At 40.6% G+C, this 72089-nt stretch overlaps 2 protein-coding genes and 3 non-coding genes across 5 annotated transcripts; 2 read left to right on the top strand and 3 right to left on the bottom strand.

The window, feature by feature from the left end:
* The first annotated feature begins 10990 nt into the window (after window positions 1-10990).
* Window positions 10991-12540, top strand: LOC127899309 (uncharacterized). Its single transcript, XM_052432658.1, has 2 exons — window positions 10991-11711; window positions 11834-12540. Exons 1-2 carry the CDS (start codon window positions 10991-10993, stop codon window positions 12538-12540), a joined length of 1428 nt encoding a protein of 475 aa, XP_052288618.1.
* A 37724-nt stretch (window positions 12541-50264) lies between these two features.
* Window positions 50265-50371, bottom strand: LOC112499471 (small nucleolar RNA R71). The gene has a single exon (XR_003067065.2). It is a non-coding gene; the product is annotated as a small nucleolar RNA R71 (small nucleolar RNA).
* An 8080-nt stretch (window positions 50372-58451) lies between these two features.
* Window positions 58452-64098, top strand: LOC127899308 (uncharacterized). The gene is made up of 6 exons (XM_052432657.1): window positions 58452-58644; window positions 59245-60657; window positions 60715-60972; window positions 62368-62504; window positions 63118-63264; window positions 64093-64098. Exons 1-6 carry the CDS (start codon window positions 58452-58454, stop codon window positions 64096-64098), a joined length of 2154 nt encoding a protein of 717 aa, XP_052288617.1.
* Window positions 58903-59011, bottom strand: LOC127899503 (small nucleolar RNA R71). Its single transcript, XR_008051380.1, has one exon. It is a non-coding gene; the product is annotated as a small nucleolar RNA R71 (small nucleolar RNA).
* A 7492-nt stretch (window positions 64099-71590) lies between the features above and the next one.
* LOC127899518 (small nucleolar RNA R71) lies at window positions 71591-71694 on the bottom strand. Its single transcript, XR_008051395.1, has one exon. It is a non-coding gene; the product is annotated as a small nucleolar RNA R71 (small nucleolar RNA).
* Between the last annotated feature and the right edge of the window lie 395 nt (window positions 71695-72089).

The following is a 72089-nucleotide window of genomic DNA, read 5'->3' as shown; positions in this document are numbered from 1 at the left end:
AAATTTCGATTAAAAAATTTATAGTACTTAGAGGATACCGACCTTATGAACCCAGTCTGGAATGCTTGGCATGTAATCCTTCACAGTGAGCCAATATTTTCTACTACTCTCCTTTGAATTTGGCTCAAGGGTTTGTAAAACGTCCCTCTGCCATAAATTCAATTGAAAATTTTAAGTAAGTATACATAACTCAAATTTAGTAAAGTTCAAAAATTAACTAATACATATTACTTACAAGACGAGATTCGTCGTTGAAGAACGAATAAACCTCAGCAAAGTTGATTCTTGAAGACGCCATGGGCTTCCATTGCACGATGCGGGGAATCTTCTTCTTCATTTTCACGACCCATGTTGACGGCAAACCTCCGATCGCTTCGTAAATCCAAGCCTGTAACAACCAAAGTGAAAAACCTATTAAAACATCTATCAAATATTTAATACTGTAAAACTTATTAATAAACAAAAAAATAACGCACCTGAACCCCGTACGTAAAGCCGTAAAGATTGTACTTTTCAATGTTATGATTTGGGTTTTTCAATTGAGTCATCTTAAATTTCTCGTCTTTCTCGAACAGTGCATTGTCAAGACTCGCGTATACCATTTCCCATGACACAAGACCCCATGGACGGTTTCAGAAATACTCTATATCATCAAATTCGTTAAGCCAATCGAAATTGATTTGATAGTGATTTTTTCTTGCATTTAGTACTCTGTCTGCAAAATAAAAGAGCACAATCTTTAATGCGTCCATATCATCCATTTCCTCGAATTTCAACTTCTTAAATAATGCATCAAATTCCTTAAGATTGATCTTGCGATGCACACCACCAAAATACGTATTCTGTAGCCTATGCACTGTTTTGTTATTTCTTAGTTCGGTATCAATACCATATAAAAGTCCAGTAACCAAGCATCATTCTACAATTGACAAGTGAATCAAATGCTCACCAATTTGAAACCATAACTGATCCTCACGGCTATCTTCTTCATGGGCCACTTGCCTCAGTAAAAGATTGTGTAAAATTACCCCACTAAATGGAAACCTTCGACATTCCAAGAAAAGCCGTAAAGATTGTACTTTTCAATGTTATGATCTGGGTTTTTCAATCGAGTCGTCTTAAATTTCTTGTCTTTCTCGAACAGTGCATTGTCAAGACTCTCGTATACCATTTCCCACGACACAAGACCCCATGGACGATTTCAGAAATACTCTATATCATCAAATTCGTTAAGCCAATCGAAATTGATTTGACAGTGATTTTTTCTTGCATTTAGTACTCTGTCCGCAAAATAAAAGAGCACAATCTTTAATGGGTCCATATCGTCCATTTCCTCGAATTTTAACTTCTTAAATAATGCATCAAATTCCTTAAGATTGATCTTGCGATGCACACCACCAAAATACGTATTCCGTAGACTATGCACTGTTTTGTTATTTCTTAGTTCGGTATCAACACCATATGAAAGTCCAGTAACCAAGCATCATTCTACAATTGACAAGTGAATCAAATGCTCACCAATTTGAAACCATAACTGATCCTCACGGCTGTCTTCTTCATGGGCCACTTGCCTCAGTAAAAGATTGTGTAAAATTACCCCACTAAATGGAAAACTTCGACATTCCAAGAAAAGCCCAAATATATCATTCTTGAACAGATTCAACTACCGCTTTGTTAATTTTTCCTCAATGGCTTTTACGACCGAAGATAAATTACACATGCTCGAAATTCGACCCGAAAAGTGATCGGCATAACAAAAATACATCCTGCCTACTTCGATATCCGACGATTCTGATTTCGCCATGTATCTGTAATATTTTTAACATTATTACATTGCATTTACAACAAAAATAAATAAATTGACTTGACGGAAAAAAATTATAAACCCACTGTAATTTGGTGCGACAAGCTGCCTGGCGTGCTGTCGCACCAAATTTGGTGGTGCGACAAGCGTGCTGTCGCACCAATTTGGTGCGACTGCACGAGCGTGCGCTCTAGCACCCTTCGCTGGGCAGCGGTTTCCTCATGAATGCCAATGAAAATTGAGAAAGAAACACTCCCAAAACAACACACTCCCAAAACAACAACAACCATCATAAACACCACCACCACCACCACCACCATTATTCTCAAACTACAACCACTATTATTCTAAAATTTCATTTTAAATTAATGAAAATAAATAAAATGGCTAACCTAGGTTTTGTTGAAGGCTGTAGATGGTAGATTGGACGCCGATGAGGGATGGAGCCACCGCCGACGAGTGTTAAAGTTGCCGCCGACGCCGCCGACGATGGGAGGTTCTTCGGTTTAGGAGAGATGGGAGAAAGAGAGATTGTTGGGGGAGAGATGAGAGAGAGGGGTATTTTGGTCTCAAAGGCTTTTTTATGGCTAATGTTGATAAAAGTTTGTTTGGGGGGTTAAGATGGAAAAAGTCAAAATTTTTATGGTTGTTGGTGTAAATTTCTCTAAAAAAATCGAAGTTTTCAAAAGTACCATTTTACGCATTGCTCTATCATTCTTACACGTGTCCTTGCTCTTTTGGTCGAAGATCCCATGCGTGTCGAGATTAAAATTTTGAAAGGGACAAAATTATCTAATAATAGTAATTTTTCGGGTTAAAGTTGAAAAATATAGCAATTTATTGAATTAAACTGTTGAAGCATTAACCTCGTGCCACCGAGGTTTGTTTTAAAAAATTATATTTACTGGAGCCAATTCATTAAAAAAAGTTAAAAACTCCATTCTCAAAGCTAAGATTATAAGTATACATAATGTTTGTGTAATCTCCCCCCCCCCCCCTTTTTTTTAAGGCTATGGAGCGCCTCATGGCTGCCCTTGCATGCGCATCCTTCGCCTTCTTCACTTCAAAACTAATTAAGCCCCATTTCTAGGACTTAGGATTGTAATTGAAATGGTAAAAGCAGCTCATTTTATAAATTATTATATAATTAGGGTTTAGTAATTTTTTTAAAAGCTATTTATTTCATAAGTTTCTCTATTTTGATACCAACTTTTAAAAATATGTGGCAAATTGCTTATTAAAAATAGTTTATTAAATAAGTGACTATACACACTTATGTAGTGTTTACTTCCTGGAGTGAGAGTGGGAAATTTAGATTTCTTCCACTTGAGTGTTTACTTATCAATTTTAAGGATAGAATGAGAATCCCACTCCGTGGGACCCATCTTTTTTCGAGTGGTTAGTGGGAATCCTACTCTCATGGGGGGAGGTCTTTCTTTTTAACCCTTATGTTTAATAAAATAAAATAAATAATATTTAATAAAATATTATATTAAATAAAATAAAAATAAATAATAATATTATATTTAAATATGTTTATTATTATTTTTAATAAATTATTATTATATTTATAAACAATAATAATTTATGTTGATTCTAAGTTAAAATTATTTAAAAATATTATTATTTTACTCATAAAGAATTAACAATATTACTATATACTATTTTTATTTGAAAATATAATATTATTATATTTATTTAAAAATAGTAGTATTATATTCATTTAATATTAGTAATTAATAATAATCAACATTTTTTTCTAAGAAAATATTAATTTTGTATTATATTATTAATAATAATGTGTGTTGCTCTTAATAATAATTTTTATTTACATAATTAAAATTAATAAAAATTGTGATTTACATAATTAAGAATATTAATAATTATTATTAATTTAAAAATATAATAAAATAAATATTTTATTTTTCAAATATATATTTTTATTAATTTTGTAATTAAAAACTACAATTCTTTAAATAAGGGTAAAACTGTAATTTGAAATCATTTACTCCCAATCCAAAACTATGTAAATATATAAATTGAATTCTAATTTCAATTTCATGCTCCTATTTCAGTGTAAGTAAACAACCTACTCTCACTCTCACTCCACACTCCTAATCTTAAGATTCCCATTCTGCAGGATTTTCACTCTATTCTAAAATGTAAATGCTAGCTTAAATATGTTATAATCTTATTATTTTAATAAAAAGACATTTGTATCATATTTTTCTATAAACCATACTATAAAAGTTATAATCTTATCACATTACCACAATTACACATCAATTTTTATTTAATTAGATTTATGTATTATGTATGGTATAAATTTTATCATATTTTATATAACATATTATAAGATTCATTAGAATTTTAATTGATTGAGTTTTTTTAACTTTATGTAAAATTGTGTGTTTTAAAAAGAAAGAAAGAAGTGTTAAAAAAATATTAAATTTATATAGAAAAATTGACTTAAACTTATGTCTATTCTAGTCATTATACAATGAAACAATATTTTAGCTATTTTTTTGTCAAACACATATACTATGCTTTTAAAGCTCCCAGCAATTACAGAAGCATAGTTACCAAACAGCTAGTTATTTTTTTGTTCAACAACTTGTTTCATCAATACAACATAAGCAACTAATTTTGTCAACCACAATGATTCTAAATCGGCCCTAAGTCACCGATGACCTTAGAATAGGAAAATCTTTGGCGATCATCCTGCTAATTATGCTTATACCCTCATTTGTTCCGTTAAATCATCACATCTCAATAGAAATTTTGTTTTCTTCAAATTTTACACATATGAGTCCACGTTTTATTGGACATTATAAATTTTGCCACTAATATTTGTAAATGAATTGAATGAGCAGTTTGCTGGGTTCAAGTAGCTCTAACCTCAAAGAATTAAGTAGAAATCATCATTAAAATTTAAAGAAAATAAAAATTGACTACACTTATATTAAGAAACATAAAAAGCACTATAAGTTTTATTAAGATCCGTAGCACATATATATGAAATAATAGCAAATATATTAGCTATCCTACATGAAGCAAGCAGCATATGAGTCTCAAACATCTTTATACATGAAAATTACATCCACATATATTACAAAAAACTATAAATAATAATGAAAATCAATTTTACAGATACCGACACATAGCGAAAGGAACTTCGAGAGAAAGCTCACAAGTACGTAAACTAGACCAAATAAGCGCTTAGAATCAGCACTGACGATATTAAAATGTAGAATTGTAGATGGCCTTTGTAAGGTGAAGCAAGCTATAAGAGCTTGATCATCAAGGGCTAGTGGTTGCAGGCGGAATTGACGGCCGCGGAGGCAGATTGAGCTCTGGAATTTTGGGCATGCTGGGCAAGCTAGGAAGTGGGGGAAGTGTGAGCTTTGGCAGATTTGGCAGTGCTGGTAAATTTGGCAATGGAGGCAAAGGTGGCAGTGCCGGTAAATTGGGCATTGGAGGCAATGGTGGCAGTGCTGGTAAATTGGGCATTGGAGGCAAAGGTGGCAGTTGCAAAAGATGACGAGCCGCTAAGCCAACATGGATGCTGGAAAATGAGAGAGCAATGATTAAGAAAACTAAGATGGAGAACTTAGAAGAGGACATTATTAGGAAATAAAATACAAGATTGTGCTAGGATTTTTGAAGAAGAGAATGAATCAACTACAGTTTGAAGAAAATTAGGCATGGTGCTGAGAATATATAGGAGTAGATGTAGAGGCTTTCATGTGTGTAATATGCTTGGTTGGGTTGAAATTTAAGTCAGATATATTTAACACCGTTCCACAGATTTTTTTTTTGTCCCCTCTCTTTAAAAGAAAGAAATTTTCTGATACACCTGGGATATCGCATCAAACTTATTTATAAATTAATAATAATAAGATAGTCGTGTATTTAAGTTGAAAAATTATAATAAATTCATATTTTTATTCAATGAAGTATAAAATTACATTCTACATTAAATAATTTTAAAGCTGCTTATTCTTTTTAAATTAGTCCATACTATTACCTAATTTTGTGGGAGAACATATAAGTCCTAATATTTTTTAAAATTTATCATTGAGGTCCTTTTTTAATTTCTGTAAAGTAGTCATTATATATATACTTGATAGCTCAAAATTTTTATATGAAAACACTTTCGAGGTCATGTTAGCCGTCCAAGGATTAGTTTGTCATTGGTGAACTCTCGCCCTTGCCCTCAATAGGGGATTTTTTTTGTTTTATTAAAAAAATTCAATATACAGTAGATATCTTCCTTAATACCACTAGGTAAGGGTGGGCGTTCGGATCGGTTCGGGTTAACCGGTGAAACCCGAGCAGATTCAAAGTTTCAACCCGTTTGGGTTGAAGCCTTTTTTTTTTTTTTTAAGATTCAGCTTTTAAAAATTAAAAATATATATACATTAAACAAAAAAAAATCCCTATGGTGGTGGTTAATTATTGCTAATTTGGAGATGTTGTGTTGAGTATTGATGGTGTTGGAGATGAATTATTAGCCTTCTTTGTCATGTGGAGATGTTTAATCATGCTTGCCATTTGCCATTTTAATTTTTAGATTTGTAATTTTTGTAGCTTTATTGTACTTGACTACATGTTTTATGTTTTGTTAACTTTAAAAAGACTTGTTGAAATGTTATTAAGGATGATTTGTAGTTGATATTTGTTGTTAAGGATGTTTGGAATTGAGATTTTTGAATTTTAAGTGGTTGTTGTTAGAATTTTTAGATTAAATTGTTCCTTAAGGATGTTTGGAATATTTGGAATTGAGAGTTTTAAATTGTTGAAATGTTATTAAGGATAATTTGTAGTTGATATTTGTTATTAAGGATGTTTGGAATTGAGATTTTTGGATTTTAAGTGGTTGTTATAATTTTTGGATTAAATTGTTCCTTAAGGATGTTTGGAATGTTTGGAATTGAGATTTTTAAATTGTTGAAATGTTATTAAGGATGATTTGTAGTTGATATTTATTGTTAAGAATGTTTGGAATTGAGATTTTTAGATTTTAAATGGTTGTTGTTAGAATTTTTAGATTAAATTGTTCCAACCCATTCTAACTCGAATTATTCTAACACAAACTAACCCGAATTAACCCGAACTAAAATTTTAACCCGAATTAGTAACCCAATCCGATCTGAATTGCCAACTCAAACCGAACCAAACCGAATTAAATTCGGTTCGGTTTGGTTCGGGTTGGCGTTTTCAACCCGATTTTGTTCAATTCTCCAACCTGAACGGGGTTGAAACCCAAATCGAAACCCGAACAACCCGAACCGAAACCCGATTTGCCCACCCCTACCACTAGGAGCATATTTTTAATTAATATTCTATAGATTTTTAGTTAGACTACAAAAATATGTATTTAAAATCTGAGTCGAATTTAATTTTTTTATGATTACTTCTACGCAATATGTGTGCTTTTAGTATACTTCAACAAAAATATGACACTTTTACAACCAATTTTTTCGGTTACCTAACCTGACTTCGCGAGACTCATGGAGCCACGATACCGAAGAATAATAATTACCCATTAATTGCAACCAGCATGTTTCCCAAGTAGTTGGCTGTGCATTCATTGAACGAGAAACCATATTCATGCTAGAAATCTGTCTCAAGATTTCTTATCGTATTTTCTTCTTCAGAACATTCCTATTTAAAGAATAAAGTAATTTTTTTTAAACTTAACTTATTTAAAGAATACAACTTGTATGATGAAAAAAAATTTCTTCTACACAAAATAATTATAAGTAAATATTTATTTAATTCTTATATTTTAATTAAAGTATTTGTTTAATCTCTATATATTTTTAAAAATATCTTAAAACATTCTTACATTTAAATATATTACATTCTTACCATTATTTTTTCTTTCCTTTCACATTAATTACTCTTCCAACAATATTCTTTACATTAATTAATTGATCTATAAAAAAATTAAATAGTAAATTAATCAATAATTATTTATTAGCAAATTAACTAATAAATATTAGTGTAAAAAAATAGTATTCTTTATAGCTATATAACAATCTTACTAATTATTATTTATAAATAAATTAATATCAACCAACTTAAAGCAATGTTTTGATAACAAAGAAAGCACATGCCTCGTGATATTATCCGTGACGTTTTAATTAAATTTCCTTCAAAATATTTTTGTTTTTTAGGGTCAAATTCAAGATACTCTGCCGTGAGTGGTCTGATATAATCACTAATCTTTCGAACTTCGAAGAGATGCACTTTCAACGACAGATATTAAAAGCTGTCGTGATCCTCCGCATGCCTTATTCACACTACAAGAAATAGTAGTTTACGTGACCGCTAATGTACCGTTACACAAGCGCTTTTGCGGCTGCTAAATGATTGCCGTTGTGAATGCAATAAATGAAAAATATGAAAAAGGTAAATATTTGGGGCATCTAGAATATACAACACTTAACAACATCGAACATTATATCTGAAACAGCAACGTCAAACATGAAACTAAGGGGAAAAGGTAAATATTTCGGAGACATTTAGAATATGAAACATTAAACTTTAAAAATGAAACTCAATTATATATGACATTTATACATGAAATAAAGAATAGAATATATGTAATACATAATGTAAAATATACAATGATAGACATGAAACACGAGTACTATGAAATAGAATATAACACTAACACTGTAACTGTACATGCTAGATATGCAAAATCATTCCTTGTGAGGACATTCGTGGCCTAAAGCATCATGCGTATAATGTTTTATCACAATTAGTGATATTTATATAAATTTCTTAAACTCTTTGAAAGCACATGTGAAGAGATAATTAATTTAGTGTTGAGTGAAACCGATTGAGTGCAAATGTGATTCATGATTTTTTTTAATTAAAAACCACCATAGGGTGGGGGTTATGCGAGACCCTCTTACTTGTAAATTGAAATAAAAATGAAAATAAAAAAATTTGGAGGGGGATATAAACCAAAAGGGAAATTTGTAACCTACCTCCAAATAAATTGACATTTTGCACTGTGCACCCAAAAAAAAATGACATGTTGCACCGCGCCCCGAATTCTGTTAGTTTTTCAGTTATTTTTAACGGTGTAGAGGCAAAAATGGAAAAGCCAAGTGATATTTAAAAATAAAAAATTATATTGATCGAAAACCGCGCCAAGTCATTTCATCTATGATTTTACTTGTTAAGTCAGCAAGGACAGCCATAGAAAAAGCAATTCCATGGATCCAAAATCGAGACAATGCTATGTAATTGGGCGCCAAAAAAACTACCTAACCCAGACTCATATGCAACGGAGATAAAATTTGTGAAAGCCATAGTGGATATTGGTGTGTGGCTATGTGCATTTTACTAACAAGAGAGGAGAACTCAGTGTTTGGTCATTGAAGAAGTCCAGGTTCGTAAGAAATCCTTATTTATTTTTTGTTGATTTGGCTTTCCATGGTGGGTGGGTCTTTAATTTTTTTTTAACACTCACAGTAGCTCCATGTTCACTCACTACCCATTTATTTCCTCACCATCTTGGTCTTGGTTTTCTTCCCTACTTCTCATTCGATTCCTATCATAGTGCTCCGTGGTAAATTTTTGTTTAATTTTTCTTTTAAAGATCGAATTTTGTTGATGAAGATTTTATTTTTATTCATAGCAATTAATAGAATTCTTTGAATGCTTGCTTTTGCCTACCCATTTTATTTTAATTAACTGAAACTATTTGCATGTTATTGCACTATGTATGTGATTGGATCTTCAATTTCACTTTAAATGCTTGCTTTTGGTAATAAATTTTAGTTTAAAGTTTATTATTTGCATGTTATTGCATTATGTATGTGCAACTGGAGATTTTCGGGCTTATAGTTTCACTATTTAACGATAATGTCGGGAGAGGATTTAGGTGAATTGTTTGCACCTTCATCTTACAGAATATAATATCTATATTACATGACATCAGCTGTAAACATTAGGTATTTAAGGACAAAATCTAATTTGTACAGGTGAAAATGGATGATGATGATAATACAACTCTTTATGTCACATTCAAAGACACAACACATAATCTTGGTGTCATTGATCCTGACAAGTTGAGTAGAGTCTCTGTTATCAACAAAGTTCTAATGACAGTGTATGGAAGAAGGATGACTCATGATGAGAAGTTTAATCTAAATGTTTGGCAATCTTGGGAGAGGAAGAAAGTTCAAATTATGGATGATCAAGATCTCATTGTTCAGTTACAGGAGCACCACAACAGGCTGTGCTATCATATGCAACTTTACCTCGATGAGATACATTTAGTTATAGAGTCAACAATAAAACGAGCGTCATTCCAAACTTCTGAAGATATCACTTCTGCAGCCCCTAAAACCAGTATTCCAGTCATCATTGATCAGAATAATCTTGTGTCAAATGTCCCTCCTACCAGTATAAGTGCCAACTCTGATTTGTTTGAGGATTTTATGGACATCTATTTTAGATCATCAACAGGCCAGCAAACAGTATCACCAAATCAGAGTAATAAAACAGACACTATTGATACTACTAGTGATAGTAGTGTTGATAAAACCTCTTCAAATTGTTCTGATGAAACCCACAAAGGAAAAAAATTACAAAACATTGTTCCATCTCTCCTCAGTTTCAGCAGCAACAACAGATGTCGTATCTACGTGAACCAACACTTGATACCCTAAATGCCTTCCCAACCCAGCCAACACAAAACCCTGACTCACAAGTCTTCCAAAACTGTAATGTTTTTCAAAGTTCTGCTGATAATGGGCAGAAATCCACAAGAACTGAACCGACAGCTTCCACATACAACTTTGATGATAGTGATTATTGCTTGACTGAATCCGAAGAAGAAGATCCATATCATCCACGAGGTGCTGCAAATGTTATTAATTCCCTAGCCCCTCCTATTGATCAAGCTAATGAGGGCTATATTCATTCTGATGATAGTGATGTAGATTGCATATTATCTAATTGTGACAGTGATGATAATGAATTTGGTGAAGATTCTAATGATGAGACTGATAAGGTTTTGGCAAAGATGGATGCAACAATGAGAGAAAACGTGTATGTTCCTAGTGAAGACCCTGTTGTATTTAGAATTGGACAATAATTTAGAACTTTAGGCAGCTAAGTTGGGCTTTAAGAAATTATGCAGTTAAAAATAGGTTCAAAATGTACAAGCACAAGTTTGAAAGATCTAGAATTACAGTTGGTTGTGCCTTCTTTCAATGCCCTTGGTTTTTACATGCAGTAACGACCAGATTCGGACCACCATTTCTTATTAAGAGACTTCACAACGTCCACACATGTCAAAGAGATCTGAAAAACCCTGAATGTACAGCAGAGTTCATAGCTGTGAAGTTTGCATCAACATTTATAGAGCAGCCAAACACCAAGGTTGAATGGTTTATAAGCGAACTTAGAAGAAGATATGGTGTGAAGGTCAACAAGCATAAGATATACAGAGCCAAAAAGAAAGTTTTAGAGCGTCAATGTGCTGATCATGAGTTAAGTTATCGACTAGTGAGGAGTTATGCACAGATGATACTTAACAAGATGCCACAGGCTCTGGCACTTGTTAGTGTGACCAGGTATCATGCAGAACAACCCAAGACTTACTTTGACAGATTTGTTGTATCCTTCCCGGCATTAAGAGAATGCTTTAACCAAGGTTGTAGACCTTTCTTAGGCATTGATGGATGCCATTTGAAAGGCCCTTACAAGGGTGTGCTGCTATCAGCTGTGGCCATTGATGCGAATGATGGAATCTTCCCAATTACTTTTTGTGTGTGTAGTGTTGAGAGCACTAGCACATGGACATGGTTTCTCAGGCACTTGAATACTTTTTTAGGAGATAATAGGCAGCTCACCTTTATGTGTGATAGGCAGAAAGGTATTCAAAATGCTTTAGCGTTGAGTTCCCTAATGCACATGTGAGGTATTGTGCTAGGCACATTCTAGCCAATCTGAAAGCAAAGTATCCACTCTCTGATTTCAAACCACATTTTTGGGCAGCAGCAAGGGCTTCAAATCAAAGAGCATTTGATAGAGCTATGGAAGAGTTGAGAAAGACAAATAAAGGTATATATGAGACACTAAGGAAGCTACCAACCAAGTTTTGGTCCAGACATGCTTTTGACAATAATTGCAAGTCTGATCATTGTACTAACAATGTGACTGAATCATTTAATGCATGGGTTGGGGTTCAAAGGAAGATGCCAATACTGACAATGCTAGAGTGGATAAAAAAAAAAAAGCTTACGAAGAGACTGATTAATAGAAAACAGAAAGCAATGGCTTGGGGGAATAAGATTCCAAGAAGAATTTATGACAATATGATGACGCATTTGAAAATTGGAAGTGTAAATCCAATTTCAAGAGCTAGCGAATGGTTGTATGAAGTGGATGACAACTACAGAACCTATATTGTTGACCTTGAACATCATGTTTGTGACTATGGATATTGGCAAGTAAGTGGGATTCCTTGCATCCATGCCATGCCTTGTATAAGCCACAGTCATAAGGACCAAACTGATTTTGTCAGCCTATGGTTAAAGAAGGACACTTACATAAGAGGTTATTCGGGGATGATTCACCCAATTCTAGATAAGGATTCTTGGCCAAATCCTGGTGGTGATGAAATTTTGCCTCCGTTAATGAAAAGGCCTCTTGGAAGACCTAAGATTAACAGAAGAAGGGAAGCCGATGAGGTACCACCATAAAGTAAAAGATACAGTCTCCAATGCAAGTGTTGCAAAGAGTTTGGGCACAATAGAAGAGGTTGTCATGCTAACCCTGAAAATTTAAATAAGAGGACAAGATTGTACAAGGTCAGTTGGCTAGCTTTTGTTAGAAGTTTTAAATTTTTTTTTAATGCTCTTTACAAGAGAGGACAGCTGTATAACAATAATTTTTTTTTTGTTTGCTTATGATTTGTCTTAGCGTCATCTGAGAAGCTATTTAACAAGGCATGAAGGAGAAGAACAAAGTCGGTAACTATTTAACACAATTTATTGTTACATTGTTGCTGAATTTAGGCTGCCCTGCTAAATTAATTAATTAATCTTACTTGTTACGTTAATTAAATACCTAATTACTGGAGTAGTTAAAAACTTATTTACTTGATGACATGAATTATTTGATTTAAGGAATTAAATTAGCATTTTAAATTGCTACATTAAATACATGTCAAATAGCATTATGCATATTGTTGATGCGAGATTCCGGTTCTCCTCGTTCCGCGATCAGGATCTCTGCTCGATCAACTTCGTCACTACCAGGAGGTCTCCTCGCCAGGCTTCTTCTCCGGAGGTCCCTGCGTACACAGATAAGTCAGAGTACGCCGGTTGTTTTCCCGGCGCAAACCCTCCGACGCTCAAGTCAGATATGAAGGTTCGGGAAAAACTTGCCACAGGTCTTATGGCGTTTCTTGTGGTTTTCTCCCCTTTTCTCAAGAATGCCAACCCTTTTACCTTCGTTGGCTACCTTTTTATAGGCTTCCTCTGAATCTCAGTTGTTGATGCGAGATTCCGGTTCTCCTCGTTCCGCGATCAGGATTTCTGCTCGATCAACTTCGTCACTACCAGGAGGTCTCCTCGCCAGGCTTCTTCTCCGGAGGTCCCTGCGTACACAGATAAGTCAGAGTACGCCGGTTGTTTTCCCGGCGCAAACCCTCCGACGCTCAAGTCAGATATGAAGGTTCGGGAAAAACTTGCCACAGGTCTTATGGCGTTTCTTGTGGTTTTCTCCCCTTTTCTCAAGAATGCCAACCCTTTTACCTTCGTTGGCTACCTTTTTATAGGCTTCCTCTGAATCTCAGTCTTCCGCTCTTTTCGAGACGGTATGGGACTTCAACTGCTGCGTTATGGGCAAAACATGGGATCTAGCGTGTTACGCCACGGTTCAGGGGAAAGCGTGGCTGCCACGGCTCTGTGAGACCTTGCGTGTTACGCCACGGTTCTGGGGAAAGCGTGGCTGTTGTGCCTAGATTCTCGTGCTGGAGAGCACGTCTTGCCAACTGCCGTCGACCGGGTCTCCTCGCCTCTCGATCTCTAGCCGGAATGGCCTCATGCCTTTTATAGGAATTGGCCTCGCGGACGACAACATCGTGGACGAGCAGGATGTTTCTGATCCTGTTCTTCCACGCGCTAGGCTTTAACGGAACACATCGGTTCGCAGAACTCCGCCACCAGATGTCCGCTTGTCATTCCTGGTCCCTTCGACGCATTTGTCCCAAACAGTATCCCTCCCAAACACCGGTCCCCCAGTTTCTGGTGTTGGGTAATGTAGTGGACCAGCAGTAGAAACTCGATAGTACTTGCTCGCGTGGGTTTGGAAAAGGCTGCCAGGAGTCATGTCGCATTTAATTGCGGACGAGGTGACGTGGCAGAAATCCCCCCCCTCCATTTGAATTTCAAACCGACGATTACGGGATTCTCGGAATATGCGTCATTAAATGCTGGCAGCCCAAGAGTTTGCTTCTCAGTAAGGAAACCCAAAATCTTCAAACACGAACTCGTCATTTTCTCCATTCTTGTCTCTCCGGCGAATGAACCTCGGCGCCAAAGCTGTCATCCCTGTCTCTCTCTGACCGAGTCCCTGCTTCAGGTATTTCTTCTATTTTTTTCGGTATTGGTTAGTTGTAGGTAATTTCCTTTCTCTCTGCTTTGCTTGAGGTTGTAGTTGGCGGTGGTGTTTTGGTTAGAACTTAGGATATGTCGAAGGGTAAGGAGAAGGTCGTTGAGGTTGGTGACGACGAACTAGGTTTTTTGCCTAGTCTGTCTGCTGATTTTGCTTTTGATCCCGGGATCCCCTTAGAGCCCATTAGGTCTAGTGTTGGTACTAGCGCTAGGAGGATGTCTCCCCAAACAACCTCCTCGAGCGACAGTAGCGATGAAGAAGGATCTTCTGGATCGGAGAACACCTTGAGTGAGGGTCAAGGGGATGATTCTGGTGAGGCGTCCCCATCAGGAGCATCACGACCAGAAGAACGGGGTACAGTAGGAGGTAGAGCCTTGTCGCGTGATTATGCCATTGATTACATGTCGTGTACGACCACGTTTGACGAGCTCAATGACCTCCGACTTAGGTATAGTATTCCTGGTGAGATACCTCTTAAGATCCCAGGAAAGAAGGATACACCTAGCCGGCCTCCCAGGGGATACGTTACCCTGTATCTGGAGAGCTTTAAGTATGGGCTGAGGTGTCCCTTGCAGCCTTACTTTGCCCGGATACTTAACGGGCTAAATCTGGCTCCTGGTCAGCTGAACCCCAACGGGTGGAGAGTGCTCTCTGGTCTGTTCATATTGTGGGACAGATGTTGCCAAAGCGAGCCCACGGTTGATGAGGTGAAGCACCTGTACCAGCTGAAGAGCAGCCCTAAAGATGCCGGCTGGTACTACTTCCAATCTGGTACCAAGAGCAGGAAACCCATAACTGATCTTCCAACTGGTGGTGGTGGGACTTGGAAGAGGAAATTCTTTTTTGCTGGGGGTCCCTGGGGTCAAGTTGCACAAATAGACGGGAAGGATTGTCGCGTCCCACCCCGTTTCACGGTCCCAGGTTGCCTGCTCGCTTTAGATGTCTTGTATCCATAATTGTTCCTGCTGTATTGGTTTGTCTCTAACCAAGTGTCTGTTTGTGCTGTAGTTTCCTGGGGTGTTCACTTCCCGCTCCGACCTGGTCTGCTTAAACGGGTCGAGGCTGTATTGGCCAATTCCTGCTCGAGCCGAGAACTGCTATCTACATACAACTTCCTCGAGTCTCGGTTGATACTTCCTGGCCATAAGATGGAGGACGCGGTGATTGGAGCTCTGACCAGGAAACGCTCGGCCTCCAACAACCGATAGGGACCAGGACAAAGATGCTCCCGCTGCGAAGCGAAAGAACATCGTGCAGCAGGTTCCTCCCTTGCAGGCTCTCCCTCCTGCCTCTGCTAAAGTCGGGGAATCCAGTAGAGCAGCCACTGATCCTGCTTCCTCTTCTCCACCTGTTGTGCCTCGGTCTCGCTTACCCGACAGCCGACCAGAACACTTGGTTCCCTATCTCAATGAGTTGTCTAAACTCGTGAGCAAGAAGGACCTGGAGGGCTTTGACGGTTGTACCCTGGGCGAGCTGGTGGGAGCCATGCAGTACAGTGCTTTCCATCTCAGCTGCATGGCCACCTACTATAAGGCCAAGGTTGGCCGTTACGACAGGAAGATGAAGGAGGACATTCAATCGGCGACGACCAGAGCTGACGTTGCCGAGAAAAAGGCGGGGGAGCTAAACGTTGAGAACCTCAAGCTGATAGAGCAAGAGTCCCTTGCTCAAGCAAAAGCCATTACCCTCGAGGAGGAGCTGACCAAGGTTAAGGAGGATCTCCAAGGGCAGAGGGCTATGTATGAGGCTCAGCTCGAATCTCTCCGCGATTCCCACCGAGCTCATGTAGAGAACTTGGAGAGGGAGGCCGACAACCAGTACGACCAGGGACTTCGGCATTCCTATCGTTGTATCATGGCCGTCCTCGGGATGCAACACCCTGATCTGAAGATGGATGACCTTGCAGCTGGTGTTGCTCAACATATGGACGAGGAGGCGGCCAAGGAAGATGCCGAGGGGTTAGAGCCGATCGTGATTGAGGAGGGTAACTCTCCTCCTCGTGCAGTCCCTGCTGATGTTGGCGAGGCGAGCACCCCCCCGGACGCAACTGGTGATACCCCCCCGCACCCGAGGAGGTCCAGCCAACCGATGCTGCTCGGCTCACTGATCCACCATCTTTTTGATATATTTCTTCTTGTATTGTAATGAACAACGTTTATGAAATTTATCCCCTCTGTTAGCCATTAATAAAAATGTTGTTGATTACTATCTCGTGTCGTACTCATGAATTAATTTTCGTCTGAAACGCTGATCGCTTCTGTCTCGCCGTAAGACAGGCTTTGAGACTTGGTGGGGCCTTTGCGTGCCGTAGAAAACTTTCTGAATGCTTCGGAGTCTGCTCGCCTTCTCGCGAACGAGCAGATCCTGGCATGCTGGGCTTTTGTCTGGCCCTAAGACAGGCTTTGAGACTTTGTCGAGCCTTTGCATGCCTTGGGAATCTTCTTCAAACGATTTGGATTCTGCTGCCTTCTCGTGGCCGAGCAGATCCTGGCATGCTTGGCTTCTGTCTCGCCATAAGACAGGCTCTGAGACTTGGCGAGCCTTTGCATGCCTTAGGATTTTCTTCAAACGATTTGGATTCTGCTGCCTTCTCGTGGCCGAGCAGATCCTGGCATGCTTGGCTTCTGTCTCGCCATAAGACAGGCTCTGAGACTTGGCGAGCCTTTGCATGCCTCAGGATTTTCTTCAAACGATTTGGATTCTGCTGCCTTCTCGTGGCCGAGCAGATCCTGGCATGCTTGGCTTCTGTCTCGCCATAAGACAGGCTCTGAGACCTGGCGAGCCTTTGCATGCCTTAGGATTTTTTTCAAACGATTTGGATTCTGCTGCCTTCTCGTGGCCGAGCAGATCCTGGCATGCTTGGCTTCTGTCTCGCCATAAGACAGGCTCTGAGACTTGGCGAGCCTTTGCATGCCTCAGGATTTTCTTCAAACGATTTGGATTCTGCTGCCTTCTCGTGGCCGAGCAGATCCTGGCATGCTTGGCTTCTGTCTCGCCATAAGACAGGCTCTGAGACTTGGCGAGCCTTTGCATGCCTCAGGATTTTCTTCAAACGATTTGGATTCTGCTGCCTTCTCGTGGCCGAGCAGATCCTGGCATGCTTGGCTTCTGTCTCGCCATAAGACAGGCTCTGAGACTTGGCGAGCCTTTGCATGCCTCAGGATTTTCTTCAAACGATTTGGATTCTGCTGCCTTCTCGTGGCCGAGCAGATCCTGGCATGCTTGGCTTCTGTCTCGCCATAAGACAGGCTCTGAGACTTGGCGAGCCTTTGCATGCCTCAGGATTTTCTTCAAACGATTTGGATTCTGCTGCCTTCTCGTGGCCGAGCAGATCCTGGCATGCTTGGCTTCTGTCTCGCCATAAGACAGGTTCTGAGACTTGGCGAGCCTTTGCATGCCTTAGGATTTTTTTCGGTTTCAAGCGAAATAAATTCGTCGACGTTACATTAATGGCAGGATTTGACTTACATGAAATTGTTCGGACATAAAACATAAAAATAAAAGATAGACAGCATGAGCAGAAATTGCTTTAAAATGTGAGCAAGTCTTACTGGAAGTATTTTCGGAGGTGTGCTGCGTTCCATGGGCGTTTCACTTCGTTGAGGTTGGTGACGACGAACTAGGTTTTTTGCCTAGTCTGTCCGCTGATTTTGCTTTTGATCCCGGGATCCCCTTAGAGCCCATTAGGTCTAGTGTTGGTACTAGCGCTAGGAGGATGTCTCCCCAAACAACCTCCTCGAGCGACAGTAGCGATGAAGAAGGATCTTCTGGATCGGAGAACACCTTGAGTGAGGGTCAAGGGGATGATTCTGGTGAGGCGTCCCCATCAGGAGCATCACGACCAGAAGAACGGGGTACAGTAGGAGGTAGAGCCTTGTCGCGTGATTATGCCATTGATTACATGTCGTGTACGACCACGTTTGACGAGCTCAATGACCTCCGACTTAGGTATAGTATTCCTGGTGAGATACCTCTTAAGATCCCAGGAAAGAAGGATACACCTAGCCGGCCTCCCAGGGGATACGTTACCCTGTATCTGGAGAGCTTTAAGTATGGGCTGAGGTGTCCCTTGCAGCCTTACTTTGCCCGGATACTTAACGGGCTAAATCTGGCTCCTGGTCAGCTGAACCCCAACGGGTGGAGAGTGCTCTCTAGTCTGTTCATATTGTGGGACAGATGTTGCCAAAGCGAGCCCACGGTTGATGAGGTGAAGCACCTGTACCAGCTGAAGAGCAGCCCTAAAGATGCCGGCTGGTACTACTTCCAATCTGGTACCAAGAGCAGGAAACCCATAACTGATCTTCCAACTGGTGGTGGTGGGACTTGGAAGAGGAAATTCTTTTTTGCTGGGGGTCCCTGGGGTCAAGTTGCACAAATAGACGGGAAGGATTGTCGCGTCCCACCCCGTTTCACGGTCCCAGGTTGCCTGCTCGCTTTAGATGTCTTGTATCCATAATTGTTCCTGCTGTATTGGTTTGTCTCTAACCAAGTGTCTGTTTGTGCTGTAGTTTCCTGGGGTGTTCACTTCCCGCTCCGACCTGGTCTGCTTAAACGGGTCGAGGCTGTATTGGCCAATTCCTGCTCGAGCCGAGAACTGCTATCTACATACAACTTCCTCGAGTCTCGGTTGATACTTCCTGGCCATAAGATGGAGGACGCGGTGATTGGAGCTCTGACCAGGAAACGCTCGGCCTCCAACAACCGATAGGGACCAGGACAAAGATGCTCCCGCTGCGAAGCGAAAGAACATCGTGCAGCAGGTTCCTCCCTTGCAGGCTCTCCCTCCTGCCTCTGCTAAAGTCGGGGAATCCAGTAGAGCAGCCACTGATCCTGCTTCCTCTTCTCCACCTGTTGTGCCTCGGTCTCGCTTACCCGACAGCCGACCAGAACACTTGGTTCCCTATCTCAATGAGTTGTCTAAACTCGTGAGCAAGAAGGACCTGGAGGGCTTTGACGGTTGTACCCTGGGCGAGCTGGTGGGAGCCATGCAGTACAGTGCTTTCCATCTCAGCTGCATGGCCACCTACTATAAGGCCAAGGTTGGCCGTTACGACAGGAAGATGAAGGAGGACATTCAATCGGCGACGACCAGAGCTAACGTTGCCGAGAAAAAGGCGGGGGAGCTAAACGTTGAGAACCTCAAGCTGATAGAGCAAGAGTCCCTTGCTCAAGCAAAAGCCATTACCCTCGAGGAGGAGCTGACCAAGGTTAAGGAGGATCTCCAAGGGCAGAGGGCTATGTATGAGGCTCAGCTCGAATCTCTCCGCGATTCCCACCGAGCTCATGTAGAGAACTTGGAGAGGGAGGCCGACAACCAGTACGACCAGGGACTTCGGCATTCCTATCGTTGTATCATGGCCGTCCTCGGGAAGCAACACCCTGATCTGAAGATGGATGACCTTGCAGCTGGTGTTGCTCAACATATGGACGAGGAGGCGGCCAAGGAAGATGCCGAGGGGTTAGAGCCGATCGTGATTGAGGAGGGTAACTCTCCTCCTCGTGCAGTCCCTGCTGATGTTGGCGAGGCGAGCACCCCCCCGGACGCAACTGGTGATACCCCCCCCGCACCCGAGGAGGTCCAGCCAACCGATGCTGCTCGGCTCACTGATCCACCATCTTTTTGATATATTTCTTCTTGTATTGTAATGAACAACGTTTATGAAATTTATCCCCTCTGTTAGCCATTAATAAAAATGTTGTTGATTACTATCTCGTGTCGTACTCATGAATTAATTTTCGTCTGAAACGCTGATCGCTTCTGTCTCGCCGTAAGACAGGCTTTGAGACTTGGTGGGGCCTTTGCGTGCCGTAGAAAACTTTCCGAATGCTTCGGAGTCTGCTCGCCTTCTCGCGAACGAGCAGATCCTGGCATGCTGGGCTTTTGTCTGGCCCTAAGACAGGCTTTGAGACTTTGTCGAGCCTTTGCATGCCTTGGGAATCTTCTTCAAACGATTTGGATTCTGCTGCCTTCTCGTGGCCGAGCAGATCCTGGCATGCTTGGCTTCTGTCTCGCCATAAGACAGGCTCTGAGACTTGGCGAGCCTTTGCATGCCTTAGGATTTTCTTCAAACGATTTGGATTCTGCTGCCTTCTCGTGGCCGAGCAGATCCTGGCATGCTTGGCTTCTGTCTCGCCATAAGACAGGCTCTGAGACTTGGCGAGCCTTTGCATGCCTCAGGATTTTCTTCAAACGATTTGGATTCTGCTGCCTTCTCGTGGCCGAGCAGATCCTGGCATGCTTGGCTTCTGTCTCGCCATAAGACAGGCTCTGAGACCTGGCGAGCCTTTGCATGCCTTAGGATTTTTTTCAAACGATTTGGATTCTGCTGCCTTCTCGTGGCCGAGCACATCCTGGCATGCTTGGCTTCTGTCTCGCCATAAGACAGGCTCTGAGACCTGGCGAGCCTTTGCATGCCTCAGGATTTTTTTCAAACGATTTGGATTCTGCTGCCTTCTCGTGGCCGAGCAGATCCTGGCATGCTTGGCTTCTGTCTCGCCATAAGACAGGCTCTGAGACCAGGCGAGCCTTTGCATGCCTTAGGATTTTTTTCAAACGATTTGGATTCTGCTGCCTTCTCGTGGCCGAGCAGATCCTGGCATGCTTGGCTTCTGTCTCGCCATAAGACAGGCTCTGAGACCTGGCGAGCCTTTGCATGCCTTAGGATTTTTTTTAAACGATTTGGATTCTGCTGCCTTCTCGTGGCCGAGCAGATCCTGGCATGCTTGGCTTCTGTCTCGCCATAAGACAGGCTCTGAGACTTGGCGAGCCTTTGCATGCCTCAGGATTTTCTTCAAACGATTTGGATTCTGCTGCCTTCTCGTGGCCGAGCAGATCCTGGCATGCTTGGCTTCTGTCTCGCCATAAGACAGGCTCTGAGACTTGGCGAGCCTTTGCATGCCTTAGGATTTTTTTTCAAACGATTTGGATTCTGCTGCCTTCTCGTGGCCGAGCAGATCCTGGCATGCTTGGCTTCTGTCTCGCCATAAGACAGGCTCTGAGACTTGGCGAGCCTTTGCATGCCTCAGGATTTTCTTCAAACGATTTGGATTCTGCTGCCTTCTCGTGGCCGAGCAGATCCTGGCATGCTTGGCTTCTGTCTCGCCATAAGACAGGCTCTGAGACTTGGCGAGCCTTTGCATGCCTTAGGATTTTTTTTCAAACGATTTGGATTCTGCTGCCTTCTCGTGGCCGAGCAGATCCTGGCATGCTTGGCTTCTGTCTCGCCATAAGACAGGCTCTGAGACTTGGCGAGCCTTTGCATGCCTCAGGATTTTCTTCAAACGATTTGGATTCTGCTGCCTTCTCGTGGCCGAGCAGATCCTGGCATGCTTGGCTTCTGTCTCGCCATAAGACAGGCTCTGAGACTTGGCGAGCCTTTGCATGCCTTAGGATTTTTTTCGGTTTCAAGCGAAATAAATTCGTCGACGTTACATTAATGGCAGGATTTGACTTACATGAAATTGTTCGGACATAAAACATAAAAATAAAAGATAGACAGCATGAGCAGAAATTGCTTTAAAATGTGAGCAAGTCTTACTGGAAGTATTTTCGGAGGTGTGCTGCGTTCCATGGGCGTTTCACTTCGTGGCCGTCCGCGCGAACCAGCTTGTAAGCTCCGGGCCCCGCTATCTGCTTGACTCTATACGGCCCTTCCCAATTCGGTCCCAGCACTCCTTGAGTCGAATCTTTGGTGCTCTGATTCACTCTTCTCAGTACCCAGTCTCCGACCCTGAATTGCCGTATGTTCACCTTCTGGTTATAATACCGAGCAACCCTCTGTTGGTAAGTGACTGATCGCTCGGCTGCTTGTTCCCTCCTCTCCATTAGCAGATCAAGATTCAAACATATCTGCTCGTCGTTCTCCTGTTCATTGAAATGATCTGTCCGGTGTGTGGTCGTTCCTACCTCAGCCGGCACGACCGCTTCATGTCCGAAAGCCAAAGCGAACGGTGTCTCCCCCGTTGCGGTTTTGTGGGTTGTTCTGTATGCCCATAGTACACCTGACAGCTCGTCAACCCACGCACCCTTTTTTGCTCCGAGCCTGGTTTTCAGAAGCCTTTTGACTGTCTTGTTGGCTGCTTCTACTTGTCCATTCGATTGAGGGTGAGCAGGCGAGCAATACTTCAGTTCTATCCCGAGGTTCTGGCAGAAATCCCTGAAGCTGTGATTATCGAACTGCCTGCCATTATCCGTTACCAAGGCATATGGGATCCCGTATCGACAGACCAGGTTTCTCCACACGAAGTCTGTTGTTTTCTTCTCTGTGATCCTGCTAAGGGCTTCTACCTCTATCCACTTCGTGAAGTAATCTATAGCGACTATCGCATGTGTTGCTGCTCCTCGTCCCTTCGGCAATGGGCCGATCAGATCAATTCCCCATTGAGCGAATGGCCAAGGGGAGGCCATGGAGGTGAGCTTCTCTGGTGGTTGGTTAGAGAAATTCGCAAAACTCTGGCAGCTTGCACAGCTCCTGGTCTTCCTTTGCGCATCCTGGTGCATCGTCGGCCAGAAATATCCCTGCCTTAGAACCTTGTGGGCCAGGGACCTCCCGCCAGAATGATTTCCGCAAATTCCTTCATGCACTTCCCTCAGCACGTAATCCGCGTCGTCATCGTCCAAACACCGAAGGAACGGTAATGTATATCCTCGTCGATACAGTACCCCATCGATCATCGTGTATCTCGAGGCCTGAGCTCTAATCTTCCGAGCCCGTAGCTTATCTGGTGGCAAGACCCCGTCTCTAAGGTATGAAACTATCGGGTCCCTCCACGAGCTTTTTTGTTCTATCCGCAACACCCCCAAATTTTGCTCGATACTCGGGCGAGACTTCACTTCTAGGGGGACCGACTTTGGCATTTTTGGGTCGGTGACGGCTGCCATCCTAGCCAAAATGTCTGCTCGACTATTCTGCTCCCTGGGGATTTGTATCACCTCCACTGCTTCGAACTTCCCCATCATCTGCCTGACTATCCTTAGGTACTGTTCCATCTTCTCCTCTCTTGGTTGGAATCTTTCACTGACATGATTCGCAACCAGCTGGGAATCGGTTCTGATCTTAACTCTGTCCGCTTTCACGGCCCTAGCCAATTCCAGCCCTGCTATCAAGGCTTCATATTCTGCCTGGTTATTTGTGGCTGCAAATTCCAACTTTACAGCATAAGAGATCTCCTCCCCCTCTGGGCCTTCCAGGACAATCCCTGCTCCTGAACCCCGCTCTCCTGATGACCCATCCACAGATATCTGCCATACTTGAGTTTCGTCGTTGCCTACATCTGCATCTTGCTGACCCAAGCATACTTCGGGCTCCGCGAACTCAGCTACGAAATCGGCCATTGCCTGGGCCTTTATCGCCGCGCGGGGTTTATAGTCTAAGTCGAATTCGCTCAGCTCTACAGCCCATTTGACGAGCCGACCAGAGGCATCCGGCTTGTGCAGAATTTGACGCAATGGCTGGTTGGTGATTACCGAGACCGGGAATGCTTGAAAGTACGGCCTCAACTTCCGAGCAGCAACCACAAGGGCCAGTGCCCATTTCTCCGTCGTTGGGTATCTGGTCTCAGCGTCGAGCAGGGCCTTGCTGGTGTAGTATATCGGATACTGAATTCCTTCTTCCTCCCTCACTAGAACGGAACTGGCGGCCCGATCAGATACCGCCAAATACAGATTCAACTTGTCCCCATCCCTCGGTGTGGACAGTAGCGGGGCTTGCTGTAAGTAATGCTTCAAGTTCCGGAAGGCTTCCTCGCATTCTGGGGTCCATTCCGTTTTCTTTCCCCTCCTTATCACTTGAAAGAATGGCTGACACTTATCTGTAGCCTTGGATATGAATCTGCTCAACGCCGCCAGCCTCCCCGTGAGGCTCTGCATCTCCTTCAGGTTTCGAGGAGACGTCATTTGCACAATCGCCTGGATCTTCTCGGGATTTGCTTCAATCCCCCTATGGCTCACCATGAATCCCAGGAATTTCCCTGACTCGACCCCAAAAGCACACTTCTCCGGGTTGAGCTTCATCTTATACTTCCTCAAAAGCTCGAACGTCTCCTCGAGATGTCTGACATGTTCCTTCGGGATTTTGGACTTGGTGATCATGTCGTCCACGTACACCTCCATGGTTTTCCCGATCAAGGGCTTAAAGACTTTATTCACCAGCCTTTGATAGGTGGCCCCAGCATTCTTGAGACCGAATGGCATCACCCTGTAACAGAACAGACCTTGGTTAGTGATGAAAGCCGTGCTCTCCTCATCCGGCTCGTACATGGGGATCTGGTTGTATCCCGAGAATGCGTCCATGAAGCTAAGCAGACCATGTCCAGCCGTTGAATCTACTAGCTGATCGATCTTTGGTAAAGGGAAGCTGTCTTTTGGGCACGCCTTATTGAGGTCTGTGAAATCCACACACATCCTCCACTTGCCGTTTGCCTTCTTTACCAACACCACATTTGATATCCACTCCGGGTAATTGACTTCCCGAATGAACCCTGCTCTCAGAAGCTTCTCCACCTCATCATTTACAGCCTCATACCTCTCCTGGTTGAAGCACCTCCTCTTCTGCCTTACTGCCCGAGCACCTTTCTTTATCGCCAGCCTATGACATGCTACCTCTGGGTCAATCCCTGGCATGTCCTCATGTGTCCTGGCAAACACGTCGACGTGAGCCTGCAAGCATTTCACCAACTCCTGCTTTTGCTCTCCCTCAAGTCTCGACCCGATTCTGATCGTCTTTCCCGGGTTCTCTGGTCCCATGCTTACTGTTTCCAGATCCTCTACGGGTTCTTGTCTGCCAGTCTTGTTTTCCACTCGGGTATCGAGGGATGTTATCTGCATCGCCTCCCTTGCTGCCGAGGAGTAGCAGCTTCTTGCGATCCTCTGGTCTCCTCGTACCACTCCGACTACCCCATTCACCCGGTACTTCAGAGCCAGATAATGGTTGGACAGCACCGCTTTGCTCATCCTTAAAAATGGCCGACCTAGGATCATCTGGTAAGGACCTTCCTCATCCACTACGACGAAGTCCAGTATCATTGTTCTTTCTGTCGGGGGGCCCCCGATTGTGATAGGCAGTTCGACCACGCCCAGAGGGACCAGCTTCCCTCCTCCGAACCCCTTCAAGGAGGTGTTGGTGTATTCCAACTTCCGGTCGGCTATTCCCATTTCTTCCAAAGTTGATTTAAATAGCACATCAACTGAGCTCCCCGTATCAACCAGTATCCGGTCAAACTTCTTGCTAGCGATCGTAGCCTTGATGACTAAAGCGTCCTCGTGGGGGTATAGAATCCCTTCCTCATCCTCATCCGTCCACATGATTGGCACTTGCCTGACCCTTGCTCGTTTGGCTGCTGGGGTGTTGAAGAGTATCTCTTTACTGGTCATGGCGTATCTGGCATAATTTTTTCTCGATCTGTTCGAATCTCCGGCCAACGTTGGGCCCCCAGCTATCACCCTCGCTGCGGGCGGCTCGCGTCTCAAGATTCCTTCACTCTGCTCCCCTTCATCCGTTGTGGCCACCATCGGGAAAGTCCCATCCATAAACTCGTCCAGGTACCGATTTCTCACCAAATCTTCGACCTGGGTCTTGAGATCTCTACACTCTGCTGTGGTATGGCCATGGGTGCCATGGAACTTACAATAACGTCCTCTATCCCTCCTGTTGGGTAGCTTTGTTATTGGTGTAGGGAGGTGCAGCAGCCCTCGACCCTTTATGGCCTCGTACACCTCATCCAGGGGCATCTTCAAGGGAGTGTACCGCCCATAGTCCTGGTTCTGGTCGACCAGATGCACTGCTCTTTCTCTGTTTGCCCCACTGTGAGTTGGGGGCGGTGGGAGTGCTTCTGGTCTGCTTGTCCTGCTACCGTGGGAATGTTGATGAAGATCGCCGGATGCCGGATCATGTCTTCTCCAAGGCTCCCTAGCTGGGGAACGAGGAGGCGGCGCCCTGCTGCGCTGATACTGTGGCGGCCTCTGATGAGGCTGGTAAGCAATTACCCTACCTCCTGCTCCACTACCGGAGATCTGGCGGTCCCTCCTCCTGATCGACCCATTAGTTGGTGATGCTTTCTTCTCTTTCCTCCCTAACCCTTCCAATTGGTCTGTCTTGATCCGTGCAGCCTTCTCCTCCTCAATCTCGATGTCTCTTTTAGCCTGTTCGTATGCGGCTGCATACGTTTGAATAGCTGGGCTTCTCAAATTGTACCACAGCCTTCCTATCTTCACCCCTTCTTTCAGTCCCCTTAACGCCTGAGGGTGGTTGAAGGCTCCCAAGTCGAGGACAGCCCGATGAAACCTCTTGATGAATTCCCGAAGGGTTTCTTGCTCCCCCTGTTTCATGCTCTTCAGCTCCATCATGTCATCTTCCGGTGACATTGCCCCACTAAACTGCTCTGCGAATTCCTGGCACATCTGCTCGAAGGTTTTTATGCTGCCCCGAGGAAGTTTCCTGTACCATTCTCGTGCACGTCCCTCAAGGGATAGTGGGAACACCCTGCACCTTTGGGATGGAGATAATCCCTGTACCCCCGTTATGTCGTTGAAGCGCTCCATGTGCATCAGCGGGTCAGTTCTTCCCGTGTATCTGAGGTCGGGGAGGCGGAAATCTCTCGGAATAACTGCCCTCATGATCTCTGCTGCGAGCGGTGATTCCCCGTCCAGCATTATCCTCCAACCAGGGGCTTTGTTCCTCCCTTGCATGTCATCAATTATTTGCGCTAGCCTTCGCACTTCCTCCTCCAGCTGTCCTGCGCGACCAGGGTCGCGCGCTGCAGCTTGATCCCGCTCTCGCTCTACATCATGTAAGTGTTGCCTCAGTTCTGTTTCCTCTGCATTCCGAGAGATTTCCGCCTCCCCGACCTCAGATACACGGGAAGAACTGACCCGCTGATGCACATGGAGCGCTTCAACAACATAATGGGGGTACAGGGATTATCTCTGTTGATGCGAGATTCCGGTTCTCCTCGTTCTGCGATCAGGATCTCTGCTCGATCAACTTCGTCACTACCAGGAGGTCTCCTCGCCAGGCTTCTTCTCCGGAGGTCCCTGCGTACACAGATAAGTCAGAGTACGCCGGTTGTTTTCCCGGCGCAAACCCTCCGACGCTCAAGTCAGATATGAAGGTTCGGGAAAAGCTTGCCACAGGTCTTATGGCGTTTCTTGTGGTTTTCTCCCCTTTTCTCAAGAATGCCAACCCTTTTACCTTCGTTGGCTACCTTTTTATAGGCTTCCTCTGAATCTCAGTCTTCCGCTCTTTTCGAGACGGTATGGGACTTCAACTGCTGCGTTATGGGCAAAACATGGGATCTAGCGTGTTACGCCACAGTTCAGGGGAAAGCGTGGCTGTTGTGCCTAGATTCTCGTGCTGGAGAGCACGTCTTGCCAACTGCCGTCGACCGGGTCTCCTCGCCTCTCGATCTCTAGCCGGAATGGCCTCATGCCTTTTATAGGAATTGGCCTCGCGGACGACAACATCGTGGACGAGCAGGATGTTTCTGATCCTGTTCTTCCACGCGCTAGGCTTTAACGGAACACATCGGTTCGCAGAACTCCGCCATCAGATGTCCGCTTGTCATTCCTGGTCCCTTCGACGCATTTGTCCCAAACAGTATCCCTCCCAAACAATCTCCATCCCAAAGGTGCAGGGTGTTCCCACTATCCCTTGAGGGACGTGCACGAGAATGGTACAGGAAACTTCCTCGGGGCAGCATAAAAACCTTCGAGCAGATGTGCCAGGAATTCGCAGAGCAGTTTAGTGGGGCAATGTCACCGGAAGATGACATGATGGAGCTGAAGAGCATGAAACAGGGGGAGCAAGAAACCCTTCGGGAATTCATCAAGAGGTTTCATCGGGCTGTCCTCGACTTGGGAGCCTTCAACCACCCTCAGGCGTTAAGGGGACTGAAAGAAGGGGTGAAGATAGGAAGGCTGTGGTACAATTTGAGAAGCCCAGCTATTCAAACGTATGCAGCCGCATACGAACAGGCTAAAAGAGACATCGAGATTGAGGAGGAGAAGGCTGCACGGATCAAGACAGACCAATTGGAAGGGTTAGGGAGGAAAGAGAAGAAAGCATCACCAACTAATGGGTCGATCAGGAGGAGGGACCGCCAGATCTCCGGTAGTGGAGCAGGAGGTAGGGTAATTGCTTACCAGCCTCATCAGAGGCCGCCACAGTATCAGCGCAGCAGGGCGCCGCCTCCTCGTTCCCCAGCTAGGGAGCCTTGGAGAAGACATGATCCGGCATCCGGCGATCTTCATCAACATTCCCACGGTAGCAGGACAAGCAGACCAGAAGCACTCCCACCGCCCCCAACTCACAGTGGGGCAAACAGAGAAAGAGCAGTGCATCTGGTCGACCAGAACCAGGACTATGGGCGGTACACTCCCTTGAAGATGCCCCTGGATGAGGTGTACGAGGCCATAAAGGGTCGAGGGCTGCTGCACCTCCCTACACCAATAACAAAGCTACCCAACAGGAGGGATAGAGGACGTTATTGTAAGTTCCATGGCACCCATGGCCATACCACAGCAGAGTGTAGAGATCTCAAGACCCAGGTCGAAGATTTGGTGAGAAATCGGTACCTGGACGAGTTTATGGATGGGACTTTCCCGATGGTGGCCACAACGGATGAAGGGGAGCAGAGTGAAGGAATCTTGAGACGCGAGCCGCCCGCAGCGAGGGTGATAGCTGGGGGCCCAACGTTGGCCGGAGATTCGAACAGATCGAGAAAAAATTATGCCAGATACGCCATGACCAGTAAAGAGATACTCTTCAACACCCCAGCAGCCAAACGAGCAAGGGTCAGGCAAGTGCCAATCATGTGGACGGATGAGGATGAGGAAGGGATTCTATACCCCCACGAGGACGCTTTAGTCATCAAGGCTACGATCGCTAGCAAGAAGTTTGACCGGATACTGGTTGATACGGGGAGCTCAGTTGATGTGCTATTTAAATCAACTTTGGAAGAAATGGGAATAGCCGACCGGAAGTTGGAATACACCAACACCTCCTTGAAGGGGTTCGGAGGAGGGAAGCTGGTCCCTCTGGGCGTGGTCGAACTGCCTATCACAATCGGGGGCCCCCCGACAGAAAGAACAATGATACTGGACTTCGTCGTAGTGGATGAGGAAGGTCCTTACCAGATGATCCTAGGTCGGCCATTTTTAAGGATGAGCAAAGCGGTGCTGTCCAACCATTATCTGGCTCTGAAGTACCGGGTGAATGGGGTAGTCGGAGTGGTACGAGGAGACCAGAGGATCGCAAGAAGCTGCTACTCCTCGGCAGCAAGGGAGGCGATGCAGATAACATCCCTCGATACCCGAGTGGAAAACAAGACTGGCAGACAAGAACCCGTAGAGGATCTGGAAACAGTAAGCATGGGACCAGAGAACCCGGGAAAGACGATCAGAATCGGGTCGAGACTTGAGGGAGAGCAAAAGCAGGAGTTGGTGAAATGCTTGCAGGCTCACGCCGACGTGTTTGCCAGGACACATGAGGACATGCCAGGGATTGACCCAGAGGTAGCATGTCATAGGCTGGCGATAAAGAAAGGTGCTCGGGCAGTAAGGCAGAAGAGGAGGTGCTTCAACCAGGAGAGGTATGAGGCTGTAAATGATGAGGTGGAGAAGCTTCTGAGAGCAGGGTTCATTCGGGAAGTCAATTACCCGGAGTGGATATCAAATGTGGTGTTGGTAAAGAAGGCAAACGGCAAGTGGAGGATGTGTGTGGATTTCACAGACCTCAATAAGGCGTGCCCAAAAGACAGCTTCCCTTTACCAAAGATCGATCAGCTAGTAGATTCAACGGCTGGACATGGTCTGCTTAGCTTCATGGACGCATTCTCGGGATACAACCAGATCCCCATGTACGAGCCGGATGAGGAGAGCACGGCTTTCATCACTAACCAAGGTCTGTTCTGTTACAGGGTGATGCCATTCGGTCTCAAGAATGCTGGGGCCACCTATCAAAGGCCGGTGAATAAAGTCTTTAAGCCCTTGATCGGGAAAACCATGGAGGTGTACGTGGACGACATGATCACCAAGTCCAAAATCCCGAAGGAACATGTCAGACATCTCGAGGAGACGTTCGAGCTTTTGAGGAAGTATAAGATGAAGCTCAACCCGGAGAAGTGTGCTTTTGGGGTCGAGTCAGGGAAATTCCTGGGATTCATGGTGAGCCATAGGGGGATTGAAGCAAATCCCGAGAAGATCCAGGCGATTGTGCAAATGACGTCTCCTCGAAACCTGAAGGAGATGCAGAGCCTCACGGGGAGGCTGGCGGCGTTGAGCAGATTCATATCCAAGGCTACAGATAAGTGTCAGCCATTCTTTCAAGTGATAAGGAGGGGAAAGAAAACGGAATGGACCCCAGAATGCGAGGAAGCCTTCCGGAACTTGAAGCATTACTTACAGCAAGCCCCGCTACTGTCCACACCGAGGGATGGGGACAAGTTGAATCTGTATTTGGCGGTATCTGATCGGGCCGCCAGTTCCGTTCTAGTGAGGGAGGAAGAAGGAATTCAGTATCCGATATACTACACCAGCAAGGCCCTGCTCGACGCTGAGACCAGATACCCAACGACGGAGAAATGGGCACTGGCCCTTGTGGTTGCTGCTCGGAAGTTGAGGCCGTACTTTCAAGCATTCCCGGTCTCGGTAATCACCAACCAGCCATTGCGTCAAATTCTGCACAAGCCGGATGCCTCTGGTCGGCTCGTCAAATGGGCTGTAGAGCTGAGCGAATTCGACTTAGACTATAAACCCCGCGCGGCGATAAAGGCCCAGGCAATGGCCGATTTCGTAGCTGAGTTCGCGGAGCCCGAAGTATGCTTGGGTCAGCAAGATGCAGATGTAGGCAACGACGAAACTCAAGTATGGCAGATATCTGTGGATGGGTCATCAGGAGAGCGGGGTTCAGGAGCAGGGATTGTCCTGGAAGGCCCAGAGGGGGAGGAGATCTCTTATGCTGTAAAGTTGGAATTTGCAGCCACAAATAACCAGGCAGAATATGAAGCCTTGATAGCAGGGCTGGAATTGGCTAGGGCCGTGAAAGCGGACAGAGTTAAGATCAGAACCGATTCCCAGCTGGTTGCGAATCATGTCAGTGAAAGATTCCAACCAAGAGAGGAGAAGATGGAACAGTACCTAAGGATAGTCAGGCAGATGATGGGGAAGTTCGAAGCAGTGGAGGTGATACAAATCCCCAGGGAGCAGAATAGTCGAGCAGACATTTTGGCTAGGATGGCAGCCGTCACCGACCCAAAAATGCCAAAGTCGGTCCCCCTAGAAGTGAAGTCTCGCCCGAGTATCGAGCAAAATTTGGGGGTGTTGCGGATAGAACAAAAAAGCTCGTGGAGGGACCCGATAGTTTCATACCTTAGAGACGGGGTCTTGCCACCAGATAAGCTACGGGCTCGGAAGATTAGAGCTCAGGCCTCGAGATACACGATGATCGATGGGGTACTGTATCGACGAGGATATACATTACCGTTCCTTCGGTGTTTGGACGATGACGACGCGGATTACGTGCTGAGGGAAGTGCATGAAGGAATTTGCGGAAATCATTCTGGCGGGAGGTCCCTGGCCCACAAGGTTCTAAGGCAGGGATATTTCTGGCCGACGATGCACCAGGATGCGCAAAGGAAGACCAGGAGCTGTGCAAGCTGCCAGAGTTTTGCGAATTTCTCTAACCAACCACCAGAGAAGCTCACCTCCATGGCCTCCCCTTGGCCATTCGCTCAATGGGGAATTGATCTGATCGGCCCATTGCCGAAGGGACGAGGAGCAGCAACACATGCGATAGTCGCTATAGATTACTTCACGAAGTGGATAGAGGTAGAAGCCCTTAGCAGGATCACAGAGAAGAAAACAACAGACTTCGTGTGGAGAAACCTGGTCTGTCGATACGGGATCCCATATGCCTTGGTAACGGATAATGGCAGGCAGTTCGATAATCACAGCTTCAGGGATTTCTGCCAGAACCTCGGGATAGAACTGAAGTATTGCTCGCCTGCTCACCCTCAATCGAATGGACAAGTAGAAGCAGCCAACAAGACAGTCAAAAGGCTTCTGAAAACCAGGCTCGGAGCAAAAAAGGGTGCGTGGGTTGACGAGCTGTCAGGTGTACTATGGGCATACAGAACAACCCACAAAACCGCAACGGGGGAGACACCGTTCGCTTTGGCTTTCGGACATGAAGCGGTCGTGCCGGCTGAGGTAGGAACGACCACACACCGGACAGATCATTTCAATGAACAGGAGAACGACGAGCAGATATGTTTGAATCTTGATCTGCTAATGGAGAGGAGGGAACAAGCAGCCGAGCGATCAGTCACTTACCAACAGAGGGTTGCTCGGTATTATAACCAGAAGGTGAACATACGGCAATTCAGGGTTGGAGACTGGGTACTGAGAAGAGTGAATCAGAGCACCAAAGATTCGACTCAAGGAGTGCTGGGACCGAATTGGGAAGGGCCGTATAGAGTCAAGCAGATAGCGGGGCCCGGAGCTTACAAGCTGGTTCGCGCGGACGGCCACGAAGTGAAACGCCCATGGAACGCAGCACACCTCCGAAAATACTTCCAGTAAGACTTGCTCACATTTTAAAGCAATTTCTGCTCATGCTGTCTATCTTTTATTTTTATGTTTTATGTCCGAACAATTTCATGTAAGTCAAATCCTGCCATTAATGTAACGTCGACGAATTTATTTCGCTTGAAACCGAAAAAAATCCTAAGGCATGCAAAGGCTCGCCAAGTCTCAGAGCCTGTCTTATGGCGAGACAGAAGCCAAGCATGCCAGGATCTGCTCGGCCACGAGAAGGCAGCAGAATCCAAATCGTTTGAAGAAAATCCTGAGGCATGCAAAGGCTCGCCAAGTCTCAGAGCCTGTCTTATGGCGAGACAGAAGCCAAGCATGCCAGGATCTGCTCGGCCACGAGAAGGCAGCAGAATCCAAATCGTTTGAAAAAAAATCCTAAGGCATGCAAAGGCTCGCCAAGTCTCAGAGCCTGTCTTATGGCGAGACAGAAGCCAAGCATGCCAGGATCTGCTCGGCCACGAGAAGGCAGCAGAATCCAAATCGTTTGAAGAAAATCCTGAGGCATGCAAAGGCTCGCCAAGTCTCAGAGCCTGTCTTATGGCGAGACAGAAGCCAAGCATGCCAGGATCTGCTCGGCCACGAGAAGGCAGCAGAATCCAAATCGTTTGAAAAAAAATCCTAAGGCATGCAAAGGCTCGCCAAGTCTCAGAGCCTGTCTTATGGCGAGACAGAAGCCAAGCATGCCAGGATCTGCTCGGCCACGAGAAGGCAGCAGAATCCAAATCGTTTGAAGAAAATCCTGAGGCATGCAAAGGCTCGCCAAGTCTCAGAGCCTGTCTTATGGCGAGACAGAAGCCAAGCATGCCAGGATCTGCTCGGCCACGAGAAGGCAGCAGAATCCAAATCGTTTAAAAAAAATCCTAAGGCATGCAAAGGCTCGCCAAGTCTCAGAGCCTGTCTTATGGCGAGACAGAAGCCAAGCATGCCAGGATCTGCTCGGCCACGAGAAGGCAGCAGAATCCAAATCGTTTGAAAAAAATCCTAAGGCATGCAAAGGCTCGCCTGGTCTCAGAGCCTGTCTTATGGCGAGACAGAAGCCAAGCATGCCAGGATCTGCTCGGCCACGAGAAGGCAGCAGAATCCAAATCGTTTGAAGAAAATCCTGAGGCATGCAAAGGCTCGCCAAGTCTCAGAGCCTGTCTTATGGCGAGACAGAAGCCAAGCATGCCAGGATCTGCTCGGCCACGAGAAGGCAGCAGAATCCAAATCGTTTAAAAAAAATCCTAAGGCATGCAAAGGCTCGCCAGGTCTCAGAGCCTGTCTTATGGCGAGACAGAAGCCAAGCATGCCAGGATCTGCTCGGCCACGAGAAGGCAGCAGAATCCAAATCGTTTGAAAAAAATCCTAAGGCATGCAAAGGCTCGCCTGGTCTCAGAGCCTGTCTTATGGCGAGACAGAAGCCAAGCATGCCAGGATCTGCTCGGCCACGAGAAGGCAGCAGAATCCAAATCGTTTGAAGAAAATCCTGAGGCATGCAAAGGCTCGCCAAGTCTCAGAGCCTGTCTTATGGCGAGACAGAAGCCAAGCATGCCAGGATGTGCTCGGCCACGAGAAGGCAGCAGAATCCAAATCGTTTGAAAAAAATCCTAAGGCATGCAAAGGCTCGCCAGGTCTCAGAGCCTGTCTTATGGCGAGACAGAAGCCAAGCATGCCAGGATCTGCTCGGCCACGAGAAGGCAGCAGAATCCAAATCGTTTGAAGAAAATCCTGAGGCATGCAAAGGGTCGCCAAGTCTCAGAGCCTGTCTTATGGCGAGACAGAAGCCAAGCATGCCAGGATCTGCTCGGCCACGAGAAGGCAGCAGAATCCAAATCGTTTGAAGAAAATCCTAAGGCATGCAAAGGCTCGCCAAGTCTCAGAGCCTGTCTTATGGCGAGACAGAAGCCAAGCATGCCAGGATCTGCTCGGCCACGAGAAGGCAGCAGAATCCAAATCGTTTGAAGAAGATTCTCAAGGCATGCAAAGGCTCGACAAAGTCTCAAAGCCTGTCTTAGGGCCAGACAAAAGCCCAGCATGCCAGGATCTGCTCGTTCGCGAGAAGGCGAGCAGACTCCGAAGCATTCGGAAAGTTTTCTACGGCACGCAAAGGCCTCACCAAGTCTCAAAGCCTGTCTTACGGCGAGACAAAAGCGATCAGCGTTTCAGACGAAAATTAATTCATGAGTACGACACGAGATAGTAATCAACAACATTTTTATTAATGGCTAACAGAGGGGATAAATTTCATAAACGTTGTTCATTACAATACAAGAAGAAATATATCAAAAAGATGGTGGATCAGTGAGCCGAGCAGCATCGGTTGGCTGGACCTCCTCGGGTGCGGGGGGGGTATCACCAGTTGCGTCCGGGGGGGTGCTCGCCTCGCCAACATCAGCAGGGACTGCACGAGGAGGAGAGTTACCCTCCTCAATCACGATCGGCTCTAACCCCTCGGCATCTTCCTTGGCCGCCTCCTCGTCCATATGTTGAGCAACACCAGCTGCAAGGTCATCCATCTTCAGATCAGGGTGTTGCTTCCCGAGGACGGCCATGATACAACGATAGGAATGCCGAAGTCCCTGGTCGTACTGGTTGTCGGCCTCCCTCTCCAAGTTCTCTACATGAGCTCGGTGGGAATCGCGGAGAGATTCGAGCTGAGCCTCATACATAGCCCTCTGCCCTTGGAGATCCTCCTTAACCTTGGTCAGCTCCTCCTCGAGGGCAATGGCTTTTGCTTGAGCAAGGGACTCTTGCTCTATCAGCTTGAGGTTCTCAACGTTTAGCTCCCCCGCCTTTTTCTCGGCAACGTCAGCTCTGGTCGTCGCCGATTGAATGTCCTCCTTCATCTTCCTGTCGTAACGGCCAACCTTGGCCTTATAGTAGGTGGCCATGCAGCTGAGATGGAAAGCACTGTACTGCATGGCTCCCACCAGCTCGCCCAGGGTACAACCGTCAAAGCCCTCCAGGTCCTTCTTGCTCACGAGTTTAGACAACTCATTGAGATAGGGAACCAAGTGTTCTGGTCGGCTGTCGGGTAAGCGAGACCGAGGCACAACAGGTGGAGAAGAGGAAGCAGGATCAGTGGCTGCTCTACTGGATTCCCCGACTTTAGCAGAGGCAGGAGGGAGAGCCTGCAAGGGAGGAACCTGCTGCACGATGTTCTTTCGCTTCGCAGCGGGAGCATCTTTGTCCTGGTCCCTATCGGTTGTTGGAGGCCGAGAGCGTTTCCTGGTCAGAGCTCCAATCACTGCGTCCTCCATCTTATGGCCAGGAAGTATCAACCGAGACTCGAGGAAGTTGTATGTAGATAGCAGTTCTCGGCTCGAGCAGGAATTGGCCAATACAGCCTCGACCCGTTTAAGCAGACCAGGTCGGAGCGGGAAGTGAACACCCCAGGAAACTACAGCACAAACAGACACTTGGTTAGAGACAAACCAATACAGCAGGAACAATTATGGATACAAGACATCTAAAGCGAGCAGGCAACCTGGGACCGTGAAACGGGGTGGGACGCGACAATCCTTCCCGTCTATTTGTGCAACTTGACCCCAGGGACCCCCAGCAAAAAAGAATTTCCTCTTCCAAGTCCCACCACCACCAGTTGGAAGATCAGTTATGGGTTTCCTGCTCTTGGTACCAGATTGGAAGTAGTACCAGCCGGCATCTTTAGGGCTGCTCTTCAGCTGGTACAGGTGCTTCACCTCATCAACCGTGGGCTCGCTTTGGCAACATCTGTCCCACAATATGAACAGACCAGAGAGCACTCTCCACCCATTGGGGTTCAGCTGACCAGGAGCCAGATTTAGCCCGTTAAGTATCCGGGCAAAGTAAGGCTGCAAGGGACACCTCAGCCCATACTTAAAGCTCTCCAGATACAGGGTAACGTATCCCCTGGGAGGCCGGCTAGGTGTATCCTTCTTTCCTGGGATCTTAAGAGGTATCTCACCAGGAATACTATACCTAAGTCGGAGGTCATTGAGCTCGTCAAACGTGGTCGTACACGACATGTAATCAATGGCATAATCACGCGACAAGGCTCTACCTCCTACTGTACCCCGTTCTTCTGGTCGTGATGCTCCTGATGGGGACGCCTCACCAGAATCATCCCCTTGACCCTCACTCAAGGTGTTCTCCGATCCAGAAGATCCTTCTTCATCGCTACTGTCGCTCGAGGAGGTTGTTTGGGGAGACATCCTCCTAGCGCTAGTACCAACACTAGACCTAATGGGCTCTAAGGGGATCCCGGGATCAAAAGCAAAATCAGCGGACAGACTAGGCAAAAAACCTAGTTCGTCGTCACCAACCTCAACGACCTTCTCCTTACCCTTCGACATATCCTAAGTTCTAACCAAAACACCACCGCCAACTACAACCTCAAGCAAAGCAGAGAGAAAGGAAATTACCTACAACTAACCAATACCGAAAAAAATAGAAGAAATACCTGAAGCAGGGACTCGGTCAGAGAGAGACAGGGATGACCGCTTTGGCGCCGAGGTTCATTCGCCGGAGAGACAAGAATGGAGAAAATGACGAGTTCGTGTTTGAAGATTTTGGGTTTCCTTACTGAGAAGCAAACTCTTGGGCTGCCAGCATTTAATGACGCATATTCCGAGAATCCCGTAACCGTCGGTTTGAAATTCAAATGGAGGGGGGGGATTTCTGCCACGTCACCTCGTCCGCAATTAAATGCGACATGACTCCTGGCAGCCTTTTCCAAACCCACGCGAGCGAGTACTATCGAGTTTCTACTGCTGGTCCACTACATTACCCAACACCAGAAACTGGGGGACCGGTGTTTGGGAGGGATACTGTTTGGGACAAATGCGTCGAAGGGACCAGGAATGACAAGCGGACATCTGATGGCGGAGTTCTGCGAACCGATGTGTTCCGTTAAAGCCTAGCGCGTGGAAGAACAGGATCAGAAACATCCTGCTCGTCCACGATGTTGTCGTCCGCGAGGCCAATTCCTATAAAAGGCATGAGGCCATTCCGGCTAGAGATCGAGAGGCGAGGAGACCCGGTCGACGGCAGTTGGCAAGACGTGCTCTCCAGCACGAGAATCTAGGCACAACAGCCACGCTTTCCCCTGAACCGTGGCGTAACACGCTAGATCCCATGTTTTGCCCATAACGCAGCAGTTGAAGTCCCATACCGTCTCGAAAAGAGCGGAAGACTGAGATTCAGAGGAAGCCTATAAAAAGGTAGCCAACGAAGGTAAAAGGGTTGGCATTCTTGAGAAAAGGGGAGAAAACCACAAGAAACGCCATAAGACCTGTGGCAAGCTTTTCCCGAACCTTCATATCTGACTTGAGCGTCGGAGGGTTTGCGCCGGGAAAACAACCGGCGTACTCTGACTTATCTGTGTACGCAGGGACCTCCGGAGAAGAAGCCTGGCGAGGAGACCTCCTGGTAGTGACGAAGTTGATCGAGCAGAGATCCTGATCGCAGAACGAGGAGAACCGGAATCTCGCATCAACAGAGATAATCCCTGTACCCCCATTATGTCGTTGAAGCGCTCCATGTGCATCAGCGGGTCAGTTCTTCCCGTGTATCTGAGGTCGGGGAGGCGGAAATCTCTCGGAATAACTGCCCTCATGATCTCTGCTGCGAGCGGTGATTCCCCGTCCAGCATTATCCTCCAACCAGGGGCTTTGTTCCTCCCTTGCATGTCATCAATTATTTGCGCTAGCCTTCGCACTTCCTCCTCCAGCTGTCCTGCGCGACCAGGGTCGCGCGCTGCAGCTTGATCCCGCTCTCGCTCTACATCATGTAAGTGTTGCCTCAGTTCTGTTTCCTCTGCATTCACCACCCCGTCGCCCCCGTCACAAGTCTGTCTTACCGGGGACTGCTCTCTTTCTCTATGAAATTCTCCTCGCAGAGGTACGTTACCTCTCTCACCACCAAATCTCCCAGCGGTTTGACTTCTCTCCGCACTATCGGTACCCGGTGCCGCTCCACCGCCTCTCACCCTTCCCTCTTGGGTTACCCTTCGCTCGTTCCGCAGCTCATGCAGGATGGTTGTCAAGGTTTCCATCTGCTTTTCCATTCGCTCCATTCGGTCGAACATGACTTTTTCCCGTGCTTCGCTGATTACCTCCCTCAGCGTCACGGAATCGTTAAGCCTTATGTCACCCCCTTGTGCGCTACTTCCTCCTATCTCCATTGCCTTTCGCTTACTCCCCCCCCTTTTCTTGCTATCGACAGAAGCTTTTTGCTCTGGATCCCCACAGACGGCGCCAAAATGTTGATGCGAGATTCCGGTTCTCCTCGTTCCGCGATCAGGATCTCTGCTCGATCAACTTCGTCACTACCAGGAGGTCTCCTCGCCAGGCTTCTTCTCCGGAGGTCCCTGCGTACACAGATAAGTCAGAGTACGCCGGTTGTTTTCCCGGCGCAAACCCTCCGACGCTCAAGTCAGATATGAAGGTTCGGGAAAAACTTGCCACAGGTCTTATGGCGTTTCTTGTGGTTTTCTCCCCTTTTCTCAAGAATGCCAACCCTTTTACCTTCGTTGGCTACCTTTTTATAGGCTTCCTCTGAATCTCAGTCTTCCGCTCTTTTCGAGACGGTATGGGACTTCAACTGCTGCGTTATGGGCAAAACATGGGATCTAGCGTGTTACGCCACGGTTCAGGGGAAAGCGTGGCTGCCACGGCTCTGTGAGACCTTGCGTGTTACGCCACGGTTCTGGGGAAAGTGTGGCTGTCATGGCTCTGTGAGATCTTGCGTGTTACGTCGCGGTTCTGGGGAAAGCGTGGCTGTTGTGCCTAGATTCTCGTGCTGGAGAGCACGTCTTGCCAACTGCCGTCGACCGGGTCTCCTCGCCTCTCGATCTCTAGCCGGAATGGCCTCATGCCTTTTATAGGAATTGGCCTCGCGGACGACAACATCGTGGACGAGCAGGATGTTTCTGATCCTGTTCTTCCACGCGCTAGGCTTTAACGGAACACATCGGTTCGCAGAACTCCGCCATCAGATGTCCGCTTGTCATTCCTGGTCCCTTCGACGCATTTGTCCCAAACAGTATCCCTCCCAAACACATATGATTTAATTTATATTTAGTGAAGTAGCAATTGAAAGATGTTTAATGCCATAGTAAAAGATACAGCTGCAGCATTAGAAGGACCTGCTTGTGCATCAATCGTTGCTCTAAGACAGACAAGTGATAACATCCAAGTGGCTATAGAAGTTGAAGATATAAGAACATACAATCTGCGTAATTCCAAAAAGCATAAGACTGCCACTCAGGCAGGCCCATCAGCTTCAAAGAATTTGGTTAAAAGAAAAAGGATGGAAGGAAGCAGTGATGCTGCTTGGGTGGGTGTGCAAGGGAAAAAGATCATAATAGCTGCTGGAATTGACCCGAGGGAAGACTATCGAAGAGATGAGCATAAAGCTAAGAAGAAGTTGGACAAAGGGAAGGCATCGGCTTTCCCACCATGAAGGGTAAGTTATATGTTTGCTAGGCCAAAAATTAATTTGAATACTTTATAAATGGAAGTTTTATGGTATTTGTAAACATATCATCTACAATTATTATACATGAGTATTAGATACATTTTGCATAATATTTCATGTATATTATTATAACTTGGTATGATATTTCAATAATGTCATTTTGAATGCAGTGATCGTGTATGTTTGCTTGAAGCATTGGCAGTAGCAGATTTGCTAACAAGTAGTGGAGGTAGTATAACCATTTTTTGACACCTTCCACAATGCCATTTTGAACCACCCGACCAACATGAAGATCAACAGGCTTGTATTTTGACTTGCTCTATTTTTTACATGAAATTGGAGCTGTAGTGTGCATTTTGTGATAAATAGTATATAAGTTGTGCAAAGTTCGTGGCATTTTGTAAGTTGTTGGGCATAAGACTCATATACAAGTATTAGGGATTAGACCAACAATTCATTTTGTTTTTTGATTTCAAATGTATGTAACCGTAGAGGTTCTAATTAGAATGTATAGGCTGCTGCCAATGTTTGTTTGAGAATCAAAATGTAATTTATATTAGAATGCTCAAATCAGATAAGATATTATAGTTAATATATGGCTTGCTTTTTTGTTACAATCAATCATTCTACACTATTATAACTTGCATTATAATGTATTACAAACAAAAAAACTAGTAGCATCAATATGGTTGTGAATTGATACTTTTTCAGTTGATGAAGTATGGTTTCAATGTTGGTAAACCTATGATGAAAGGCGTCGATGTCTAATTTGTCACTAAAACTACGACTGTTGTGAACAACTTCTTCGACCATGTATGGATTTGCTTGTTCTTCAAATAGGTGTGATCTTGCTTGAATTTCTATAGCCTCCTCTTTAGTTGGCTCCCACCATCTAAAAAAACCACATCCATGGTCATTAGGACAACAGTAGTGTAATCTATTGGGATTTGGTATAGATTCTGAAATTTTGATTGCTGGTCTGCGTTGACAGTAGCATATTTTGTTACGAAACTTGATAATGCCCCCATTGATTAAATTCCTCTGTGATGTTGGGTGGGTTGATGAACTTGATGCACTCCTCGAACCAGACATCTTCTCTTATTTTTCTATGGTTTATTCCTTGTAATGTTTATGATATGTACAAATAATGGAGTCACAACTGAAAGTGTTATGCTTAATTGTTGAATGTGGTATGCTGTTATTGCTACTGATGTTTTAAGCTTGCATTGGGTGAAAGTTGAAGGTATGAAGTTGCTGCTGATGTTTATTGTTGAATATTGATGGAAGCTGGTTGTGAGGGTGTGTGTGTTGAATGTTGATAGAGGCTGGTTGTGAGGGTGTGTGTCTTGAATCTCTATATATTTGGGTGCTTAATTTAATCGTTGGAAACATATATAGCCATTGGATCGAGGCTTCAGCATCCACTTAAGTTGAATGTTGCTTCATTCATGTGCTACCACGAGGCAATGTAAATAATCCATATTTACTTGGCCATTCAAGCAAATGTCTATCATTAGCCTCATCAACGATGTGCAAAGCCTTCATACAGGGATAATAGCATCAATTAACACAATAAAAAAATGGTCTTTTGCAGCTTAAGTGTTTGAATTTAAAAAAAATGGGTATTTTCGTCATTTCATTAAATTTCACACCATTCCGTTAATAATAACCGAAAAACAAACAGAATTGGGGGCGTGGTGCAACACGTCATTTTTCTTGGGTGCGCGGTGCAGAATGTCAATTTATTTGGGGGTAGGTTACAAATTTCCCAAACTAAAAAACAAAAGTAGGATTCTAGTATCCGGAGAGGCACCCATAATAACACCGAGCATAAGTTGCTGAGACAAACTAAAAGACTGCACTTGAACAAAAGAAAGCTAAGATCAGGACCTCCATGCTGGTTATCTACAATAGACATAGGTTGCTTACCCTTATCTCTAGTATCTCTATCCTAAGGTTCATTAACAGGCTGTTAAGGTTTCTGAAGCCTAGGATTAGCTATATAACAACAATTTGCAGAATAGCCAAGGTGCCTATAAGAAGCACAATAAGAAGGAACCCGCTAAAAAATAATATCATGCCAGAAACTAGAATCCCCCTGTCTAATCCAAAGGCGCAACAATAAAGGTCATGGAACATTATATTCTATCAAAACCCTAGCAACAGATGGCCTATTAATAGAGGTCATAGCGTGATCTACACGTATTGGCTTGCCAACATTTAAAGCAATACAAAAAGAGCTCATTTGAAATTAGTAAAATGAATTGGTGAGTACAAAAAGATACCCTAATTGGCACAGTTGAGGATTCCTCAGAACATCCAAAATCAATTGTCCATTTAAAAATACGCATACCTCTGCTATTACCATACTAGGTCTGCCGAATCCAAATTCTAGAGTAATCTTCTTGCATCTCAAGCTTAATAATAATATGTCTATTATCCAACAATGAAACCTAGGAATTCCATTTTAACCTAAGGGACATAAAAAAAAAAAAAACAAAAACTTGCCAATGACATCCATAGGTGCACGGGCAAAAAAGAGCTTACTAACAACAGTTAATTTAAAAGGTTTGGCCATTGACTGAATTTCAAAGTAGAAAAGTGAATGGCAGGTTTTCTGCAATGGAGAGAACTCGCTTAACAGGGATCTAAGGAACCGAAAAGCCAGCAACATCATTGACAAAGGATTTTAGAGGGCAGTAGAAAGCGTTGAGATCAAGGATTGATACAAGAATAACCACAGAGGCATATAAAGATTTGGGACAAGTGCGATTTTGATGATTGGAGATTGTTGTACAATTTTGGGTGGTGGTTGCTTTTGATCAATTCTGGAGATAATGGGAATTGGTTAGGTCGGCGAGGCTTTGTAATTGAGACTAGTTATGGCCAAATGGTAAAACTACAACGTCACAGTGTATGTGCCATGAGGTTGCATTTATTAAGCTAGGGTTTTAGGAAATAGGGTTTGTAAAAGTGGATGTGTAACAACTCGCTTTGAATTGGTTTGATGGTGAAAAGGCTATATGGAGGTGGTGGTGGGATTGGTCGGCTGTGTAAGGGAGCCACTGGTGACGGCCAATAAGTGGCGGCTTGAGTTTGGGTTGTGCTCGTGTGTACTAGGGTTTAGAAAGTGGGGATCTGAGGGGGTTAGTGGTAGCTAGAGGGTGTGAGGTGACTGTTGGGAGTGTATCAAGTTCAACAGTGGTTTCGTCGGCAAGCAAGTGGCACCAACAAAGGCAGGTGATAACTCTATGAAATGAGAGTTATCATGGTGTTTTTATGCTTAAATCAACATTACTTAAAGAGTAAATGATATGTTTTCATTGTATTTTAGTTATATTTTGCATGAGTAGTCATTTAAGTTTAATTTCAATAAAATTCATACGTTTTTAGATGATTGTGTGCTCTGATTACGTGTATAATTATAGGTGACCAAGAAGCTTAAATCTCATGGATGGAAGATTGCACTGGCAAGCATGCAAAGTTACAAAAGAGCTTGGATGCAATGGAATTAAACCAAGTCTTGAATAATGAAGATGCTTGAGCAATAAGTTGTAGCACTATTGCTACAACAACGATTGGAGCAACGATAAACGAGATTCCGTGCGTTAAATAGAAGATTGAAATCTAAAGTTTCAAAAAATAAGAGATTCATTGCCAAATGTTTATGGTAACCCTAAATTTCGACTTATAAAAGGAGCACATTATAATGAAAAAGGGGGCCGTCATTAGAGATAAGAAGAGAGAGAAACAACACAAGGGAAAAAACTGAGATCAAGAGAGAGAATTGAGGACAACAACAACAGATTCGAGAAGAACATCGAGCAGATTTAACTCTTGTTCTTGTTCTCTTGTTTTTATCTTGTTATGATAATTTGTTTGAAGGCTAAAACTTTTTTGGTTTTTGTTTTATCACAAATTATGAACTAAATTTATTTGTGATTGAGTGATAAACAATCTTGATGGTTAATTGATTGATATTTAGCGTTGTTGCATGTTTGCTGTAGCACATTGTTTTGATAATAATTATTAAAATTCATTATTTCAGTTGAACACCCATTTAGTGATACTAGCTAAGAAATAGTCTAAAAAACGCTTGACTTAGTGGAACATATTAGAGCAATACTTGGTTTTAGATTGGGTTTCCTGAGTTGAGTTTAACTTGATTCGAAAAGAGCCATGTTTAATCTAAAACTTTTGATGAACTAGACATAGAGATACACCTTGTAGGGTAATTAGAACCTAAGATGTGTAATGTTATATCTTATGTTAGCCTGACAATTGGTTACTGTTAAATTACATCAAGATATAAACATCCAACAAGCGACAGCTGAGGGTACATAAGGATTATGCCTAGTGCTGTAGCAGATGTTGTAGCAACTGAACTAAAAAGTAGGAACATAGTCAAAACCATTAAGTGAGTTTAATCATTCAACTACTCCATTCTCATCAATTAGTCTCTCGTGTTAAAGTTGAAATTCTTCTTAATTACATTTTATTTATTGCCTTGTTAATTTTAGGAAATCAATTTTATCAATTGTTCTTTCATAATTAATTTAAAATTGCACTGATTAGGTTGCTGTAGCAATTCTTATAACATTAATCCCTGTGGAGACAATCTTAAATACTTATCATTATATTACTTGTTGTGTACACTTGCACATTGACACCAATAGCATTAGAAATCATACAACAGCAGGCACGGTGGCGACAGGGTGGAACAAACTTTGAGAGGTTTGTTGCGGTCTAGGGCCTATGGTTTGAAGTGTTAACGGTTGCTATAGGGGCTACCAATTTGGGGGGTGTCATCGGCAGACGGTGTGGTCATGAGAGTCCATTCAAAGTTTCGATATTCATCCCTTAAGTGTGTAAGTGTGTAGTCATGTGATTCATGATTAATTCAATTTATATAAACTTATCAAAGTCACGATGCATTGAACAAAAAAAGGTAATCATGTTGCATCCCTGCTTATGTTAGTAAATTCCAAAAATCAGTGCAAATCAAACTCTAATTTTGCATAAACTACGAACCTCAAATCTTAAAATAATATGAAATTGATTGCAGAGAACAAAAAATGATGAAAAACATGTTCCTCTCTCTTGAACCCTTAGGCCCGTTTGGATTGAGGGTGAAACGCAATAAGTTGCTTATTTTATAATTTGTGACAAAAATAATTTGTGGTAAATTTTGTAAAAACTGCTTATTTCATAATTTTCTCCATTTTGACAGTAGCTTTTAAAAGTAGGTAAAGGGTTACTTTTTATAAGCAACTTATTAAATAAGCTATTATACCTTTTTAAATTTCCTATTATAATCTTAATATTTTTAAAAAATAATTATGTCTTATTTTCCCATATACTATAATATTAAGCCATTAGATTGTTGGGTTTTTTAATCTAGCATTGTTGGATTTTTAATCCAATATTGGCCTTATATGTGAATGATTATGTGTTGTGGACTGTCATGTAAGGTTAAGCCTAATTAAAAGTAATCTATTAAGGTTTTCGGTATTACGGGGTTTAATGTATCTAATAAGGTATTGCCTTTAATGTGTAGAGACCTAATAGTATTCTAATTCTATGATGGACAAAATTAGGAATACCTAATGACAATAGGAAAAGTTTTCTATATAAGTAGTTATGGTCCTTATGTCACACATATCTTTCCATTGTTTCTGACATCCCATCATTAGAAAGAGATGCCAGAGAAAACTATAGGATCCTCTAGGAAATGTATTGATCTAAAAGGGCAACCACACAACTCCAGAGAGCAATTTAGTATTATGGATTTAGGTACGCTTTCGCATAATTTTGTTATTGATTTTTGGTGATACAACATGAATGTTCCTGGGTTATAAGTGATGATTTTCACCAAAAGTTTTCTTGTTCTAACATAGATATCATATTACCACCATAATCAAATTACCGCCACAACTATTATATATTCTCTTTAGTATCAAATTTTTTATCTAGAAAGTTCATATTTTTTATATTTTACTAGTATTTTCTATTATAAGATTAAAAATGGTTTGCACATAATTATGTATTTTTTTTAATTTTGAAGAATTTCACATGAAATTAACCATAACTTTTAAAATTAATTTCATAACTATGGTTTTTAATATTCAATCCATTTCTTTTTTTTTTCTATAGTTATGATGTTTATTGCATCCAATTTACTATGAATATAATGCATACTATTTTTATTTTATTTTATCTGAATTATGTATTAGTATGAATTCTTATCATATTCTATATAATAAATTTATTGAATTCATTTTTCACTTTATGTAATTGTACATGTTTTAAAAAGAAAAAGGGATGTCTAAACATCATTAATCATACTCTAAAAAAAAAGGTAATTTAAACTTATGTCTATTTTGGTCATTATATAATAAAACAATACATTTGTAATAAAATTACCAAAATGATGTACACTGCTTTTCAAACTCATAGCAACTGCAATAACATAGTTTACCAAAGACTAAACTACTTTTTTAATCCGCTACAAGAAACTGTTTTTTTAATCAGGTGCTTATTACATCTGCACAACAAAAGCATCTTATTTAATCAACAATCACAGTTCCAAACTAGCCCCTTAGTTTTTGACATATTGTTCTGAATAGAGAAAAAAGTATTGTTTTATTCTTGACAAAGAGAGGACCAGTTTCAACCTACCACCACTCTTAATCCACTTTCAATCAAGATATGTAGTTATTAAACTTTTTCAAAACTAACTAATAGGATTTTAGTCCAAATTAATTAATTTAATTTAATTTAGATAAAAAAAAGTCATGTAGGTCACATACTTTAAAATTTAAAATAATCTAACAGATTATAATTAGCCTTTGTGCTTGTTTTACTGGTTTATCTTTTTTATTAGAAGCACTGTAGACTCTCCCATAAATTTTTTTGACTTGGCACCATCAATTTCTCCCTCTCATAAACCCCACATAATTTGAAGTGAAAAATGGACTAGGCTCTGAATAAATACTTGTTAACTAAATGTTGATGCCGAAAAACGACCTCGAACAACTAAATTTATTTTTTGGAATACCAGCACGAATCCAAGCTCAAACGTCAGTCTGATCACAGCTTTCTATACCCGCCAACCAAAAAACACGATTAGGATAGCCAGTGGGGTTCCGACGTAGACTCTCCGATGATTAAGTCAGAAATTGTGTGTAAGGAAAGAAAAATGGGAAGGAAGAATTGTGAACAAGTTAAAATCAAGGAATTTTCTGGTAGAGGTGTTGAAAATCTTGTAGGAAATGATAAGGTTTTAAGATTGGTAACTTATAAAATATTTTAGTTAATTTCGCTAACCCTGTCCTTTGATGTCCTCTTTAGCTTAAATAGGCTCTTGGTCATGGGTGGTTACCTCCTTAGCTTCAGCCCACTTTCTTCAGCAGTTGCAAGTGGTTATCAATTGGAGGTAGTTTAAGAAATCATAAAATACAACTCCAAAAATTGTGGTAAAAAAAATATCACGAATCTATTATATTTGTAGTATATAGAGGGCTAACTCCAAGAAATGACATTTAAGAAGAAATGACATTTAAGAAGCGGATGTATGAAACTAAATAACACTAGTAAAGAGTTAAAAGGCAGTTATGAATGCGCTAAGCACGTTTTGTATTACTTATACATAAGAAAATCATTCTTGTTAGTTGGTAACTCTCCTTTTCACCCGAAACTGATTGCCTTTGATAGTTGGTTATTGTTGCTTGATGTGGAGTTGGTAGATTTTGTCGAAATTCCCCTTGAGAAAGCTGGACGAATGATCATTCTTAAAGATGTTTATTGTCTCTTTAAATGTGCTCGGGCGACATTATTTTTTTTTAATCTTGGAGTGTTCCTTTCTCTCTAATTTTCATTTTACACAAAATTGAACTTGTTGGAGAAATTTTTGCTAGCCTAGGTTGAAAAGTTCTTCATTTTATAATATTAAGATTGTCTTTTTTGTTTTTTTTTCTTTTAACAACTAAACAACCTTGATCTCATCAGAAGATTTGTGTAACCATGTAGGGATGGCAGAATCCGGATCCAGATGTGGATGCGACTGGATCTAGATCCAGATTAAACTCTTAGCATTCGGGTCTGCAAAAAAGTGTGCGGATCCATATGCGGGTAATATCCGCACGGATTATGGGAGGATATTCCAAATATCTGGATTATCTTCTCTTGTTTTCTTGTTTTTTATTTATTTATGGGGATGTGTTTCATGACTGAAACTTTGTTCTTTATTTTTCTTTTACAAACCATGAACTAAATTTATTTGTGGTTGAGTGATAAACAATCTTGATGGTTTATTGACTGAATATATGTGTTGCTGCATGTTTGCTGTAGTAGTTTGTTTTGATAGTGTTTATTTTTATTCATTATTTTGGTTGATCACCCATTTAATGATACAAGTTAGGAGAGAGCAGCAAAAGGGCCTATCTTAGTGGAACATATCAGAACAGTACTTGATCTTAAATTGAGTTTCTCGGATTGAGTTTTACTTGAGTTCCAAAAGGGCCATGCTTGATTTAAGATTAGTGATGAACTAAATATAAGGATTCACCTTGTAGGGTAAATAGAACCTAAGTGTGTAATGCTATATCTTATGTTGGCATAACAACTGATCACTGTTAGGTTGCATATAAATATAAGATATCCAACATGCGACGGCTGAGGATGCATAAGGATTCTGCCTAGTGCTGTAGCAAATACTGCAGCAACCGAGCCAACCATTAGAAAATAGTCAAGACCATTAGGAGAGTTTATTCACTCAACTACTATATATTCCCATTAGTTTTATCCTTGAGCTTGACGTGATAGTTTACTTTGTTGTATTTATTTATTGTGTTTTTATTTTAATTAGTAAATTAGTTTCATCAATTGTTTATCTTAATTTAGGCGTAAAATCTACACTGTTAAGATTGTTGTAGCAAATCTGATAACATCAATCCATGAGGAGACGATCTTGAATACTGATCACTTTATTACTTGTTGTGTACATTTGCACATTGACACCAATAGCGTTAGTATTTTTACACCAACAAGTTTTTGGCGCCGTTGCCGGGGATTGATTGTTAATTGTGATTTGTGAAATTAGTTTTAACGGTGCTAATTTTTTATTTTATTTAAATTTGTTTATTTTGTTGACATAAGTGATCTAGCAACTCTTGCATGCGCAAATATAAATCTGTTGACTTCCAGTTTGATCCAAAAATTGAAAGAACTGCAAAAAGATTGAGAAGAGAGCATCGGGAGTTACAAGCTGCTGTAGCAATGGATGATTTACAAAATTTGAGAAACTTGAACCGTAGAGAGGGAATACAACCAGTCGATGTACATGAAGGTCTGAATGGACAATGTGTTCAAAGGCAACCCGGGAACAACAACATTATTCACATGGCGAACGATAGAGATAGAACCATTCAAGACTACGCAGTGTTGACTCCTCAAACCATACATCCGGGAATAGTTAGACCCGTCGTTCAAGCTGACAATTTTGAACTCAAACCCGTGATGTTTCAGATGCTTCAAATAGTAGGGCAATTTAATGGTTTGCCATCCGAAGATCCTCATCTACACCTTAAGTTATTTTTGGAAGTGAGTGATGCTTTCAAGATTGCTGGAGCATCGCAGGAAGCATTGAGACTCAGACTTTTCCCGTTTTCTTTGAGAGGTCGAGCAAGAGCATGGTTGAATTCTCTACCACCAGATTCTATCACTACATAGAGTGACTTGGCTGACAAATTTTTGTTGAAATACTTCATACCAACCAAGAATGCGAAGTTGAGGAATGAGATCACATCTTTCCATCAACTTGAAGATGAGAGCTTGTGTGACGCATGGGAGAGATTTAAGGAGTTACTTAGAAAATGTCCTCATCATGGTATTCCTTGCTACATACAGTTGGAAACTTTCTATAATGGTCTCAACCCAAGCATTAGATTGATGGTGGACACTTCAGCAAATGGGGCATTGTTATCTAAGTCTTACAATGAGGCTTATGAAATTTTAGAGAGGATAGCCAACAATAATTATCAGCGGCCATCAACAGACAAGCTGCAGTAAGAGGAACAACAGGAGTTCATAACGTAGATGCCTTGACAACATTGTCAGCCCAAGTAACTTCATTAACAAGGATGTTACAAGCTATGACTACTGCTCCAGCAATTGTTAACCAAATTTCTGATATGTCTTGCGTTTATTGTGGAGAAGGGCATTTATTCGACAATTGTCCTGGGAATCCAACTTCAGTCAATAATGTGGGCAGCGTCAATAAACAGAACCAGGACAATCCATATTCAAACACTTACAATCCTGGATGGAGACAACACCCGAACTTTTCATGGAGTTATCAGAACCAGACTGCTGTAGCACCCAGTGGACAGAGCAGACTTGCTCAACCACCTGGATTTTATCAGCAAAATCAAGAGCAAAGAAATATCAACAATGATCAACTTAGCTCCTTTGAAGGTTTGATTAAGGATAATATTGTGAAGAATGAAGCAGTTGTTCAAAGTCATACTGTATCTTTGAGAAACTTGGAAAATCAAATTGGACAGTTTGCTATAGCATTAAGCAACAGACGTCAAGGCAGTTTACCCAGGAACACAGATAACCCAAGAAGAGAAGGGAAAGAGCACTGCAAGCTGATTAACTTGAGATCTGGAAAGGACATTGATAATTCAGTTAGTGTGCCAAAAAGAAGAATTGAGTCCAACAAAGGCCAAAAAGACACTCAAGTAGAGAAGGAGTCACAGTCTTTCACTTTTTAGAATGCAAATCAATACAGTTCTGCTACAACATCTACAGAAAGTTATGATCCAGCACCTGGTGGTAAAGAAGCTACAACACCAACAGCAACAGACTCGAGTAGAGCAAAAGAGAAGCAGTCTGCACAACCTGCTGCAATACAACAGTTTAGGCACCCACCACCCTTCCCTCAAAGATTTCAAAAGCAGTAGCAAGATAAGCAGTTCAGCAAAATCTTAGGAGTGCTGAAACAACTATATATCAATATCCCTTTTGTGGAAGCTCTAGAACAAATGCCAAACTATGTAAAATTTTTAAAGGATATCTTGTCAAAGAAAAGAAGACTTGGAGAGTTTGAAACAGTTGCTCTAACACAAGAGTGCAACCGAATGCTTCAGAGTAAGATACCACAGAAGATGAAGGATCAATGAAGCTTCACAATCCCATGCTCCATAGGAACTAAATACAGTGGCAAAGCACTTTGTGATTTGGGGGCTAGCATCATTCTCATGCCTTTATCAGTGTTTAAGAAATTAGGAGTTGGTGAATGTAGACCAACAACAGTGTCTTTACAACTTGCTGACAAATCTCATCAGAAGGGAAAATTGAAGATGTGTTGGTGAAGGTGGATAAATTTATTTTTTCGGTGGATTTCATTGTGCTAGACTTTGAGGCAGACAAAGAAGTGCCAATCATTCTAAGAAGACCTTTCTTAGCCACGGGAAAGACTCTAATTGATGTTCAAAAAGGAGAATTAACCATGAGGGTGAATGACTAGCAAGTTACATTCAATGTGTTAGATGCCATGAAGAGTCCCGATGAGATTGAAGATTGTAATTTTATTAGTGTTGTGGACTTTGTTGTAGTAGAGAGATTACACAGCTGCTGCAGTAAAGAAGAAATCAATGCTGCAACAATTGAAGAACTTAATGATGAAGATCGTGGAGCAGCTAATATAGCATGTTCAGGGGAGAAGCAACCCTTCAAAATTGACGAGCAAATCTAGCAAAGGGAACTCACTCCAGACCAACAAGAATTCAAGGTTAATAGGCCAAGAGTGAAGCACTATATGGGAGATGATGTGAACAACCTAAGGAATAATCAGTTGTTGAAGGATCCAGGTTGAGGGAACAAGAAAGGTCAGGCTGAAAGACCTAAAATCAAGCGTTAATTGGGAGGCAACCCAATAAGGGAAGTTGTTTCAAGTTTTTATGGCATTGAATTTAGCTTTTAAATTATTTAATTTTTCTTTTTGTTCTTTTAAATGTGCATCTAATTTTTTATATCTTTATGTTACATTGCAGCAAGTAAAAAAAAATGTGGGCAAAAAGAGCATGAGGGAATTGCTGCAGCATCACTTACAACATGACATAACAAAAGATTCTCAAACAAAATAGGCATTCTTGCTTTTATAGCAGCAAATGGATTGATAAGATTTTATGATAAGGAGTGTTTGAGAAGTGGATCAAAGAAGAAGTGACCCTTTACAGCCTATGCTGTAGCAGTGCTTCCAGCAACAGGGGAGTACCCCCCTACCTGCTAGTTTATTTTACTTCTTTCTGCAAAACTTTTCTTTCATTTAGTTTTAATTTTCTGATTCATTCTACATGTCCTTTTATTTAGTGTATGCATGTCTGGTTTATGTGGTTTTGTTTTGTGTGCTTGTGAGGACACAACACCACTCAAGTTTGGGGGGGTTGTGTTTCTGAGTGCATGTGTTTATGTGTTTCTGAATGCATGTGTTTATGCTTGTGTTGTATGAAGCTCTGTTATCTAATATTTGTGTATGGATTTAAAAACCTAATGAAGATAAATTGAGTGTTATTCAGTATTTATGAGAAAGCCAAGTAGAGATAGTTATAGATGGAGGTTGACTTTCTGTCCTAACACTTAGACTTTGGTTGAGTTTTATGAGAATGTTGTAGCAGAGCCAGGAAAACCTAAAAAAAAAAGAGTAGAAAATTTCTTAAGTTTGGGGGAAAATTTTTGTTGGATCGTGTCTGTTATGAAATAAATTCTGCTCCAATAATTTAAGTTGCTGAGCAACCAGGGTGGAGTATGTACCCCATATGCAAACTTGAGTCCAAAGGCAACACGAGCTATGAGCAGTGCTGCAGCAATTATTAAAAAAAAATGGTGATAAAGAGGTCCGCTGCCTAGGATACTGAGTAACCTAGTCTGTTCATGAGCCCCATGTTCAGCCTTGAGTTAAAGGCGTCCAAAGGTATGACCTAGATATAACATCCTGGATGTATTACTGCAGCAACTCTGACATGTACTTTGAGTGAGTAATTGGGTGTCGTCATTACAAGTGATAGGCATTCACATGAAAGCTTAATGTTGCATTGAAAAGTTTAACAAAAAAAATTATTATTATTATTATTATTATTATTATTATTGTAGCACAATTTGAGTATATTTGTGATTTCTGCTCCTCCATATGTGAATATATTTGTGTTCTACCTTTAAATTATATGCAATGCTTGTGTAATGTTGTAGCACCTCTGGAATTTGATCAAAGTGGCACACACACACTCTGAGCAGAATGAGGCCTAAGTCTAAAATTTGAACTACTATGGCAATTTTGTATGATTAAGAGTGTGATCTGAGGGTGGAATAATCCTTGCAAATTTGATGATAGAGTAAAGTTATTTGTTGCATGATTGTGTGATTACAGAGTGAGTGTTGTTGTCATTACTTGAGGACAAGTAACGATTTAAGTTTGGGGGTGTGATAACTCTATGAAATGAGAGTTATTATGGCAATTCTAAACTGAAATCAAGATCACTTAGAGAGTAAATGATGTGTTTTTATTGCATTTTTGTTACATTTTGTATAAACATTCATTTTATTTTAGTCTTAATGAGTTTTGCTTAATTTAAAGTAATTTGTGCTTAAATTGTGTGCATAATTGTAGGTTTCCAGAAGCTTATAATTCATGGAAGGAATGATATGCAATAGGCTTGCAAAAATAAGGAAATAACATGGTTACAAAAGAGTTGAAACAAATCTGGAACAGTACAGTTGCTGTAGATATTGCTATAGCAACCATTGCTGTAGCAATCTTAGAACAATTCCGCGCGGGATACTTGTAGAATTGCGATCTGCAGTTTCCTAATTTGACTTATGCGCGCCTTAGGCTTCCGTTTACCCTAATTTTCAATTATAAAAGAAGCACGCATCATAAAGATTAGGGAGAGCCGTCACCCAAGGAGAAAAACACAAAGAAACAAAAGAAAAACAAGATTCAAGAGAGAGATTAAGGGCTGCACAAAAGGAGAATTTGCAGAAATTAATTGGAGCTCAATCCTTCTTATTCTTCTCTGTTTTCTCGTTTTTTATTTATTTATGGGGATGTGTTTCATGACTGAAACTTTGTTCTTTATTTTTCTTTTACAAACCATGAACTAAATTTATTTGTGGTTGAGTGATAAACAATCTTGATGGTTTATTGACTGAATATTTGTGTTGCTGCATGTTTACTGTACCAGTTTGTTTTGATAGTATTTATTTTTATTCATTATTTTGGTTGATCACCCATTTAATGATACAAGTTAGGAGAGAGCCGAAAAAGGGCCTATCTTAGTGGAACATATCAGAACAATACTTGATCTTAAATTGAGTTTCCCGGATTGAGTTTTACTTGAGTCTCAAAAGGGCCATGCTTGATTTAAGATTAATGATGAACTAGACATAAGGATTCACCTTGTAAGGTAAATAGAACCTAAGTGTGTAATGTTATATCTTATGTTGGCATAACAACTTATCACTGTTAGGTTGCATATAGATATAAGATATCCAACATGCGACGGCTGAGGATGCATAAGGATTCTGCCCAGTGCTGTAGCAAATACTGTAGCAACCGAGCCAACTATTAGAAAATAGTCAAGACCATTAGGAGAGTTTATTCATTCAACTACTATATATTCCCATTAGTTTTATCCTTCAGCTTGATGTGATAGTTTACTTTGTTGCATTTATTTATTGTGTTTTTATTTTAATTAGTAAATTAGTTTCATCAATTGTTTATCTTAATTTAAACACAAAATCTGCACTGTTAAGATTGTTGTAGCAAATCTGATAACATCAATCCCTGTGAAGATGATCTTGAATACTCATCACTTTATTACTTGTTGTGTACACTTGCACATTGACACCAATAGCATTAGTATTTTTACACCAACAGTAGCCAGGGTACGAGGCGTGCAAAGCGTACCCACGAAGATCTCCGTGAGAAGTTAAACGCCAAAGGGCTTCTCAAATGGCGGCGACGTCATCGGGTACCCCTCGAACTTGTGGAAAAAATGGAGAACCAGGAAGCCCAAGTGAAGCTCCTCTCCGAGAAGCAAAACATCACAGCTGCTCCAACGCCAATGACCTACCAATCGCCATTCACTATGGAGATTCGGACGGCAGCTCTCCTTGAGGCATTCGCCATGCCTCAGATACCCCAATACTCGGGTACCACTGATCCTTCGTAGCATGCTGAGCTATACCGCGACCAAATGCTAATCAAGGGTGTAGATGAGAGTGCCATGTGTAGGATGTTTACACACACAGTCACGGGCCTCGTGAAGTCATGGTTTCGCTATTTAAAAGCGGGTAGCATATCTTCCCTACACCAATTGTTGTCCGAATTTACTAAAGAGTTTTCCTACGCTTCCACTCAAGATAGGGTAGCCTCCAAACTTGCCTTTATCAAGCAAGGGAAAGCCGAGCCTTTGGCGGAGTATGGGAGTCGTTTCCACCAAGAGGTGCTGCGAACCGGAGCATTTGGAAACCAATACACATTGGTCCATTTTGAGAAAAATTTATGGTTGGGCAAGTTGATTAGTATTAAAAATTGTTTAATTATCAAGCGATAATATATTATTTTATAATTTATATTTGTGTTTATGTAATATATTATGAATTATGAATTATGTTTTAAATATATTTAATTTTGTGTATTTTTATGTGTTTATTAGGAAAAATATTAATTTCACGTACTTCGAGGCTCCAAACAAATAAACGGAGGTCAAATTTGGATTCCGGAGGTCCGAAAACCTTAAGATCAGTCAAGATCGGCTTAAAATTGGGCTCGTGTAAAAATAATTGACTTTTCCTGTTGACCGAGCACTGATTGGATGATGAAATGAGCTTACAATAGATATGAGTGCATGGGATAGCTGGCAATCTTGACCAAATCTCAACTGTTCATGATTCAATGGCCATGATTGTGCCACGTGGCAATGGTTGGTGAAGCAAGTTGGAGGATCCGAATCTTTGTATTCGGGTCGACCCGATCCACCCATTAACCCGCCAAATCTCAACCGTTCTTTGGGCAAATCGGACGAGTCAAATGATGCCATGTGTGATGTTGACTTTTGAAGTTTGACAGCCATTGGATCTTGATCTAAGGGTTGTGAGGAGCACATGCATGAAGCCTATGATGAACCGTAAAGCACTGGATTATGAATTTATTTTTCTATAAATAGAGCCTCATTTTTATGTTTTAATCATCTCTCTACAACTCTCTTCTTCTCAAATTCTCTCAATCTCCTTGTAATCTTGATTTCCAGGTGTGTTTTTAATATTTTGTATAATTATTTTCATTAATAAAATTAGTTTTATTTCCAATTTTAGTTGTTTTTATTTCTTTTAATTATAAGTAATTCAATTTTACTACTTCTTTTTATTTTAATTATGTTTAACTAAATAATATTAGTTAGGGGAAGGTGAAACTCTTAGGAAATAAATATGATTTAATCAAATTCTAATTTTAATTTTATAAATGAAATTATTTTCTATTTAATTTTATACATGTTTTATATTTTGAAATTTTGATTTATTGTAGACAAACAAATGAATTTGGCACAATAAATTCTTAAGAACTTAATATAAGGCATGGTGAAATGGTATTTTGACTTATTGTAGACAAATTAAATTTTGGCACAATAAATACTTAATCCATCATAAAATTAAAAGGAAAATAATAATAATTTGTATAATTAATCTTTTGGGTAATAAATCTAAAAAATTGGCAAAAAGAATTTATTAAGTTTTATTTATTTCTAAGAGTGGATCCATAACTCTAACTAGTTCAATTCCATAGTTTCATTTAAATTAAGTTGTTTATATTTAAGTTTTAATTTTAATTTTTAGATAAAGTAAAATAAACTAATTAAATATTTTCTTTGTGGATCGACCTCAGACTCACCGAGTTATAATACAACAAGACACTCTTATACTTGGGAGTTAAAATTTACTTTTAAGTTGTGTCAAGTTTTTGGCGCCGTTGCCGGGGAAAAGTTTTTTTTTTATTTGGTTTGTTTTTCCATTGTTTATTTTTCTCTTATATGTAAAATTTCGTTTGCCCCCTTTTCTTTTTCTTAAATTCTCTTGTGTTCCCATATTTTTCATATTTCTCGTTTCACCCCAACACTTCTCGTTTCTAGCCAAATCTTCTGGTAATTACACTTTGACCCCAACATCTTTCAGTCGTTTCATCTTCATCCCAAATTGCTATTCTAAACTTCTAAAAATTACAGTTTGACCATAAAATTAAAAATAATTTGTAATAAAATCCCTAGACAAAATTCCTCAAAATAATCAAGACTTGGACATATTTGGACATACTTTGGACATATTTTGGACATACTTTGAACATATTTGGACATATTCTGTACTTAATTTGGACCAAACTAACTTTAACTACTAACTCTAATTACTAACTCTTAACTTACTAACTGCTAACTCCTAACTTTTATTTAATTTCAGTTATTTAATTTTCTGCATTTATTTTATTTCGTATTTATTTATTTTTGCTTTATTGGTGGGTTTAACCACCAAACTAACTACTAACTCTTAACTTTTATTTTCAGTTATTTAATTTTCAGAATTTATTTAATTTTGTATTTTTTTTATTGGTGGGTTCAACCACCATTTGTTTTTCTTTTTTTTTTCTTTTGCATTTATTTTTTTACTTAATTTATTGTTAATTGGTGGGTTCAACCACCATTTTTTTTAATTTTGTATTTATTTTTTTTACTTTATTGGTGGGTTCAACCAACAAAATTGTTATTTAATTTTCTTTTGTACACTTATATTATTTGTTTTTTTTAATTTTGTTATCAATTTGTGTAAATATTATCTTTATAACATAACCATTGCATGAAACGTTGGTCTCGATCTTCAAGTGGCAGGTTAATACGTAGATCTCAATCTCCACCACCAATCATGGATGAGAATGAAGGCGAAAACGTTTTGGGCGAACTTAATCCTCAAATTGATCAGGGAGACAACCAATCTCAACATGGGCATGATCAGAATCAACCAAGAACTCTGAGAGACTACATGAATCCAACCAGAACCGGAGCACCGTCGTGTATAGTATTTCCTCCAGAAGTATCTCGATTCAACTTTAAACCAGGTATTATCCAACTTTTACCAACATTTCATGGTTTAGAATCTGAGAATCCGTACTTGCATCTAAGAGATTTTGAGGAAGTTTGTAATACATACACGGACCAAAATTGTGGCATGAACATAATTAGATTAAAGCTTTTTCCTTTTTCATTAAAAGATAAAGCTAAAACTTGGCTACAAAACCTTAGATCTGGATCAGTAAGAACTTGGAATAACATGCAAGCACAGTTTTTGAAAAAATTCTTTCCACCTCATAGAACAAATTCTTTTAAAAGGCAAATCACTTCTTTCACTCAAAAAAATGAAGAAACATTATACCAATGTTGGGATAGGTTTAAAGAATTGCTTAACATATGTCCACATCATGGTTTTGAAACTTGGCAATTGGTCACTTACTTCTACAAGGGCTTAATACCCCAAAGTAGACAGGTCGTTGAAATGATGTGTAATAGTGAATTTAGGGATAAAAATCCTGAAGATGCACTAGATTACCTTGACCAATTAGCTGAAAATGCACAACATTGGGATACTGTTGGAACTTTTGAATTGAAAAATAAGCAACAATCATCTCCATCTAGTGGAGGAATCCATAACCTTAGGGAAGATCATGATTTACAAGCAAAATTTCCATCCCTAGTTAGGAAAGTTGAAGCTTTGGAGCATAAAAAGAGTGATCAAGTAAAATCTGTTCAAGAAATTGCATGTAACATATGTAATTCGAATGATCATTTCACTCAAGAGTGTCCCACTTTGCCTGCACTTAAAGAATGTCTAAATGATCAAGCAAATGTGATTAACACTTTCAATAAACCAAACCCATATTCACAGACTTATAATCCTGGTTGGAGAAATCATCCAAATTTCAGTTGGAGGAATAATAATAATGCAAAATCTTCACAAGCACCACCTCCACAAAATTTTCAAAATCCTCAGCCTTATGCACCATATGTTCCACCACCCTGGAAAAATCTAGAAGACACAATGCATTCATTCATCAGAAAGCAAGATGTTATTAACAATCAAAATGCACAAACTTTTTCTGATTTGAAAGATACTCTTGCTAAAATTGCTTCTGCACTCACCATTCAAGAAAAAGGAAAATTTACAGCCCAACCACAACCAAATCCTAAAATTCAACAAAATCCACCCACAGACCAAGTCAAGTCAGTTATAACTCTTCGTAGTGGTAAGGTTGTTGATAGACCTATGCCTGAACCTTATGAAAATGATGAAAATTCAAAGGGTAAGGAAGGACTAAATGAACTTACACCTAGTGAAGAAATAACTAGTGTTCCACCTGAACCACCATTTCCGCATGCATTGAATAAACCAAAGAAATCAAACCACTCTTCTGAAATTTATGAAATCTTTAAGCAAGTGAAAGTTAACATTCCTCTATTAGATGCAATCAAGCAGGTTCCTTCATATGCCAAATTTTTAAAGGACTTGTGCACTGTTAAAAGGAAATTGAAGGTAAGAAAGAGTGCTTTCATGGCCGAACAGGTAAGTACAATTCTGTCTACTAATAATAAGTTGAAATATAAAGATCCTGGTTGTCCTACCATTTCTTGTATTATTGGTAGCCACAGAATTGAGCATGCTTTACTAGATCTTGGTGCTATTGTTAATTTGCTTCCATATTCAGTTTATCTTCAACTTAATCTTGGTGAGTTAAAATCAACTTCAACTACACTTTTGCTTGCCGATAGATCAGTTAAAGTACCAAAAGGAATAGTGGAGGAAGTTTTAGTACAAGTTGATAAATTCATTTATCCTGTGGATTTTATTGTCTTGGAAACTGAACCTGTTGTGAATAATTACAAACCAATTCCTGTAATTTTAGGTCGACCATTTTTAGCAACTGCTAATGCTTTGATTAATTGTAGGAATGGTTTAATGAATTTATCCTTTGGAAATATGACTTTGGAATTGAATGTTTTCAACATGTGCAGGCAACCTAATGAAGAAAATGAGATTGAAGATGATATTGATGAACAAAAGGAATTGTTTGAATCTTGTATCGAGGAAAATATTCAACAAGGGGATTTTTCTGAACTTTCTAATGTTTGTTTAGTTAATTCAATTGAGTCAAATAAGCAACTTGAACTTGATATTTCTAATATAAATTCGTTGCTTGATTTTGTACAGACTTCACAAAATTATGATGACGAGCCAAAATTTGAGGAGTTTGGAAGTATTGAAAAGACAGAACAACAAGAAGCACCTAAAATGGAATTGAAACTTTTGCCTGAAGGATTGAAGTATGCTTTTCTTGGAGAAGAACAAACTTATCCTGTTGTGATTTCTTCTACTTTAACAAGCGACCAAGAAGGTAAGTTACTTACTGTTCCTAAAAAGCATAAAAATGCAATAGGTTGGACTTTAAAGGATATTAAAGGAATTAATCCCTTAATCTGCACGCACTGAATTAATTTGGAAGAAAATGCTAAAACATGTCAACAACCTCAAAGAAGATTAAACCCACACATGAAAGAGGTAGTCAAAACAGAAGTCCTTAAATTACTTGATGTGGGAATTATCTACCCTATTTCTGATAGTAAGTGGGTAAGTTCTACACAAGTAGTGCCTAAAAAATATGGAATCACTGTTGTTAAAAATGAAAAAGGAGAATTAATTCCAACACGAATTACATATAGTTGGCGCATGTGCATTGATTATAGAAAATTAAATGAAGCCACTAGAAAAGATCATTTTCCATTACTATTCCTTGACCAAATCTTAGAAAGAGTAGCAGGACATCCCTACTACTGTTTTTTATATGGATATTCGGGCTATTATCAGATTCCTATAGCACTTGAGGACCAAGAAAAGACCACATTTACATGTCCATTTGGAACATTTGCATTTAAAAGAATGTCATTCGGGCTTTGTAATGCTCCTGCAACATTTCAAAGATGTATGTTAAGCATTTTTTGTGATATGGTTGAACATTGTTTAGAGGTCTTTATGGATTATTTGACTGTGTTTGGGAATTCTTTTGATGATTGCCTTGATAATTTGGAGAAAGTTTTAAAAAGATGTGTTGAAAAAGAACTCGTGTCGAATTGGGAAAAATGTCACTACATGGTTACTTCTGGAATTTTTTTGGGTCATGTTGTTTCTATTAAAGGAATTGAAGTTGACAAAGCAAAAATCGAAGTCATATCTAAATTGCCACAACCAAAAACAGTTAGAGATGTGCGATCCTTTTTAGGACATGCAGGATTTTATAGGAAGTTTATAAAAAACTTTAGTGCCATATCTAAACCACTTTGTAACCTCTTATTAAAAGATGCATCGTTTAAATGGAATGATGATTGCCAAAAATCTTTTGAAAAAATAATTTGTCTTTTAACATCTGCACCTATTATGCAATCTCCTGATTGGTCTTTGCCATTTGAATTAATGTGTGATGCAAGTGATTTTGATGTTGGTGTTGTTTTAGGACAAAGAATGGATGGTAAGCCTTTTGTGATTTATTATGCAAGTAAGACTTTGAATAGTGCTCAAATGAATTATTCTACAACTGAAAAAGAATTACAAGAATTTGACCTTACCATCAAAGATAAAAAGGGTGCTGAAAATGTTGTTGTTGGTCATCTATCAAGACTCACATCCGAATTCTGCAATGATATACCACCCATAAATGATTCTTTCCCTGATGAATTTTTATTTTCTGTTACTTCAATGCCATGGTATGCTAATATTGTTAATTTTCTTGTTACAGGTAAAATGCCTTTGCAATGGAATGCTCAAGAGAAGAAGAAATTTTTTGTTGAAGTAAAGAAATTTTATTGGGATAACCCTTATTTGTTCAAATATTGCCAAGATCAAATTTTTCGGCGATGTATTCCTGATAATGAGGTACGTAGTGTCATTAATTTTTGTCATTCTGAAACATGTGGTGGTCACTTTTCTTCAAGAAAAACTACTGCTAAAATTTTACAGTGTAGATTTTATTGGCCTACCATGTTTAAAGACACATATGAATTTTGCAAAAATTGTGAAAAATGTCAAAATTTGGGATCAATTACAAAAAGAAACATGATGCCCTTAAATCCCATACTTGAAATTGAAATATTTGACTGTTGGGGAATTGATTTCATGGGTCCATTTCCATCATCTTTTGGATTTGTGTATATATTAGTTGCAGTTGATTATGTCTCAAAATGGATTGAAGCAATTTCTTGTCGAAATAATGATAGTAAAACTGTGATTAAATTTTTAAGAGAAAACATTTTAAGTCGATTTGGAATCCCTCGAGCCATTATCAGTGATGGAGGTAAGCATTTTTCTAATAAGTCATTTGAGTCTTTAATGAAAAAATATGGAATTACACATAAAATTGCTACCCTTTATCATCCTCAAACAAATGGTCAAGTTGAATTAGCAAATAGGGAGATAAAACAAATTTTGGAAAAAAACGGTTAACCCAAACCGAAAAGATTGGTCTCTTAGACTTAATGATGCACTTTGCGTTTACCGTACTGCATTTAAAACATCATTAGGAATGTCACCCTATCGGTTAGTTTATGGTAAACCTTGTCATTTACCTGTTGAACTTGAACATAAATCACTTTGGGCTATTAAAGCTTTTAATTCAAATTTGGATAATGCTGGTAATGTGCAAAAATTGCAATTGAATGAACTTGAGGAATTAAGGAATGATGCATATGAAAATTCAAGAATTATTAAGGCAAGAACAAAAGCATTTCATGATAAAAGAATTTTTCAAAAAACATTTGAGATTGGTCAAAAAGTGTTGCTTTATAATTCTCATCTTCATTTATTTCCAGGAAAGTTAAAGTCAAAATGGAGTGGCCCATTTGTTGTAAAAAATGTATATTTATATGGGGCCATAGAAATTGAGAATCCAAAAAACGGTGTCACATTTAAAGTTAATGGTTAAAGATTAAAACCATATCTGGAACATCATCCACGTGACGAGGACACCGAAATTAATTTGGATGACCCACCAGTTCTTGATTAAGTCTTTAATGATTTTTTTTTGTTTTACTATTATTTTACCGTTTCATTGTTTGATTTTTTTAGATTGATGCACTGTACATAGTTTTTTTTTTAACATTGTTTTTCTTGTGTAAGCGTGTTTGTTTGACAGTTGTACATTCTCTCATCAATTTTCATTTTACATCATGAGCACCTCAATGAGAAAATACATGTTCGCACATCTTAAAAGATTTCGGGGTATAAAATTTCACTTAAGAGGCCTAATACAAAGCTGTAAATCACATCCACTTTGGGATCTGCAACCACCAGACTTCGTGTCCTATGTTGAGGATCTAGAGGGACAACTCAGAACAGTAGAGAGTGGCATATATGAATTTCAAATGGAGCTTGAGGTTAACTCAATGAGAGGACGAATGTAAGTTCATTTTCCTTTTATATTGTGTGCTTCTTTTTGCTCGCTTTCACGCTTGATTTGATTTTGCAGATTTGATTTTGGTGTGTTTTGATTTATTTTCCCATATAAATGGCGGATAACGGTACTCCGTGACTTCTTAAGTCGGTATCTTCAGTTTCCCACAATAACTGAAACCCCAAAATCAAACATGGAAGAAATACAACATAAACTCCATAAGCATTTTCCCTCTCTCCCTCAGAATGCCCTTAGGAAAATTTACAAAGCTCGTTGTGAACGACTGCGTTTGTTAATGATTAATGGCATTCCTTCTGACATTCGTTGGTTAATTGAAGCAAAGGTCCGATTGGCAGGTGAGTTTTCTGATCCATTTGTTTCTTACATGCCTGGTTTTGGTAAAAGTACGTTTGCTAAGAAAAGGAGAACTAAACGACTTGGCTCAAAATGTCATAACTGTGTAAGACTTGGTTACAAACGACCAGATTGTAAATCTTTAGGAATGGTTTCTAATACTCGTGAAGATAAAATTAAATTCGTTAAAGATGGCATGAGTAAAGAATCGTTGGATGATATCTTACGATCTCTTGAGACGCATCAAAGCGGATTTGTGCAGCGTGAGATTTACAATTTGTGGATACTATTCCAAAAACAAAGTGCACAGTTTAGTCTTGGGAATCTGACTCAAAAAGACCATGTTTGCCAGTTTATAAGAAAACTGGATGGGAAGCCGATCCTCGACCCATAGAGGGCGTTCAAGCCGTTACTGAACGTAAAACCAGAGGAAGATGTGAGCCACAATCACAACTACCAGTAAATATCCTTTCACTTCGCTGTTATTTTACTTTACTATTATTTTATCATTTGCATTATTGCATTTAGCGATGTGATTTTGTATTTAATAAATATTTGGTTTCTTTTATTGTTTGCTTTTTCTAATCATTACTTTTTTTTTTTACTATTTGTTTTTGAATTATTGAGCCACGAGCTTTCCTCGTCATTTGACAAATATGTCAACCCATTTACAGCTGTTTCTTATTATTTATGTCACCAAGATCTTTAAATATGAGCTCGTTTTTCAAACACTCACAACTTGTTTTTGAAAAATTAGTCCAATGGCAGCATTTTCGAGTAAACAATTCAAAAATATTTGTGTGCTTTTTGGGTTTCACTATGGAAAGTACAAAGAGTTCGTTCAGGCAGCTGTAGATCTTGGTCGTGTCATAGCAGAGAGGAAACTGCATCTTGTATATGGAGGAGGTGAATGGGGGTTATCAAGACTTGTCTCAGAAGCTGTTTTTACCAGAGGAAGCCAAGTACTCGGCATTATCCCAAAACCCATGAAACCGCTAGTGTGCATGTCTGGCCCACCAATTGGAGAAGAATTAGTGGTATCAAGTATGCAAGAGAGAATATCTGAAATGATGAATCATGCTGATGCTTTTATTTTTTTGCCAGGAGATCTTGCAACTTTTGAGGCACTAATTACATTTGCATCTTGGGCCCACTTGAACATTCATCAAAAACCCATCGGTTTGTTAAATGTTAATAATTTTTATGACGGCTTGCTAACTTTTATTAACCATGCAATAAAAATCATTTTGTTCCACATTATGTAAAAAAACTCTTTATCTCTGCTTCTACTGCTAATGAGTTACTTGATCTTTTAGAAGCTTATACCTCAGAGCCAGATCCACAGACTGTTGCACTGAATTTGTCGACTAATGATGGTAACGGTAACAGTAGCAGTAATAAGAAGTGCGATTTAGATTTAACTCTCCGTTTGTAAATATTTTCTGTTGTAGTGTTCATGTGATGTCTTCTACACTCTTTCTCTTTCCTTTTAAAACATTGAGGACAATGTCTTTTTCAGGTTGGGGGGAGGGAATAGTTGATAATTGTGGAATGTCTTAGTCCTGGTTATGTGTTTACAAAAAACAAAAAAAAACAAAAAAACAAAAACAAAAACAAATTTTTTTTTCTGTAAAGACTAACTTAGGAAAAATTTGAGTCGAAGATGACAGGATATAGAGAATGTAGTCTTTCTAGAAACGCATCTTCTTAATCTTAAGGGTGTTGTTAAAAAAAAATGACTTTTTCTTCATCTTTGTTATCTGCTTTTAAGCTTCTGCATCAAGTTCAGGTGAGATCTCCTCTTCTTCTTCTTTTATTATTCTCTTTTATTTTTATTTATTTATTTTTTCTTTTTGCATATCTGTAAAATTATAAAATGTTAAGATAATATTTAGATTAGGTTGTGGGGTGGGGATAATTCACGTATGTTTTAAATATGTGTGTTGTTTTTCTCTTTTCTCTTTTCTCTTTTCTTTTCTTTGTTAAAAAAAAACCAAAAAAAAAACAAAAAAACAAAAAAAATTGTTTTTTTTTCTAGGATGGCCGTGTAAAGAGTCACGACTTTTGAGACGCATCCTAATAGTCTTGTTGTATTATATTTTGATTTTGAGATTCATAGTAAGTTGTTTTTGTTCCATTTTCTTTGAATTACTCAAATTTGTGAACTCTCCACTTGGTTATTAAGTTATTTAATTGTTTACTCATTTAACAGGTATTATTGAATCATTCTTCACACACACACTATGACACATACTAATGGATTGTAAGTTAAAGTTTTACAGCATTTAGTTCTTTTGATTTATTAGGAATAGTATCTAAGGTAGTAGAAAGTGTATATTTCTAAAAAAAAAATTCAAAAAAAAGAAGAAAAAATGTTTTTAATTTTGTTATATCTAGAAACCCGAGTAATTAAGTCTGTAGGGGTGTTTCAACACCTAGTGCCCTAAGGTCAACTGGTCTGGGAGTCACTGGCCTAACGCTCACTACATGGGTAATAGATATATTGTTTGTTTATTAGAAACTCGAGTAATTAAGTCCGTAGGGGTGTTTTAACACCTAGTGCCCTAAGACCAACTGGTCTGGGAGTCATTGACCTAAAACTTGCTACACGGGTTAGAAATGTAATATTTAAAAAAAAATATGTGTGAATAATCTATTGCCTAAAGATATAATTTCTAATGAATTTTGGAACGAAAATGTTGTTTTTCTTTTAATGAAGCCCCATAAATATTGTGTTAATTACTTGAGCACAAAAGAAGGTTTGATGATATTTTGGATAAAGAGTGAACATCAATGTGGTAAAGGAATTTGGGAGAGTTCATTTATTTGGTAATTTAGAGGATAGATGAACAACTATTAACTTGCATGTGAATTTTATAAATCTTAATTTAATATAACGCTTTAATTGCTAGAGGGCTAGCAATAAGCTAGTTGGGGGGTGTGATTAGTATTAAAAATTGTTTAATTATCAAGCGATAATATGTTATTTTATGCTTATGTTATAATTTATATTTGTGTTTATGTAATATATTATGAATTATTAATTATGTTTTAAATATATTTAATTTTGTATATTTTTATGTGTTTATTAGGAAAAATATTAATTTCACGTACTTCGAGGCTCCAAACAGATAAACGGAGGTCAAATTTGGATTCCGGAGGTCCGAAAACCCTAAGATCAGTCAAGATCGGCTTAAAATTGGGCTTGTGTAAAAAAAATTGACTTTTCCTATTGACCGAGCACTGATTGGATGATGAAATGAGCTTACAATAGATATGAGTGCATGGGATAGCTGGCAATCTTGACCAAATCTCAATCGTTCATGATTCAATGGCCATGATTGTGCCACGTGGCAATGGTTGGTGAAGCAAGTTGGAGGATCCGAATCTTTGTATTCGGGTCGACCCGATCCACCCATTAACCCGCCAAATCTCAACCGTTCTTTGGGCAAATCGGACGAGTCAAATGATGCCATGTGTAATGTTGACTTTTGAAGTTTGACAGCCATTGGATCTTGATCTAAGGGTTGTGAGGAGCACATGCATGAAGCCTATGATGAACCGCAAAGCACTGGATTATGAATTTATTTTTCTATAAATAGAGCCTCATTTTTATGTTTTAATCATCTCTCTACAATTCTCTTCTTCTCAAATTCTCTCCATCTCCTTGTAATCTTGATTTCCAGGTGTGTTTTTAATATTTTGTATAATTATTTTCATTAATAAAATTAGTTTTATTTCCAATTTTAGTTGTTTTTATTTCTTTTAATTATAAGTGATTCAATTTTACTACTTCTTTTTATTTTAATTATGTTTAACTAAATAATATTAGTTAGGGGAAGGTGAAACTCTTAGGAAATAAATATGATTTAATCAAATTCTATTTTTAATTTTATATATGAAATTATTTTCTATTTAATTTTATACATGTTTTATATTTTGAAATTTTGATTTATTGTAGACAAACAAATGAATTTGGCACAATAAATTCTTAAGAACTTAATATAAGGCATGGTGAAATGGTATTTTGACTTATTGTAGACAAATTAAATTTTGGCACAATAAATACTTAATCCATCATAAAATTAAAGGGAAAAGAATAATAATTTGTATAATTAATCTTTTGGGTAATAAATCTAAAAAATTGGCAAAAAGAATTTATTAAGTTTTATTTATTTCTAAGAGTGGATCCATAACCCTAACTAGTTCAATTCCATAGTTTCATTTTAATTAAGTTGTTTATATTTAAGTTTTAATTTTAATTTTTAGATAAAGTAAAATAAACTAATTAAATCTTTTCTCTGTGGATCGACCTCGGACTCACCGAGTTATAATACAACAAGACATTCTTATACTTGGGAGTTAAAATTTACTTTTAAGTTGTGTCACAAGTTATGGCATTCTTTTCAAAAGAAGCGCCCACTTTCATATGGGAAAGCCCGTTCCCGAGCGTTGCTGCAAGTGAAGATGGTCGAGAAATGCCAATTGAAGCGCCAAGAAGATAAGGCCGATGTTACAAAGAACAATGAGAAGCCCAAGAGGATGGAGGCTCCAATACCGCGGGTACCCCGAGCACGGAGCCCTCCACGGGCTGCCCCGCGGGGACGAGGGTATAATGTTCAAGGTACCTCAAGGGTACCCCAACCTCCAAGATCGCCACCACCGGATCAGCGAGAGCCACCACCGAGGCCTCGGTACGAATCTTACCATCCACTGAATCGATCTCAAGAGCAGATCTTCTACCATATTCGGGATAGTGGCCCCCTCCGTCCTCCTAAGCCAATGAAGAAGTACCCCAACATGAAGCGTAGCCTGAAGTATTGTGAGTTCCATGAGGACTTCGGTCACAGCACAACCGAGTGTTTTACGTTGCGAGAGGAAATTGAATCTTTGATTCTTAGCGGGTACCTTAAAGAATTTATTGCTGGCATGAGAGAAGCTCAGAAATCTGTGGAGCAGGACAAGGGCAAGCGGGTAGCTTATGGCAGTCTTGAACGAGAGGTATGTTGAGTGTTAGAAAATACATATTTATAAAGGAGAAAACCGTCATTTTACATTTCAAGTCTTACTAACAACCCTTACTTTTATGTATTTAATATTCTTGTGATTTAATTACGTGTGTTTTATTTTAATTAAGTAATTTATGTATTTTAGGGGCATTATAGTCATTTCACAATAAGAGAGAGATCAGACGGCAAAACAGACATCACTTTTGAACTCAGGATGGTCAAAAACCTTAGGAGGAGCATAAAAGGAAAAATAGTACTATTCACATGTACGGTACTATTCACGGGTACGGTACTGTTCACGACACTGTTCACATAGACGGATCGATGACGTGACATTGACCGATGACGTGGCATTGACTGATGAGGTGTCACGATCCTGTTGGACAAAAATTCTTATATACTGTTGATGGTGACGTGACAGCATATTAGTGGACGAAAAATCTCGCGTACGGTGCATGCATTACACAGGATTATTTTCAACCAAACCGCGTTACTGTTCATCCGGGTCAAACCGTGTTACTGTTCATCTATGTGGTCAAACCGTGGACTGTTGACTGATGACGTGGCGCAATCCTGAGCGTCCAAACTGTTTTTAATCCGATGGCCATGATTTACTCCATGTATCTATAAAAAGGGGGCCTCTCCCCCCTAATTTGATAGCTCTGAATCCATTTTTGGGATCCATTTTTTGTAATTCTCTCTCCATCTTGTATTTTCTTCGTATTTTAACAAATTCCCTTTTTGCCCCTAGTTCAATTATGAGTGGCTAATTTTCTTTCAAGCTTGGGTTGAAGGTGAAGTCTCAACATGTGTCATGGGCTTTATTTGGTAAATTTATTTTCTCTTCCCCTCTAGTTTTTGTGGATGTTTTGACTTCTCGTCGACAAATAATACTAATCTTGTCTAGTACCGCCTTGGTTTCACCGGCCCTCTAGTATAAGGTTATTATTATTTGGCACGATAAGCCCTTAGCACCATATTGATTAGAGCGTGGTTCATGAGGTGTGGATTCCCCCCTCATGATTTAATTGGCATTAATACGGATTATTTAGCCCATGATGCATGTTGATACGGATCCAGATACCCAAGTACGTCAATTTAATAGATTTTCTCTTCAATTTATTCTCTCCATTGCAATTCCAATTTTAGAATTTATTCTCGCCATTTTAATTTAAGTCTTAGCATATTCCAAATCATTTCCACCATAAATCCAACCACTCATTTACAAAATTAATTCTACACATAATTAAAATCCATCTCCTCGTGGGATCGACAGTCGTCACCATTGATCTATACTACAATAGATTCGTGCGCTTGCGAGTACATTAAAATTTGCACAACAAGTTTTTGGCGCCGTTGCCGGGGAGGTAAGTAATTTTAATTCATAGAATTAATTTTTGTGAATAATTTCTTTTAATTGTTTTCTTGTAATTTTTTTATTAAAAAAAGAAAAAAGAAAAAAAGAGTGAATTTACATTTTGAGCTAAGAATTTTATTTATTTATTTTCTCTCTTCTTTAAAATTCTGTAATTTAATTTTGAATTTATTTTTCTTTGTAATTTTTTTATCTTATTAATTTATTTTTATTTAATTTATTTCACGTATTTGTTTTTGTGTATTTTTATAGTAAGGTTGTAATAGCACAATAAAGTTAGTATCGTAATTTCTCCCTCTTCTTTATTTTTATTTGTTTTGTTCCCATCTTTATTTTTATTTTATTTGTTTTGCATGCATGGTCGTAGGTCATTATTACCCAATCTTGAACCTATAGACCTTGAATTAGAAAAAACACTTTGCACACAAAAGCACATTAAAAATAAATTTGGAATGGATTTACAAGCACCACAAGAGAGGCCATTTAAGGACTATTTTAGTCCCTTAGCTAATTTGAGCACATCATGCATAAGATACCCAAATGTAGCTGCTAGGAGTTTTGAATTAAAACCCAGTGTGCTAAATTGTCTCCCAACATTTTATGGCCTAGAAAATGAGGACCCATATAATCATCTGAATGATTTTCATGCAATTTGTCAAACTTTTAAATATGAAAATTTTTCAGATGATGATGTTAAACTCAGATTATTCCCATTTTCTTTAAAGGATAGAGCTCGTTCATGGTTAAATACTTTGCCTGCTAATAGCATCACATCATGGGAACAAATGTTACAAAATTTTTGAATAAATATTTCCCAGTGCATAAAACCAATGCTATTCGCAGGGAAATTTCAGAGTTTACACAGAGAGAAGACGAGCAGTTTTTCGAAACGTGGGAGCGATTCAATGGGCTACTCTTGAAGTGTCCACATCATGGGTACGAGAAATGGCACCAATGCCAATACTTTTTGGAGGGATTATTGCCGAATGTGCAGGAATGGCTAATGGCAACAAGTGGAGGAGAGCTAATGTCAAAAAGTGCATCAGAGATTTGGGAATTCTTCCAGCGACAAGCGGATAATTCCCAACAACGGAGTCGATCACTCAGGAATACTAGAAGGATTAAGGGAGTAAATGAGGTTCACATTGGCGAGTCAAGTTCAGAAATTAAAGAAGTCAAAGCGATAATTGAAGGTCTCTCTCGACAAATAGCATCGTTATCGACTGCTAAATCAACAGAGCCACATGACCATGACTCATACTCAGATCAAGTCAATGCCATAGGTGTAATGAGAAAACCATCGAATTACAACCCATACTCCAACACATATAACC

Source organism: Citrus sinensis, chromosome 8 (assembly GCF_022201045.2).
Source record: "Citrus sinensis cultivar Valencia sweet orange chromosome 8, DVS_A1.0, whole genome shotgun sequence".
Classification (NCBI taxonomy): Eukaryota; Viridiplantae; Streptophyta; class Magnoliopsida; order Sapindales; family Rutaceae; genus Citrus; species Citrus sinensis.
The sequence above is the reverse complement of the archived record's forward strand: the minus strand, read 5'-3'. Positions and strand labels throughout refer to the sequence as shown.

Bases quoted from the DNA above. Each gene is read 5' to 3' on its own strand.
- LOC127899309 (XM_052432658.1), top strand. From the start codon at position 10,991: ATGTACAAGCACAAGTTTGAAAGATCTAGAATTACAGTTGGTTGTGCC. The intron at 11,712-11,833 runs GTATTCAAAATG...ATTTTTGGGCAG, and splicing joins TATGTGTGATAGGCAGAAAG to CAGCAAGGGCTTCAAATCAA.
- LOC127899308 (XM_052432657.1), top strand. From the start codon at position 58,452: ATGGATGAGAATGAAGGCGAAAACGTTTTGGGCGAACTTAATCCTCAA. The intron at 60,658-60,714 runs GTATCGAGGAAA...ATGTTTGTTTAG, and splicing joins AAAGGAATTGTTTGAATCTT to TTAATTCAATTGAGTCAAAT. The intron at 60,973-62,367 runs GTAAGTTACTTA...TTCTTGTTACAG, and splicing joins TTTAACAAGCGACCAAGAAG to GTAAAATGCCTTTGCAATGG.